General features: G+C 45.9%; 5 non-coding genes and 1 pseudogene across 5 annotated transcripts; all 6 read left to right on the top strand.

Moving 5' to 3' along the window:
• The first annotated feature begins 20,162 nt into the window (after window positions 1-20,162).
• LOC134986070 (U1 spliceosomal RNA) lies at window positions 20,163-20,326 on the top strand. Its single transcript, XR_010192099.1, has one exon. It is a non-coding gene; the product is annotated as a U1 spliceosomal RNA (small nuclear RNA).
• A 152-nt stretch (window positions 20,327-20,478) lies between these two features.
• On the top strand, window positions 20,479-20,613 carry LOC134986144 (U1 spliceosomal RNA; annotated as a pseudogene).
• A 699-nt stretch (window positions 20,614-21,312) lies between these two features.
• LOC134986212 (U1 spliceosomal RNA) lies at window positions 21,313-21,476 on the top strand. Its single transcript, XR_010192213.1, has one exon. It is a non-coding gene; the product is annotated as a U1 spliceosomal RNA (small nuclear RNA).
• A 152-nt stretch (window positions 21,477-21,628) lies between these two features.
• LOC134986157 (U1 spliceosomal RNA) lies at window positions 21,629-21,791 on the top strand. The gene has a single exon (XR_010192173.1). It is a non-coding gene; the product is annotated as a U1 spliceosomal RNA (small nuclear RNA).
• Window positions 21,792-22,462: 671 nt separating this feature from the next.
• On the top strand, window positions 22,463-22,626 carry LOC134986036 (U1 spliceosomal RNA). Its single transcript, XR_010192068.1, has one exon. It is a non-coding gene; the product is annotated as a U1 spliceosomal RNA (small nuclear RNA).
• A 152-nt stretch (window positions 22,627-22,778) lies between these two features.
• On the top strand, window positions 22,779-22,941 carry LOC134986196 (U1 spliceosomal RNA). Its single transcript, XR_010192205.1, has one exon. It is a non-coding gene; the product is annotated as a U1 spliceosomal RNA (small nuclear RNA).
• The last annotated feature ends 38,007 nt before the right edge of the window (window positions 22,942-60,948 follow it).

Below are 60,948 nucleotides of genomic sequence, written 5' to 3'. Positions count from 1 at the left end.
GCCCTTCCAATCAACTGCAATCCGCAGATTAGGACTCCTCATTATTTGGTTTTGCGGTAACTATACCTATTGAAACAGTTTTTAGCATTTTTATATTTAGCCTGTTTACGTACTTTAATCAGCTCTTAACAAAACATATTACATACATTAAATAATATTTTTAATTTATTTCTTACATAATCTTGTTAACTGTTATGACCTTTGAAATGTCTGATATCCATATCTTCATTTTTAGATTCATAACTTTTTTTTTTCATTTAATTATAATTCTAAACTAAATTGTACTTCTAACATGAATCCTGGAATCATGTACCTTTAAAAATATTAACATATCTAAAATGAACATATTTGCTTTCCCTATACACTAATATATATATTACTACACAGGACCATATCTCTAACTTTGGAAATGCCTAGTAAGGATCCACTCTCTATTGTTAATATTACATAACAATAAAATATTATTCAACTGAATATATTTATTTGAATAAATATCATATTTAACTATATTGTTATGACAGCAATATATTTAATATTTTCCTATTGAATTATTTGAAACAATAACAAAAATAAAATGTTCTTAATTTTGATCCATCATTAATATAAACACTGTCAGATTCGGATGGCAATAGTATTTCCACATCTTCTTCAGAAACTGTGTATATTTACCAAAATATAGTACAATAAGAAAATTATACAATACGAATGAAACAGTGTAATATCTCTCAATGTTTGGGTATTAAAGTTGACAGATTTTTTCCCTTAATGTAAAATAAAAAACGATTACTCTTAGATTAACAAATATGACAAAAAAAAGGTTTGTTTATTTTTACATTATTATATAGAAAACACGTAAAAAAAGTTAATTTTTTTAATTTTTTTATTGAATCATCATTGTTTGTGCACACAGTGTATGACTATTTTTTCAATACAGGAAAAGAAACTTGATCCACAATGAATCCACAACAAAGAATATGAAAACCATCTTGATCCTACATAACATAATCTGATGCGGTGATATTATTCTTATTAATCTTTATTATAGAAACATATACAATATATTTTTTTCAAGATTTATTTATAAATCTATTACCAGTTATAATATGTTAACCTGTTCAAAGTTCACACTTTAGAAAATAAAAGTTTTATTCATTGAAAATACTATGTTAACTTATTTTTTTTTTTTATTATTCCTCATACTTACAGCACCCTAAAACTTAAATTACGCAATATGTGGAAAATACATACGCGTGTATGTATTTGAGGGAAACATGGGAAATGATGAAAGCGTCAATTGGCTAGATGGTTTACGCCATCAAAGAACCATATATATTTGCTAATCTGATCCCAGCCTTACCTTCATAATTTTAATTTAGAAATACAATTTTTTTATATATCAATATAAAAAATTTACTATTTTGCGAGTTTGGAAGCAAAATTGTGTAATGTGTACATTAAACACACAAATATGTTCCGATTGTTAATCTATTCAAATATTATTGCAAATACAATTAGAATATATAAATAGTGGGAGCGCAGAATGAATCCAATATATTGTTTTATTTAAAATATTAATATGTCATCCACATAAAAATGCAGTACATAAACTAGCCTAAGAATAAACAATTAATATTATATAAATGTAAACGAGACTGCCATATCTCCTGAACAAATATGAATAAAAAACCTTTAATAAACCCTAGTTAGGGCTGCATTAATGCTTCATGAAAATCAGCCGTGCGTCCACGAGCTGAAATGATTGTAAAAAGGAGACTGATAAAAAGTGCCTCTGTTATAAGTCACTGTCCTCCTTATACACAATAGAATCTCATTGGTAGAGAGTGTCCCAGTACTGGACTTGCGGACAACCGTGCTGTAGTATTATGTGGCAAATGGATAGTGATGGTCAAATTCAATTTGTGGTATATCACCTGATGTAGAAGCCTCTCCGTCAAAGGCGCTGTACTGAGCCGGGTTTGCTGCGGCTCTGTGCAGTGAACGTACAGCTGGTCTCGTCACCGGTGTACCATCCAGATGAACACGGTTGTTTAATTCTGCTGAAGGATGCTGTACCAGTCTGGATATGCAACAGTGTAAAAAGACTGGAGCAGCAGATTCTCCGGCCGCTGGTGGAAAAATCCGTATTAATTGCGGCTACGGTCCACTCGATGCATGCGGCTCACAGGGTGTCAGGAGAATATAGCAGTCCAAATGAGGTCCTTCAAAGGAGTACCTTAACGCGTTTCTCGGCCCACAGCGCTGGCCGTTTCATCAGAAGGAAATGAATTTCATTTCATTTCATTTCAAAGGTACTCCTTTGAAGGACCTCATTTGGACTGCTATATTCTCCTGACACCCTGTGAGCCGCATGCATCGAGTGGACCGTAGCCGCAATTAATACGGATTTTTCCACCAGCGGCCGGAGAATCTGCTGCTCCAGTCTTTTTACACTGTTGCATATCCAGACTGGTACAGCATCCTTCAGCAGAATTAAACAACCGTGTTCATCTGGATGGTACACCGGTGACGAGACCAGCTGTACGTTCACTGCACAGAGCCGCTGCAAACCCGGCTCAGTACAGCGCCTTTGACGGAGAGGCTTCTACATCAGGTGATATACCACAAATTGAATTTGACCATCACTATCCATTTGCCACATAATACTACAGCACGGTTGCCCGCAAGTCCAGTACTGGGACACTCTCTACCAATGAGATTCTATTGTGTATAAGGAGGACAGTGACTTATAACAGAGGCACTTTTTATCAGTCTCCTTTTTACAATCATTTCAGCTCGTGGACGCACGGCTGATTTTCATGAAGCATTAATGCAGCCCTAACTAGGGTTTATTAAAGGTTTTTTATTCATATTTGTTCAGGAGATATGGCAGTCTCGTTTACATTTATATAATATCAATTGTTTATTCTTAGGCTAGTTCATGTACTGCATTTTTATGTGGATGACATATTAATATTTTAAATAAAACAATATATTGTATTCATTCTGCGCTCCCACTCTTTCTTTTTTCACACTTACTTTGATCCATTGTTGGGGCAGCCCGCCCACAACTGGTGAGCAGCCGTCTGAATCCAACCACATATAGTGTGTGTATTGTAGAGCGCCAATCTTTTGTATATATTTTTAGAATATATAAATGCATTGTTAAGCAAATGCAAATTATTAACAATACAAAACTTGCATTAATTTTTTTGGGATATTATTAGAATATAATATATATATATATATGCATGAACAATCACTGTAATATGGAATATGTGTCTGTACATATATTTTCTCTATTTTTATCTTGAACATATTAGTATGTGAACCCCCCCAACATGAACAAACCAAAACAAAACAAAATAAATTTAGAACATTTTCAGGAATGCACGACTTGAAGTATCTCAGAAAGTATATTCCTATTATCGATTTGTCTTTTCAAACAGGACACATGGATGACTCTGTATCCCTCTGTCTTCAGTTCCTTCACCCTGGCTCGCAAGACCGTTTGTGACATATCTAAAAATGAAGTAAAACAGGTAAGTTATTGAAAGTTAATTTCCATACTTTTGTCCACCTTATCTTTAACTGTAGTCTTCATTTTAAAAGAAATGCAAGGTTTAAAGGTAACAACCCTAATTATAATAAAATATTACAATATATATTTCTCATTGTGACTCTAGATCAGTAGTGCACCGAAGATTTTTCCATCATTGGTATTAACAATGGTTAAGTTAAAGATATACAAGCACTATAGTAATGGGTTCCATCATAAATTATGTTTCACGGCACAGACAAAATTATCATGTCCAAACAAACAACCCCAAAATATTCCAAAAATACCCATTCAATGGAAGCACTACTGACTAATAAAATACATTCTGAAAGAATGCATTTCTTTGACAAAGCAATGCCGTATTTCTGAGTTTAATTTATTAGTCTGCGGTGCCGATGTTTGATGTATGTATATATATATATATATATATATATATATATATATATATATATATAGTGTCAGTTTGTACTGTGCTCCAAACAATAAATACAATATGCTGCGGTGACCTCCTCGTCAGCTTGGCATAAGGTGACTATGTAGATGAAAGGTAATCGGCTGCACTCACACTGCCGTATTCAATTATGCAAAAAGTGTCCCTTTATTGCCTACATGTTTTGTTAAAAATCCCCTTCTTCAGGGACAGATTTCTGTCCAAATAACTTAAAAATATCTACATATATTTAAAAGTTTATTATATCCTGTTTAACACTCTTCTTCCTTATGTCTTTACTCTTTTTTTATTTGTTTTCCTTTTATATTTCAGGAAACTTTGTCTACATGTGTGTTTCCAGAGCTCTGGTCCTCTACATAAAACAAATATATTTGTATGCTACATGCCAGCATTTTGCTTATACTCCACTCTTGTGATGTCTAAACTTGTAGCCTATAACACTCTGCTAAGACTGTATCCAAAGTAAATCAAATGATGTTTTTTTAAAAAAAAATTTACAAACCATACACAAAATTACAATAGAAACTCAATGTAGGATTAACTTAGTTTCCTATTCAGTTTGGTGATTCAAACTCGCAATTTGAATAAGAAGCCTATGGCTAAAACTAATTAAAAATAATAAATGTTAGTGTTATATGTAGGATTTTTTAAGTGCAGGATGATGATCGTTGAGTAGGGCACATTTGTTATCTTGAAGAAACACATTTTTTATGTTACGTTTTTCAAAAAAAGCATAGCACATATGTCTCACCATATTTAGTTATCTGATAATGCAATCTATATACATTTATTCATTACCTTTAATATTTAAGCTTCATCCTCATCGTTAGCTTCCTGTCTCTTCCAATGTTGAATTTGAATATTTGCACGCTCTAATCTTACTCGAAGATCCATATTCTCATCATAGCTTGAGCTAGGTCGATAAGCCAATTGCAATCTTGAATGCACTTCTGATGCTACAGCTATGCTTCTCAAATTTGTGTTTTCAGTGCTGTATTCAGAGGGTACAGGTGCAGCGGTGGATTTATACTTTCCTGGTGCAGCGGTGGATTCTGAGGGTCCTGAGTCATCGGGGGATTCTGAGGCAATTTGTCCAGTAGTGGATTCTGAGTGTCCTGGTTTTGGCTTCAATAAATAGGGCCCTGGTGCAGTGGTGGATACATAGAGGCCTCTATCAGCAGTGGATACATAGTCTCCATGTAAGGTGTTGTATACATAGGGTCCTGGTAAAGTGGAGGATACATAGGGTCCTGTAAAAGTAGTGGATACATAGGGTCTTGATGCAGGGATGGATACATAGGGTTCTGCTAAAGTTGAGGATACATAGTGTCCTGTTACAGTCGTGGATACATAGGGTTCTGTTGCAGTGGTGGATACATAGGGTCTTGGTGCAGGGATGGATGCATAGGGTCCTGCAAAAGTGGAGGATACACAGGGTCCTGTTGCAGGTATGGATACATAGGGTCCTGATAATGTCGAGGATACATAGGGTCCTGTTAAAGTAGTGGATACATAGGGTCTTGGTGCAGGGATGGATACATAGGGTCCTGCAAAAGTGGAGGATACACAGGGTCCTGTTGCAGGTATGGATACATAGGGTCCTGATAATGTCGAGGATACATAGGGTCCTGTTAAAGTAGTGGATAGATAGGGTCCTGCTGCAGTGGTGGATACATAGGGTCCTGGTAAAGTGTAGGATACATATGGTCCTGTTAAAGTGGTGGAAACATTGGTACTTGCTGCAGCAGTGGATACAGAGTATACTGGTAAAGTGGTGGATACATAGGTTACTGTTGCAGTGGTGGATACATAGGTTACTGTTGCAGTGGTGGATACATAGGTTACTGTTGCAGTGGTGGATACATAGGGTCCTGGTAAAGTGGTGGATACATCTGTTCCTGCTGCAGGGGTGGATACAGATTCTCCTGGTAAAGTGGTGGATAGATAGGTTCCAGGTGCAGCGCTCGTTGCATACTCTCTGTGTGTAGAGCTTGTTACATAGTCTCCACGTGTACAGCTGGATACAAAGGTTCCTGCTGTAGCATTGGATATACAAGAAGGATTATCTGATCTGGACATTCTTTGTCTTTCTTCTGTCAACAGTTGCATGAAAGTGGAAATCATGCGTGTGATGGTAATAGTCTCATACTGCCATGCTAGCATTTGATTTATACTGTGCTGCATCTGTTGGTAGTTGATTGCTGCCACATTCTGTGATGAAACAAGATGATCGTAAAAATTTGCAAGAGTGACAAGTGCTTGATTCTGTTGTCTTTGTGTTGTGTTGAGAATCTGTATATTATTATTCAGCTGATTTATTTGATGTTCAATTCTTTTCATTTCTTCATTTCTATTCCTCTCAATTAGCTGCATGGCTTCCTTTAAAGAATCCTGTTGGCTAATGGTTTGTGATCTGCTAACTTCACATTCTGTGTGTATAAAAAGTTCTAGGTACAGTTAATACATCAATTTACAGACAATTTATTAAGTATAGTTAGAAGAACAAAAAAATCAAGTTATAAAAAAAACCAGTATCTATTAATGATAGTGGATCTCATTAAAATTTATGTTTTATACATTAAAAAAATTTACCTTGATTTGTAGAGTCCAGGAATTGGTCTTGAAGACCATGGGCAATTACACTAGAATGTGCAGTCTCTGCATTCAATTCCACCTGGTTGGTATCTTCTGTATCAATATTACTTTTCTGGCTGTGCAATACAGGCTCCTCATTAATGTTATCCTGTGTCTGTGTGGCAGTCACCATGTTGCTTTCTATGGCTTAAAACATAATAGATAAATACCATTCATCTTAAACTTAGTTTTTAACCATATTGAATATCAATGATAGTAAATTTTATTTATATTGATTAAAATAAATACCTTTATCTAACATTAAAGGGTTTAGCATGGTTGAATTTCCATCCTCCGTGAAAGGATCATCCATTGTTGATTGTTCTTGCCTCATGGATGTTTCATTTACCGTGGAAGTCTCTACCGTAGTGGAACTGTGAACCACAGAAGAATATTCTTGCATCATTGATGTTTGGTCCACCGTGGAATGATCATCCACTCTTGCCGAATGTTTCAGCATTGATGGTTCGGCCACAAAGGAAGTATCATCCACTGTCGAAGTATGTTGCAGCATTGATGGTTGGTCCAACATGGTAGCATGGTCCACTGTTGCATCATGATGCAGCATTGATGGTTCGTCCACCATGGAAGGATTGTCCAATGTTAAAATATGTGGCATCACTGATGGTTCATCCGCAGTTGAAGGAAAATTGTCTGTCATAACTGTTTTTGTTTCAGAAAAAGAAACTTTCCTTGAAATTGTTGTAAAGGAACCTAAAATAAATAATAGGTATATTTAACATTTCATACATATAAATACATAATATTTTATAGACATTACAATATTTCTAGCATTATAAAACTGTGTAAAGCATACCTCCAAAATGTATTTACTTATATTTTTATAGTAATATTTTTTAATACATATAATATTTTATTATATTTATTATTATTATTTTATTAGAACTGAAAAAAGCCTTTTTGGCTCAATAATATTGCTTATAATCCAATTTTGGAATTATTTCTACAACATAGGGTAAAACATTATAGCTAGCACAATATTATTTTACAGTAGGAGGGCATGTTTATAAAATTAGAATAAGATGCTAGATCGCATGTGTGTATGTTTTTAGGTTCAACGCTAACTCAGGAAAGTAGGTAGCAATTTACAACACACTGTGGAAACATTTGACTAAAAATCTGTAAATAAATAATGTGAGTCTAATACAAAGCTCTAACACTTATCTGTGTGGCCGGTAAGGGGGTGACAGGTAAAAATCATTACTTGTCGGCCTTGCGTGGATGAATAGTGACAAGACATAAGTGTATGGAGAAGGGTTGTCGGTAATTAGTTATATAGTTAAAAATTTCAACATGGGTTTTAAATACTGTTTTTGTTCTCGCATTCCTCGTTAAGTGATGTGTTGTGTAAGGTGCCTAGCTCAGCTACCGCTGTATTATTTGCAGGTTCCCATTCCCAATTGTTGTCCAAGTTGATCGTTAAATAGGAAGAAAAATAACTAATTAAATTAAAAAAGGTTGGACTCAGGTCTACTTATTTCTCATGTCAATCTAATGACCATGTCTACATAATAAATGTTGACTTTTAGTAGCCCAATCAATGTTTATCTACCTAATGACCTCCTACATTAAAAAATTAAGTTCGGAGATCTTACATATATAACATAGTGAGGGTTGCCTGTAGTCCACACATGTACAGCATTTAGAAGAGTAGCATCAGCAGCAGGATTGGGCTGATAAAGAATGGCATAATTCTCCTTTGCTCCTGCAATTTTAACCATTGGCGGCAGCAGCGTTCGTAGAATGTCCTTTATAAGTGTAATTATTGATAATCAATTACAAAGTAATCAGTTAACTTTTGGTATATCTCGTTGATAAAACGAGAGACATAAGTAAGAGATTTTAATTTAATTAATTTATTTTGATTATACTAGCATTTACTTAGCAATGAACTATTTTTTCTGCTAATAATTATATATGTATTTAAAAAAAAAAATTTACATTGGTTTTTAATTATGACCAAAGTATTTATTTTGCCTCAATAGAACAAATAAATTAACAATATATGTTTTCATATGCACTATATTTTGAAATATCTTACATAAACTATTTATTATCTAACTCACGATATAACATCATACAATATTGCAAACATCATTTACTGTTTAGTTGTAACGTTTTTACTTTTGTTTTAAATTTTTTACCAGACTGTTGCTCTTCCAAATTCTTCTGCTTTTTCTTATGTGTTTTCTTTTGATTTTTTTCTTGAGCAACCTTAAGTTCTTTATCAAATATAAAAAAGAAAATAAAAATATTACAGTTATTAAACATTTTAATATCACACACACACACACACACACACACACACACACACACACACACACACACACACACACACACACACAGACATTGAGTATACCTTATCCTAAATGATGGGTTCAGGTACTATTTTGGATATACAATTTGAAAGTATTTGTACTAACTGCATATCATAATGAGATCGCATGGCGATGGTGTCCAAATTGAAGCACAGAGTGCATTTATGTTTAATATACACATTATACACAAACCCGGAAGGTCATTTTATACAATTTTTTTACATACTTTGTGCATTAAACAAAGTGTGTGTATATTTACACAATTAATTTGTTTCATATACACATTATACAAACAGCCTGAAGGTCAATTTATGTAATTTTCTTTATAATGTTGTGTATTAAAATAAATATTTTCACATTTGCCATCATAAAACAATTTTTTCACTATCTTACTCTCCCATTAAAATATATGGGTTAACATTTTTTCTTTTATTTATTGATATTGGGATATGGCATACTCCACCTATGTTTGTGTGTATATAGATATAGACACACACACATCTGGTGGATTGATATTTTTCATGGACAATACGCTAATATATCTATCTATCTATCTATCTATCGATCTATCTAGATATAGTTATATACATATTTATAGGTTGTCAAATAGTTACCCTGGGAACCAGTGGTTGGCCTCTCGTCATCTTGTACCATTCTAAAGTGCTCTTCTAGTTTTTTCTCCCAAACCTTTTGGAGTTTTCTTCTACACTTTACTTTATGATTTGTCTTCCTCTTACAGTCACGTAGTCTCTTTTTGCAGCTTTCAGGAGTTCGATGTATATCTCGAGCTGTAGACACTGATTTTGCTATTTCTTCCCAAGTATTATTTTTAAATTTCTGGTGTACATTAAAAGCTTCGGGACCAAATAGCTGACATGTATGATGAATAACTTGGTCAATGAGGGTGTCTGTTTCATCATCTGTGAACTTTGGGGCCCTGTGGATGCTTCCTTCATCAGGAGATTCATATTCATCATGAGAAGCATCACTGTGACTCTTCTGACTGTGAGATGTTTCAGCTTCATCTTGAGTAAGTGAGGTTCGTTTTCTGCTACCACCCTCTGCCATTTTTTAAAACTAATACAATATAAATAAAGACAAAGATTTACTAAATAATTCTATATATATGTTCTATAATTTTTTTCAATTAATCATTTATTAATTAAGAATTATGTTTTCAATTTATCTGGAGCCATGCACTGATACTTAGATGCCAAATAATTCACTAGCCTTGAAACATCCATCGATGGTAGTAAACCATCTGTTTCTCCCCATCAATGTTAAAATTATTCAAACCTGATATAGACCTTGAAAAAGGGACAGCATAGTCCAGAAACGCGTTGGTTTACCATGCTGTGCCTTATTCCATAATCAAGACGGACAATCTCTGCATGCTTTGGGTAACATTTTTGAATCTAAACTCTGGAGCCTACAGCAGGGCTTTTCCCTGGGTAATCTGCTTTCTCAACACCTGCGGCTCACACCAAATATAATGGTACGATCACTTTCCTGCCTTCATTGTGAATCACAACGTGTTTTAGATATTTTTTTTTTTTTCATTTTATTTTTCTTTTATGAAATATTTTACATTATACATTATACATAGCAGCGGATTGGTTGCCATGGCCAACTTCTCCACTGGCTCACTTCTACACACTTTTCAATGCTTCATGAATAGATCACTATGGGAGAGACGTCATGAGATCTCTGCCATAGCAGCGCCGTACAGACACTAGAGGTCAGTAATGACCTCTAGTATCTGTCACTGGAGACGGCTACAGCGGACGCCCACACAGTCCACGGCGTCTGCTGCAGACGGGGAGCGGGCAGGCGGCGGTGACTGCGGACACAGGACGCAGCGCACTGGGCGTATGCACTGCTTGAATGCACCAATAACCGCTCATGACAATACCAAATCAATATCAGCAGCATAACTATTTCGCAGTAACAGTGTTTTAAGTGGGATGGCCATGGGTGTGTTCAGCTGCGATGTGAAAAGTGAGTGGACAAATATGGTCACTAAAGGGTCTATTCATACAGAAAACGAAAACATAATTGCTACTTATCACTACACATCGCATTGCTTTGATGCGATGTATAGCTGTGATAAGTAGCAATTAATGTATACTTACCCTTAAGACGATGCGCTGCGGTGTCTAGGGCTATTGCGGTGAGGTCTGCTCCAGCGGTCCTTCCCAGCGATGCGCGGGGTACAGCGGAGGGTCACTTTGCGCATGCGCAGGGTGTTGACCTCCCGTCAGCCCGCAGTAGTTGCTGTGAGGTCGGGGGGCAGAGCCAGCGCGAGGTGCAGAGCAGTGATCAGGGAAGCATTGAGCTTCCATGATGTCTCCGCACTACAGTTCAGTTTACGGCGTCCTGAGATGGCGAACCTGGACTCCATGGAGAAGCGGAAAGCAGAGCTTTCCACACCTTCATGAATCGCACTCACCATACAAAGGTATGGTGATGCGATTCAGGCAGAGAGCGGGGGTACAGCTGGAGAAGTCAGAGACTTCTACACGGTAACCCGCTCTGTGAATTGCATTAGGCAGAGAAAAGCCCTGTTTACCGCAAAAAAAAGGGCTTTTCAATGCTACATGAATAGACCCCTAACTGTGCTATGGGAGACCATATATGGTTTCAGTCATAGATGGCCATCCCAGCTTTCCATGAAAGACCCGCTGACCAATCAAAGATCAGGGGTGGTGAGTCACGGGTGCTGTGGTCTAAACTACGATCGTTATAAAAAAATATATATATATATATATATTTTTATAACATACATAAATATTGGTTTAGGCTGAGACAGTGATGTACAGAAAACATTGGTTCTCCACCATCGCTGGGAAAAGTATTCTACATCGGTCATAAACCTTGAATTAATTTGATTCATAGATGAACGATAGTCATCCCTAGTGTATTTATCTGTGTGGGATAGCACAAATGTATGTTGTGACAATAATCCTTCCTCACATCCAAGACACAGTTGCCACACCCTGCTGGGCTCTGCAATGTGATAAGGGTTGGGTGACATAGCTGTGTATCTGTGCAGTGATGCTAGATGTCTTTAGCATGATGAACAGGCAGCCAAGCATGGAGTTTAGTCGGCGCCATTTTGTAATTGGGAACGTACTGTCAGTCACTCTGACTGCAAAACGGCAATAAAACACAGCTATGTTATCACAAAACCAGATAAGTTTACAAAGCCAGATAAAACTGTTACAGTAACTGTAGTACGATTGTTTGTAATGGATGCAGGGCAGAGGTGTGGTAATACAAATATCTTATTGTAAAAAATCAATAGAATACAGCATACCCGGTTTAGTGGTCTCTGACGCAGTGGGTAAATACAGATTACTTACGAAGACACTCATGAGCGCTGTTCTCAAAATGGCGCCTAAGCAAGGGTCGATCTTGGCTTTTATAATCAATGTGAAACAAACCATCCTACTGCCTAATATTCTAAGTTTCTCATTGGTTCAGCTGTGTGGTAAGATAATGCATCATCTGACATATATCATATCCAACCAATTGGATATCGGAAGCTGAATAATGGGTTTGGTTTGAGGGGGTAGGGCGTTGGACTTTTTAATTATTGGCATGAGTTATTATTTTATTTTTTTTGAAATATAAACCTTTTTAAAAGTTTAAGGACTAGTGTTAGCTTAACATAAAGCATCCAGCAAGGTCTCATGAATGCCAGGGTGACAAGGGCTGTCATGAATGGCTGTCAAGAGAGACACACACACACACACACACACACACACACACACACACACACACACACACTCACTCACTCACTCACTCACTACCACACACTCACTACTTGTCCAACCCATGCAGCCAGGCAGGGATAGCTTGAAGACCTTGGGGCTGTCAGGGATGTGAGAGGGCAGCCTGGGACATGTAGTGCCATGCCTTGTGTGGGAGGACTAGGAGCGTCCCGTTTAGCGGCTAGCCATGGGCGTCTCATCAGTGAAGGCTTGCCGCTGTGCCTTGATGAGGGCGCCCTGTCATCGCGGGGTGCAGGACACACACACACACACACACACACACACACACACACACTCACTCACTCACTCACTCACTCACTACCACACACTCACTACTTGTCCAACCCATGCAGCCAGGCAGGGATAGCTTGAAGACCTTGGGGCTGTCAGGGATGTGAGAGGGCAGCCTGGGACATGTAGTGCCATGCCTTGTGTGGGAGGACTAGGAGCGTCCCGTTTAGCGGCTAGCCATGGGCGTCTCATCAGTGAAGGCTTGCCGCTGTGCCTTGATGAGGGCGCCCTGTCATCGCGGGGTGCAGGACACACACACACACACACACACACACTCACTCACTCACTACCACACACTCACTACTTGTCCAACCCATGCAGCCAGGCAGGGATAGCTTGAAGACCTTGGGGCTGTCAGGGATGTGAGAGGGCAGCCTGGGACATGTAGTGCCATGCCTTGTGTGGGAGGACTAGGAGCGTCCCGTTTAGCGGCTAGCCATGGGCGTCTCATCAGTGAAGGCTTGCCGCTGTGCCTTGATGAGGGCACCCTGTCATCGCGGGGTGCAGGACACACACACACACACACACACTCACTCACTCACTCACTACCACACACTCACTACTTGTCCAACCCATGCAGCCAGGCAGGGATAGCTTGAAGACCTTGGGGCTGTCAGGGATGTGAGAGGGCAGCCTGGGACATGTAGTGCCATACCTTGTGTGGGAGGACTAGGAGCGTCCCGTTTAGCGGCTAGCCATGGGCGTCTCATCAGTGAAGGCTTGCCGCTGTGCCTTGATGAGGGCGCCCTGTCATCGCGGGGTGCAGGACACACACACACACACACACACACACACTCACTCACTCACTCACTACCACACACTCACTACTTGTCCAACCCATGCAGCCAGGCAGCGATAGCTTGAAGACCTTGGGGCTGTCAGGGATGTGAGAGGGCAGCCTGGGACATGTAGTGCCATGCCTTGTGTGGGAGGACTAGGAGCGTCCCGTTTAGCGGCTAGCCATGGGCGTCTCATCAGTGAAGGCTTGCCGCTGTGCCTTGATGAGGGCGCCCTGTCATCGCGGGGTGCAGGACACACACACACACACACACACACACACACACACACACACACACTCACTCACTCACTCACTCACTCACTACCACACACTCACTACTTGTCCAACCCATGCAGCCAGGCAGGGATAGCTTGAAGACCTTGGGGCTGTCAGGGATGTGAGAGGGCAGCCTGGGACATGTAGTGCCATACCTTGTGTGGGAGGACTAGGAGCGTCCCGTTTAGCGGCTAGCCATGGGCGTCTCATCAGTGAAGGCTTGCCGCTGTGCCTTGATGAGGGCGCCCTGTCATCGCGGGGTGCAGGACACACACACACACACACACACACACACACTCACTCACTCACTACCACACACTCACTACTTGTCCAACCCATGCAGCCAGGCAGCGATAGCTTGAAGACCTTGGGGCTGTCAGGGATGTGAGAGGGCAGCCTGGGACATGTAGTGCCATGCCTTGTGGGGGAGGACTAGGAGCGTCCCGTTTAGCGGCTAGCCATGGGCGTCTCATCAGTGAAGGCTTGCCGCTGTGCCTTGATGAGGGCGCCCTGTCATCGCAGGGTGCAGGACACACACACACACACACACACTCACTCACTCACTCACTACCACACACTCACTACTTGTCCAACCCATGCAGCCAGGCAGGGATAGCTTGAAGACCTTGGGGCTGTCAGGGATGTGAGAGGGCAGCCTGGGACATGTAGTGCCATGCCTTGTGTGGGAGGACTAGGAGCGTCCCGTTTAGCGGCTAGCCATGGGCGTCTCATCAGTGAAGGCTTGCCGCTGTGCCTTGATGAGGGCGCCCTGTCATCGCGGGGTGCAGGACACACACACACACACACACACACACACACTCACTCACTCACTCACTACCACACACTCACTACTTGTCCAACCCATGCAGCCAGGCAGGGATAGCTTGAAGACCTTGGGGCTGTCAGGGATGTGAGAGGGCAGCCTGGGACATGTAGTGCCATACCTTGTGTGGGAGGACTAGGAGCGTCCCGTTTAGCGGCTAGCCATGGGCGTCTCATCAGTGAAGGCTTGCCGCTGTGCCTTGATGAGGGCGCCCTGTCATCGCGGGGTGCAGGACACACACACACACACACACACACACACACACACTCACTCACTCACTCACTACCACACACTCACTACTTGTCCAACCCATGCAGCCAGGCAGGGATAGCTTGAAGACCTTGGGGCTGTCAGGGATGTGAGAGGGCAGCCTGGGACATGTAGTGCCATGCCTTGTGGGGGAGGACTAGGAGCGTCCCGTTTAGCGGCTAGCCATGGGCGTCTCATCAGTGAAGGCTTGCCGCTGTGCCTTGATGAGGGCGCCCTGTCATCGCGGGGTGCAGGACACACACACACACACACACACACACACACACACTCACTCACTCACTCACTACCACACACTCACTACTTGTCCAACCCATGCAGCCAGGCAGGGATAGCTTGAAGACCTTGGGGCTGTCAGGGATGTGAGAGGGCAGCCTGGGACATGTAGTGCCATGCCTTGTGTGGGAGGACTAGGAGCGTCCCGTTTAGCGGCTAGCCATGGGCGTCTCATCAGTGAAGGCTTGCCGCTGTGCCTTGATGAGGGCGCCTTGTCATCGCGGGGTGCAGGACACACACACACACACACACACACACACACACACACTCACTCACTCACTCACTACCACACACTCACTACTTGTCCAACCCATGCAGCCAGGCAGGGATAGCTTGAAGACCTTGGGGCTGTCAGGGATGTGAGAGGGCAGCCTGGGACATGTAGTGCCATGCCTTGTGTGGGAGGACTAGGAGCGTCCCGTTTAGCGGCTAGCCATGGGCGTCTCATCAGTGAAGGCTTGCCGCTGTGCCTTGATGAGGGCGCCCTGTCATCGCGGGGTGCAGGACACACACACACACACACACACACACTCACTCACTCACTACCACACACTCACTACTTGTCCAACCCATGCAGCCAGGCAGGGATAGCTTGAAGACCTTGGGGCTGTCAGGGATGTGAGAGGGCAGCCTGGGACATGTAGTGCCATGCCTTGTGTGGGAGGACTAGGAGCGTCCCGTTTAGCGGCTAGCCATGGGCGTCTCATCAGTGAAGGCTTGCCGCTGTGCCTTGATGAGGGCGCCCTGTCATCGCGGGGTGCAGGACACACACACACACACACACACACACACACACACTCACTCACTCACTCACTCACTACCACACACTCACTACTTGTCCAACCCATGCAGCCAGGCAGGGATAGCTTGAAGACCTTGGGGCTGTCAGGGATGTGAGAGGGCAGCCTGGGACATGTAGTGCCATACCTTGTGTGGGAGGACTAGGAGCGTCCCGTTTAGCGGCTAGCCATGGGCGTCTCATCAGTGAAGGCTTGCCGCTGTGCCTTGATGAGGGCGCCCTGTCATCGCGGGGTGCAGGACACACACACACACACACACACACACACACACACTCACTCACTCACTCACTACCACACACTCACTACTTGTCCAACCCATGCAGCCAGGCAGGGATAGCTTGAAGACCTTGGGGCTGTCAGGGATGTGAGAGGGCAGCCTGGGACATGTAGTGCCATGCCTTGTGGGGGAGGACTAGGAGCGTCCCGTTTAGCGGCTAGCCATGGGCGTCTCATCAGTGAAGGCTTGCCGCTGTGCCTTGATGAGGGCGCCCTGTCATCGCGGGGTGCAGGACACACACACACACACACACACACACACACACACACACACACTCACTCACTCACTACCACACACTCACTACTTGTCCAACCCATGCAGCCAGGCAGGGATAGCTTGAAGACCTTGGGGCTGTCAGGGATGTGAGAGGGCAGCCTGGGACATGTAGTGCCATGCCTTGTGTGGGAGGACTAGGAGCGTCCCGTTTAGCGGCTAGCCATGGGCGTCTCATCAGTGAAGGCTTGCCGCTGTGCCTTGATGAGGGCGCCCTGTCATCGCGGGGTGCAGGACACACACACACACACACACACACACACACACACACTCACTCACTCACTCACTACCACACACTCACTACTTGTCCAACCCATGCAGCCAGGCAGGGATAGCTTGAAGACCTTGGGGCTGTCAGGGATGTGAGAGGGCAGCCTGGGACATGTAGTGCCATACCTTGTGTGGGAGGACTAGGAGCGTCCCGTTTAGCGGCTAGCCATGGGCGTCTCATCAGTGAAGGCTTGCCGCTGTGCCTTGATGAGGGCGCCCTGTCATCGCGGGGTGCAGGACACACACACACACACACACACACACACACACACACTCACTCACTCACTCACTCACTACCACACACTCACTACTTGTCCAACCCATGCAGCCAGGCAGGGATAGCTTGAAGACCTTGGGGCTGTCAGGGATGTGAGAGGGCAGCCTGGGACATGTAGTGCCATGCCTTGTGGGGGAGGACTAGGAGCGTCCCGTTTAGCGGCTAGCCATGGGCGTCTCATCAGTGAAGGCTTGCCGCTGTGCCTTGATGAGGGCGCCCTGTCATCGCGGGGTGCAGGACACACACACACACACACACACACACACACACACACACTCACTCACTCACTACCACACACTCACTACTTGTCCAACCCATGCAGCCAGGCAGGGATAGCTTGAAGACCTTGGGGCTGTCAGGGATGTGAGAGGGCAGCCTGGGACATGTAGTGCCATGCCTTGTGGGGGAGGACTAGGAGCGTCCCGTTTAGCGGCTAGCCATGGGCGTCTCATCAGTGAAGGCTTGCCGCTGTGCCTTGATGAGGGCGCCCTGTCATCGCGGGGTGCAGGACACACACACACACACACACACACACTCACTCACTCACTCACTACCACACACTCACTACTTGTCCAACCCATGCAGCCAGGCAGGGATAGCTTGAAGACCTTGGGGCTGTCAGGGATGTGAGAGGGCAGCCTGGGACATGTAGTGCCATGCCTTGTGGGGGAGGACTAGGAGCGTCCCGTTTAGCGGCTAGCCATGGGCGTCTCATCAGTGAAGGCTTGCCGCTGTGCCTTGATGAGGGCGCCCTGTCATCGCGGGGTGCAGGACACACACACACACACACACACACACACACACTCACTCACTCACTCACTCACTCACTCACTAGCTTTGTTAATTTCGTCTAGCTTTGTTAATTTCGATATGATAAATGTCTAACATTTACCTGTCGACCTATTAACTGTCTAGCTTAATTTAAGTCGATGTTCTAAGAGTCGACCTTTTATTTGTCGATCTAATATCTGTCTAGCTTTGTTAATTTCGATATGTTAAATTTCTAACATTTACCTGTCGACCTATTAACTGTCTAGCTTAATTTAAGTCGATGTTCTAAGAGTCGACCTTTTATTTGTCGATCTAATATCTGTCTAGCTTTGTTAATTTCGATATGTTAAATTTCTAACATTTACCTGTCGACCTATTAACTGTCTAGCTTAATTTAAGTCGATGTTCTAAGAGTCGACCTTTTATTTGTCGATCTAATATCTGTCTAGCTTTGTTAATTTCGATATGTTAAATTTCTAACATTTACCTGTCGACCTATTAACTGTCTAGCTTAATTTAAGTCGATGTTCTAAGAGTCGACCTTTTATTTGTCGATCTAATATCTGTCTAGCTTTGTTAATTTCGATATGTTAAATTTCTAACATTTACCTGTAGACCTATTAACTGTCTAGCTTAATTTAAGTCGATGCTATAACCGTTCGATCTTTTAGTTGTCATACTATTTATATTGTCGGACTTCTCAATGTCGATATATGTTCCGTCTAGGATGCGTATGCCGAACACAATGGTATGTCTAACTTTATGAATCGATTAGTTACACGTCGTACTAATGTGTTTGTCGACTAAAATGACATCGACTTTAAACCCAAGTCTATCTTGTACATGTCGACCTAAACAGTCTGTCTAACTAGCGCTGCCGATCAAAGTGCTGTCTGCCAAAACTACATCGATACCGCGTCCCAGACCCACCAACGGGTGTGGCAGTAAACTCCTTGGTCAGAGATGGAATGATAGACACAAGGAGAGTCTCCACAATCCTAATTCTCACTTGCAGTGCACAGGTTCAGCTTACTGCCACTAAACTGACACCTGACACCTTGCACAGTGAGACAGGATTTAGGCAGGCAAGTCTTAGAATACAGCCGCAAACTTGCTAAGTTCACAGAGTAGTAAAAGAACCCCAGCAAGCTAAACGACTGACTCCAGTCTTACTGCTAGGTCTGGATTGGCAGAGTGTAGTACCAAATCTCCAGGCCTATTTGCAGTAAGCAACAACAAATACAAAGCTACACAGTACTGGCTAACTTTCAGGAACTGACTAACCAACAAAGATTCAGCAGCATCTGCTTAACCTGAGAAGAGGCCTTATAAAGCAGGTGCTGTCCACGCCCCACTCAGACCTCACAGACTGTGAGCACAAAAACCAGCACCGGATCCCCTGCCGTGCACAGAGCCTGTAACCACTGCACAGAAAAAAGACCCGTACCGGAGTATCAGCTGCGCTCAGGTTACTCCGCTAGCACTTGTCTCCCGGTTGCCATGACGACGTGGCAGCACAGGGCAGGAGACCCTAACAGGTGCTTCTCCCAGGGCAAGGCTCACCCATTGCACTCTGGGTGTGCTGCCCCTGCGATTTCCCCAAATGTGGGAAACTTGACTGCATAATTTGTGTTTCCCCTGGTCGGCTCTCGTATAATTCAGATCTCTTTGTCTCAGGTCTCTCTCCAGCCTAGTTTGCTGTCTGTTTCCACTTCTTTTTTCTTGAGCCCCTCCCTTCTATACCCTTGTGCACTATCCTGACTTCTCCTCCCGTCTGCTTACTTTGTGCCTTCCAACGCACAATGCAAACTACAGGTAGTGTTGCAGGGCCCACACCCTTTTACTTGCCTTACAGAGCAGCTCTGGAGCTGTTACAGTGCCCAGCTGCTGCAAGAAATCAGCCTGAATGCTTCAGGGGCTGGGGCATGGCCAACATGAGCCCCACACCGAAGGAGGGTGGGGGTGTTTAATGCGAACTAAGGGTCATCCAAGCGCCGCAAAAGGCCGCCATGCCCTGCATAACCCTTTTCTCTTTTATTTTGCATAGGAGATACCATGGTCATGAAGATTGTTCTCCCAGGGTGAGGTTCATTCATTGCATTCTGGGTATGCTGACCCTTGTGATTTCCCCAAATGTGGGAAACTCGACTGCATTATTTGTGGTAGTGGGGGACTGTGTTTGTGTTTTCCTCTGGTCAGCTCTGGTAAAAGTCAGATTTCTTTGTCTCAGATCTTCCTCTAGCCTTGTTCTTCTTTCGAGAGTTCCCTTGTGCTGCCTCAGTTGGATCTCCTTCACTTGACAGGGGGGTGCCCAAGCAGCGACCCTCCCCAGCTCTAGCCCAACTCCTACTTACCTGCCAGGTGAGATACTTTGATCATGAAGGTGCTTCTCCCAGGGCAAGGCTCACCCATTGCACACTGGGTGTGCTGCCCCTGCGATTTCCCCAAATGTGGGAAACTTGACTGCATAATTTGTGTTTCACCTGGTCGGCTCTCATATAATTCAGATCGCTTTGTCTCAGGTCTCTCTCCAGCCTAGTTTGCTGTCTGTTTCCACTTCTCTTTTATTGAGCCGCTCCCTTCTATGCCCTTGTGCACTATCCTGACTTCTCCCGTCTGCTTACTTTGTGCCTTCCAACGCACAATGCAAACTATAGGTAGTGCTGCAGGGCCCACACCCTTTTACTTGCTTTACAGAGCAGCTCTGGAGCTGTTACAGTGCCCAGCTGCTGCAAGAAATCAGCTTGAATGCTTCAGGGGCTGGGGCATAGCCAACATGAGCCCCACACCGAAGGAGGGTGGAGGTGTTTAATGCGAACTAGGGGTCATCCAAGCGCCGCAAAAGGCCGCCATGCCCTGCACACCCCTTTTTTCTTTTCATATGCAGATGAGGGTTGAAGCCAACTTTGACCCACTGCTTGGATGACATCACCATATGCAAATCCATCTGCTGCAGGCCTTCCCCCAGGAATGCTTGCACTAGTTGTTGCATTTGGTTTGTTGTTTGGGGGTGCTTCAGTATTAGGCAGCCTTCTGCCCTCCCATGTTCATCTGAAAATATGTGTTCTCCCTGCAGTTGTTGTCCCCAGATGAGAGTTCCCTTGTGCTGCCTCAGTTGAATCTCCTTTACTTGACAGAGATGTGCCTGAACAGCGGCCCTCCCCAGCTCTATCCCAAATCATACTTATTTTGCATAGGAGATACCATGGTCATGAAGATTGTTCTCCCAGGGTGAGGTTCATTCATTGCATTCTGGGTATGCTGACCCCTGTGATTTCCCCAAATGTGGGAAACTCGACTGCATTATTTGTGGTAGTGGGGGACTGTGTTTGTGCTTTCCTCTGGTCAGCTCTGGTAAAAGTCAGATTTCTTTGTCTCAGATCTTCCTCTAGCCTTGTTCTTCTTTCGAGAGTTCCCTTGTGCTGCCTCAGTTGGATCTCCTTCACTTGACAGGGGGGTGCCCGAGCAGCGACCCTCCCCAGCTCTAGCCCAACTCCTACTTACCTGCCAGGTGAGATACTATGATCATGTAGGAGCTTCTCCCAGGGCAAGGCTCACCCATTGCACTCTGGGTGTGCTGCCCCTGTGATTTCCCCAAATGTGGGAAACTTGACTGCATAATTTGTGTTTCCCCTGGTTGGCTCTCGTATAATTCAGATCTCTTTGTCTCAGGTCTCTCTCCAGCCTAATTTGCAGTCTGTTTCCACTTCTCTTTTCTTGAGGTGCTCCCTTCTATGCCCTTGCGCACTATCCTGACTTCTCCCGTCTGCTTACTTTGTGCCTTCCAACGCACAATGCAAACTACAGGTAGTGCTGCAGGGCCCACACCCTTTTACTTGCCTTACAGAGCAGCTCTGGAGCTGTTACAGTGCCCAGCTGCTGCAAGAAATCAGCTTGAATGCTTCAGGGGCTGGGGCATATCCATCATGAGCCCCACACCGAAGGAGGGTGGAGGTGTTTAATGCGAACTAGGGGTCATCCAAGCACCGCAAAAGGCCGCCATGCCCTGCATGCCAATTTTCTCTTTTCATATGCAGACGAGGGTTGAAGCCAACTTTGACCCACTGCTTGGATGACATCACCATATGCAAATCCATCTGCTGCAGGCCTTCCCCCAGGAATGCTTGCACTAGTTGTTGCATTTGGTTTGTTGTTTGGGGTTGCTTCAGTATTAGGCAGCCTTCTGCCCTCCCATGTTCATCTGAAAATATGTGTACCTCCTGCAGTTGTTGTCCCCAGATGAGAGTTCCCTTGTGCTGCCTCAGTTGAATCTCCTTTACTTGACAGAGATGTGCCTGAGCAGCGGCCCTCCCCAGCCCTATCCCAAATCATACTTATTTTGCATAGGAGATACCATGGTCATGAAGATTGTTCTCCCAGGGTGAGGTTCATTCATTGCATTCTGGGTATGCTGACCCCTGTTATTTCCCCAAATGTGGTAAACTTGACAGCATTATTTGTGGTAGTGGGGGACTGTGTTTGTGCTTTCCTCTGGTCAGCTCTGGTAAAAGTCAGATTTCTTTGTCTCAGATCTTCCTCTAGCCTTGTTCTTCTTTCGAGAGTTCCCTTGTGCTGCCTCAGTTGGATCTCCTTCACTTGACAGGGGGGTGCCCGAGCAGCGACCCTCCCCAGCTCTAGCCCAACTCCTTCTTACCTGCTAGGTAAGATACTATGATCATGAAGGTGCTTCTCCCAGGGCAAGGCTCACCAATTGCACTCTGGGTGTGCTGCTCCTGCGATTTCCCCAAATGTGGGAAACTTGACTGCATAATTTGTGTTTCCCCTGGTTGGCTCTCGTATAATTCAGATCTCTTTGTCTCATGTCTCTCTCCAGCCTAGTTTGCTGTCTGTTTACACTTCTCTTTTCTTGAGCCACTCCCTTCTATGCCCTTGCGCACTATCTTGACTTCTCCCGTCTGCTTACTTTGTGCCTTCCAACGCACAATGCGAACTACAGGTAGTGCTGCAGGGCCCACACCCTTTTAGTTGCCTTACAGAGCAGCTCTGGAGCTATTACAGTGCCCAGCTGATGCAAGTAATCAGCTTGAATGCTTCAGGGGCTGGGGCATAGCCAACATGAGCCCCACACCGAAGTAGGGTGGAGGTGTTTAATGCGAACTAGGGGTCATCCAAAAGGCCCCATGCCCTGCACGCCCCTTTTCTCTTTTCATATGCAGACGAGGGTTGAAGCCAACTTTGACCCACTGCTTGGATGACATCACCATATGCAAATCCATCTGCTGCAGGCCTTCCCCCAGGAATGCTTGTACTAGTTGTTGCATTTGGTTTGTTGTTTGGGGGTGCTTCAGTATTAGGCAGCCTTCTGCCCTCCCATGTTCATCTGAAAATATGTGTTCTCCCTGCAGTTGTTGTCCCCAGATGAGAGTTCCCTTGTGCTGCCTCAGTTGAATCTCCTTTACTTGACAAGGGAGGCATTTTGGATTTTTTCTTTGGGTACCCTTACACCTGATGGTCTGAATGAGAGCATCGAACTGAACAACATTGGCAGTCTCTGAAGATTTTATCTATTGATTTACCTAATATATTATTTATTGAATATCCATTTATTGTATGTTTAATAAATAAACAAAATTATTAGAAGTAGCTATTTTGGAAACAGCTTTCCTCTTAGGATGAAACTGTATAACCCTGTTGTGTGTATTTCTTTAAAGTTCCTTAGTAAAATCCACTAGTAATGATGAACATCAGATTTCTTCCTCCATCCTCTTTTTACACTTTCTCTTGGTTCTATATATATATTTTTTTTTTCTATTTTTATTATTTTCCCATCCTTCTCCCTAAAGGCCCCCCTCCCTCCCCCCCCTCCCTGTTTTAAATTTAAAAACTTTAAATATTTAAATCTTCGAATCCTTAAATTGTCTGTTTAATATTTATTTTTTCTTCAATTCTTTTTGTTGTTTAAACAGCAATGTAATTATTCCAGGGGTTAAAATAATGAAATATAGAAATAATATTAACAAAAATTAAAGGTAAAAATGAATTGATAGAATGATCCCATTAAAAGTAAATAAATAATATTGATGTTAAGCTGAGCGGGTTGGATTCGAACCTGTGTCTGCCATCTGAGAGAGCGGGCGTTTTTGAGCCCCTTATGGCCTTTGAGACGCCTGGGCAGGCGCGAGCTGCGAAGCCGGCTGTCCCACAGCTGTTACGTCATCCACCCTTTTATGTAAGGAGTTGACACTGTCGGTTAATACCTTTCACCTATCCATCCACTCTGGTGTCGGCCCCACAGGGGGCGACATCACATATATCGGCCTCTGTTCTGTCACCATATAAGCCTCCTCATTCAACATGAAGACACAGCCGTACCGACACACCGCAGACACACAGGGAATGCTCTAAACGAGGACAGGACCCACAAAAGCCCTTTGGGGGGACAGAGTAAGAGTATGCCAGCACACACCAGAGCGCTATATATATACAGGGACTAACTGAGTTATGTCCCTAATAGCTGCTTTTTATATAATATACTGTATACAGTGCCAAATTTAATGCCCCCCCTCTCTTTTCCCTCTTACTGGTACATGTAGATTGCAGGGAAGAGCCAGGGAGCTTCCTTCCAGCCGAGCTGTGAGGGAAAAATGGCGCCAGTGTGCTGAGGAGATAGGCTCCGCCCCTTTTTCGCGGCCTATTCTCCCGTTTTTTATGGAATTCTGGCAGGGGTATTTACCTCATATATAGCCCCTGGGGCCATATATTGAGGTATTTTAGCCAGCCAAGGTGTTTTTATTGCTGCCTCAGGGCGCCCCCCCCCAGCGCCCTGCACCCTCAGTGACCGGAGTGTGAAGTGTGTGAGAGGAGCAATGGCGCACAGCTGCAGTGCTGTGCGCTACCTTGGTGAAGACAGAGTCTTCATGCCGCCGATTTTCCGGACCATCTTCTTGCTTCTGGCTCTGTAAGGGGGACGGCGGCGCGGCTCCGGGACCGAACATCAAGGCTGGGCCTGCGGTCGATCCCTCTGGAGCTAATGGTGTCCAGTAGCCTAAGAAGCCCAATCCGGCTGCAAGCAGGCGAGTTCGCTTCTTCTCCCCTTAGTCCCTCGCTGCAGTGAGCCTGTTGCCAGCAGGTCTCACTGAAAATAACAAATTCTAAGACTATAACTTTCTAAGAGCTCAGGAGAGCCCCTAGTGTGCATCCAACCTCGGCCGGGCACGAAATCTAACTGAGGCTTGGAGGAGGGTCATAGTGGGAGGAGCCAGTGCACACCAGGTAGTCTAAGATCTTTCTAGAGTGCCCAGCCTCCTTCGGAGCCCGCTATTCCCCATGGTCCTTACGGAGTTCCCAGCATCCACTAGGACGTTAGAGAAATACATTTTAAGATAGGAAGGTACAAATTACATATTCACATTGCATCTATGGGCTGGATTCAAATGTCCCTTTCCTCCCTCAATCGTGCCCGTCAGCAGCTATTCTAATGTTGCTGCCAACGGGTGCGACATGTTTATTTCAGCCCGCTACCCCCAGGGGAAACAAGCTGAAATGTGTGCAAAGAGACCCATTTGGGCAACCAAACGGTGTCTTTTCACGATCGCGCCCATTACTTTATTCAGGTTTAGGTGCTTTGTGCACCTAAACCAGAGTGTAATGGGCGCAATAATTGAGGGCATTTGAATTTCCCTTATATGTGTGTGTGTGATATACACACAGACACACATACTGTATTTCTTTATATAATGGACACCTCAGTTTCTATTCATTCATGTCCTGCCCCCTACTCTGTCAGACCCCTTCCCCTCTACTTTTCTGACCCCAAACGCCACTCATTCTTGTTGAGTGCTGGTGGGCCCATTCATAATTTTGCTATGGGGCCCACAAAGGTCTAGTTACGCCACTGGGCAGGGTTATAGAGGAGGCGGTGCAAGGCATCCTGGGAACAGTCAAAGCTTTAGCCTGTTGGTGCCTTGGATCAACATCCAACTCTACACCCCGATGTTAGTGTAGTGCCTTTTGGGGTTAAGGTTTTACAGAAAGTTACAGGTTTTTTTAATTTAGTAAAATATGCCCCATTTTAAAGATAGGGCATTTAAATTTGTTGCACCTGTGCAGTACATAGCAGCCTGCAGGGCATGTACAGTGGCTTCATTTGGGTGCACATACATTGCCGGCTCCTGGTCGCAAACTGAAATTATTGTGTGTAAGTGGAATTAGCGGTGTTTATGTCATACAGGGGGGTGGGGGAGGTTTGTGGTTGGCGGGGGGCACGCTGTGCGATTATTATCCTGCATCTATACATACATGCGCTAACACCTGGACATACACTGATGTACCCACACCTAATATCCATACATACACGCCCTGACACCTGGACATACACCAACATTCCCACACCTGCATCTATACATACACATGCTGACACCTGGACATACACCAACATACAAGCACCTGCATCTATATATACACGCGCTGACAAATGGACATACACCGACGTACCCACACTTGCATCTATACATACATGCACTGACATCTGGACATACAAGCACCTGCATCTATACATACACGCGCTGACACCTGAACCTACACTGACGTTCCCACACCTGCATCTATACATACACATTCTGACACCTGGACATACACAGACGTACCCACACCTGCATCTATACATACACGCGTTGACACCAGGACGTACACTGACGTACACACACCTACATCTATATATGCATGGATGCAAATGTGGGTACGTCTGTATACGTCCAGTTGTTAGCATGTGTATGTATAGATGTTAGGTGTGGGTACATCAGTGTATGTCCAGGTGTCAGCACATGTATGTGTAGATTCACATGTGGGTACGTTGGTGTACGTTTAGGGGTCAGCGTGTTTATGTATAGATGTTGGTGTGTGTATGTCAGTGTACGTACAGATATAGGTGTATGTATGTATGTATGTATGTATGTATGTATATGTATGTATAGAGGAAGGTGTGATACATACATATAACACATACATGATAGATACATACATATATCACACACACGATAGATAGATAGATAGATAGATAGATAGATAGATAGATAGATAGAACACATACATACAAGATAGATAGATACATACATACATACATACATGATAGATACATATATACACACACATACGATAGATAGATAGATAGATAGATAGATAGATAGATAGATAGATAGATAGATCGATCGATCGATCGATCGATAGATAGATACATATATATATATATATTCCATAGACAAAAAACCTTACGGTTTCACATGTCCCATTAAGGCTTCTTAGACATGATCGAAATTTCAGAAACCTGTTGTAACTCTTCCACTCAAACTACAAAAAGCAAGTATGACTTGGGATAGGGCTGGGGAGGGCCGCTGCTCAGGCACATCTCTGTCAAGTAAAGGAGATTCAACTGAGGCAGCACAAGGGAACTCTCATCTGGGGACAACAACTGCAGGGAGAACACATATTTTCAGATGAACATGGGAGGGCAGAAGGCTGCCTAATACTGAAGCACCCCCAAACAACAAACCAAATGCAACAACTAGTGCAAGCATTCCTGGGGGAAGGCCTGCAGCAGATGGATTTGCATATGGTGATGTCATCCAAGCAGTGGGTCAAAGTTGGCTTCAACCCTCGTCTGCATATGAAAAGAGAAAAGGGGCGTGCAGGGCATGGCGGCCTTTTGCGGCGCTTGGATGACCCCTAGTTCGCATTAAACACCTCCACCCTCCTTCGGTGTGGGGCTCATGTTGGCTATGCCCCAGCCCCTGAAGCATTCAAGCTGATTTCTTGCAGAAGCTGGGCACTGTAACAGCTCCAGAGCTGCTCTGTATGGCAAGTAAAAGGGTGTGGGCCCTGCAGCACTACCTGTAGTTCGCATTGTGCTTTGGAAGGCACAAAGTAAGCAGATGGGAGAAGTCAGGATAGTGCGCACGGGCATAGAAGGGAGCGGCTCAAGAAAAGAGAAGTGGAAACAGACAGCAAACTAGGCTGGAGAGCTCTTCTGTCTATATTTTGCGAACCTGCTCTTGTCCTCTCCAGCTGCTCCATGTAGATTTGACGTCTGGAAAGGTGCATAACCCACTGACAAGCAGGCACACTCCTGCATGAGTTTTCTCTCTCACTAGCTGGATGATACACAATCATTTGCATGTGCTCCACCTCCGACACACCACCCACCCAACCACCCAGTGACCAGAGCCACCCACAAGCCAACTGGCTCCGTGATTTAATTTGCACAGTGTAGTCATCCAGGCAGCATGTCCTTCTCAATGGAAGGATCTCTGGTTCCATGGAATCTTCCACATTGGAATGCTGCGGAATAAAAAGGATTTAAATATTCAGCTTGCTAGCATTCAATGTACCTGCGGCTTGGCTTTAGCACATGGGTCTTCATCCTGTGGCCCTCCAGCTGCTGTGAAACTACACATCCCAGCATGCCCTGCCACAGTTTTGCTATTAAGGTATGCTAAAACTGAGGCAGGGCATGCTGGGATGTGTAGTTCCACAGCAGCTGGAGGGTCGCAGGTTGAAGACCCATGTTCTAGCATGCCTGTTCTATGATGCATGTACCGTGATGTCACAATCAGCTTGGAATGGGGTGTTTAGCAGGCATTTGCTGACAGCCACTTGAGGGAGACACACATCAGGAGATGCAGCATATCGGAGGTCTTCGATGCCTTTCCAGCAAATGCACACCACCTGCTGCTGGTCTGGACACAAAACAATGCCCACAATCGAAGTCCCAAAATGCCCAACTACAGGATTCATGTAAGTAGTGAATTTAGGAATGAATTTAGAAGTAGGAAATTAAGTTAGTTCACAAGTACATTCAAATTCAGATCTAAAGTCTAGGTAGGCCTCACGTCCTGGCAGCCCCCAGCACTTAAAAATGCCTTGATTAGAGGTAGAGAATTAAATGTAGATAAAAAGTAGACACAAAATAAGACTCCACAGAGCAGTTATCAGGTGTCTTTATCAATTGTTGCATTTAAAAAATCAAGCAATTAGGGAACACAATGTTGCAACAATGTAACCCTATTTGCAAAATAGTACTAAATAAGTTTGTCGATGTAAGACATTTGCAAAGGCGCATCCAAAACACGCTGGAAAATGCAACTGAATCTGTTTTTGGAGGCTAGAATAGGAAATGTGCATCGGTCCTACAAGTACTGAAAGCTCTTCTACCATCTCCCTTTTCTGAAAAGCCATTTAATATATGGTTCCCAGATAGGGGACATATCAGATATTGCCTTTCAAAAGCAGCAAATATCATACCACTTCTATTGCCATCAAAGATAAACATTGATTGTTTTCAGATATTGGATTGAAAAAGCAGTCTTTATTGACATAAAGAAGCAAAAAAACATACATAAACATGATAAAGCTAAATATTTATCTTACTTAAAACCCTTTAAGAGGCCTAAGAACACTGTACGCTATTAACGTATGGAGTACCGTAAGGGTACGCACGTTGCGTAACAATCGCTTAGCCGTAGTCGAGACGCTCAAGCGCCACGTTCGCTCACGGCCAAGGGATCGCAGGCAGGCCCGCTATTGTCTGCCGACTAACGTAATGATTCGCTATAGCGTAGCGGACGCTCGGGACCACGAGGAGATCACCAGCGGCGCAGACGCTCACAATGTTAAACCTTTATAACAATACCATAAAACAGTGTATTATGCAGTAACCCTTGGTGTAGTGATAAGATGAGAATGCAACACTTTGTAAGCGGGATTACGCTAAAGCTATTTGAGCGATAGAGACGCTCCTATTACCCACTGCAATACAATGAACACACAATACCGGTCTAAGGGTCTAACGCCTTTTAAGGAAATGAATGAACGTTCAAAAAGAATATTACAATACAAGTCATACACTACCAATATAACATAGACTACCTAACCAGATAACTACACATGAAATACAATATCAGTACAATAACTATATAAGAGAAACGAGAGAGAAAGAGAAGTGAGAGAGATATGGCTCAGAATAACAAGAAAGACAATATGATTGCGGAGAAAAACTTACGCACAAAGGGGAACGATCGCATGCGCCTCTGGACATCCAGCTCCCGATTATCAGCAATGAGAACAGTTGAAGAGTAAGAGCTGGATGTGATCGGCTTGTCTATTTATGCCCCACACACAATACAATTCAATGGTCCCTACAATCTCATTGTTCATTGGACACAGGAATTCGTCTTCGCACTAAAACAAAAGGTCATAGGTTGGTTCATACAGGTGGGCTGTGACTACTTCCAACTGCTCAGGTGGGTGGGAAACTAGGTTTCCCGCCGCATGGATAAGTAAGTGCAAATAATAGTAAATGGACATAAACTTCTTATGTCCATAACTATTCGCACGAGCGATTAATCTGCTCCAAACCAACACCGGAATATTGCTAATTAAATACTCTTCCGATGGATACTAAACACCACTGTATAATCCTTGTCTGACCCCTTGTATCAGAAAAAGAGGGATCTCTCTGTCCATGAACATGCTACATTAACTAAACTTTCAGAATCTATCAAAGGGACCATGATCTACAAAATACATTATACAGTTAAAATATGTTATGAACGAGTCGCCCGCTAGACGCACATAAACTTTACCGTAAATGCGCACACCATGCGCCCGCGGGTGCCCGCAACGGCGAGTATGCGCACGCACGGCAGGGCTCATGAACGTGCAACAGGCACTCGCATGAGGTGCCAATATGGCAGTGTGCATAGTGATATTTTTCTGACTTTGACAGTCCACCCTTTGGCAGTCAACAATAACTGCCACTTCCTAAAACATTTCAAAACGAGAAAAATATATGTGAAGTGTAAATATTTCTATGGTTGTGTAGGGGAGGAGAGGAGAAGGTAGGAAAAGGGTATGACCTAGTGAGATAGCAGAAGCATGTGTGTATGAATCCATGTTTGGGGGGTCATGTATCATCGTGCCGTACGTGTTTTAAATCAAGCTTCGAGGTATTGCGAAGTATACATTTGAATTCCTTCTTATCCCGTGGTACGGGTCTGTGGATGGGCTGTCAAACTTTACCGAGCTCTTTTCGGCTGTGGTTGTAACAAAATGGGGAAGCACATTTTAGTTGATGATACATGAATGGGGGAATATGTGATTGCTGATATCTGTGCCTGTATTCCCTATCGACTATGTGTGTCATTACCTGAAGGTTGTAGAGATGAAGATAAGACACAATTATGGTAAATGCAGTGGTATTCTATGTCAGGTTAATGAACATTTGTCGGTTGAAGTCTTGTTCGGTGTCTGTTGAATGCAGTCTTCTTTGGGCTTTTGCCAATAGGTGTGTGCAAAAGCTTTGTCAATGTCCATAGACTTACAAAAAGTGTTGGGCTAGCGTAAATTTAAAATTTCTAGGGAAACTGGGGGTCTATGGCATAGTTCATCAAATATCTGTGTATAAGGTTGTCAAAACTTCTTCTTTAATCCATCAGTTGTCTGTATACAGGCTCGTCAAATTCCTCGTCCAAGTGGGTCTTTTTACCTTGGAGAAAACGGAAAAACAGGTGAAAGAAACGGACCGTATAATCGCATTTTCATCACATCATTGCCTTTACCGTTGGGTCATAAATCAAATCCATTGGAATTACAATTTCCTCACTCCTTAAACTCATTACCCTGGTACTACGTTTGCACTTCATTAAAGCCTGACCGCATCTAAATATCAAGCCAATCGTTATGATAACACCTAAGATACATAGGAGAAACTTCCCTACATCCATTATGACTCCTTGAGCCCATTCTCCTAAACCAGAGAACCAATTTCGCGGGTTCAACCATGACACCCAACCAGTCAGCTCATTACCCACAGCAGCAAGGGTGAGATTGTGTCTCCTGCGAAATTCCCACTTTAATTGGAGAATATCGTCCATCTTTTGGTCTATGACCTCGACCGGGTCCTCGGTACTATTCGTTATATATGTGCAGCATTTCACGCCGTACTGCGTTGCCAGTGTGACACAATATCCGCCTGTCACTGCCGTGAGATAATTGAGAATCATTCTATGCTGAACCAGTTCTGTTTTATAAGCTTGAAGTTCTCTTCCAGTATACCTAAACGTGTCATCATACATTTCTGTGATATTGTCTAACAAATTTGCGAGCGCAGATATGTATTTATAATTCAACACTCCTCTGGCGGTGCGAGTGATGTCTAACGCAAGTAGAAACTGAATCCCGGTGGATTCATGGATCATGTCATAGGCCGGATGCTCTGTTCTTTCTATCAGGTGCCGTTTAACTACGTGCTCGTAGTGGGTGTGAGTATAAGGAGCTTGGGCAACACGGTGTATATCTTTCATTTTGGCATGTGATACAGTCATTACTTCAGGCAGTACTTTTCCAATATAACACAATCCTTCAGAGTTTGGGGCAAGCCACTTATACGCCTTCCTCCCGCATATGAAATATGCATTATCGGGGAGAACATATGGGACGGAGTAGGACATAACCATATTACACATCTTCCATGTGAAATCTCCTAACCCTAATTCTCCCATCTGTCTAGTACACGTATCAGCTTGTACGATATGTGCACAGTATCCTGGTGATACCTCTCCAACTCTCGTAATCCTACTTCCTAGGGTATACCTATATCGGAAAGATTTTCCTCTACTGGCTATGTGGCGTATAAGCTCTGTATCTGTCGGCATTCTATCTGCTCTATATGAAAAGGTCATGGTTTGGTTACTCCATGACACTTCCCAATTTCCCGGCTTTCGGGGATTGGAAATGTTAAAACATATTAGGGATCTATCCACATGATATTGGTGGAGCTTCAAACTAGGAGGACTGGAGATAATAAACCTCCTGTCCACCGGCCTCCCACCACTTAGCTCAAGTACCTCCCCTATCGTTAAAGGAAATGGTACTAAGCCTGATTTACTATGGCCTTGAGGTACTTGAGAGCATACCCAACAATCTGTTTGATTTAACACGCTACCCACTAAGGAGTGATAGTCACTCAAGGGATGCCGGTCCATGTGGATATTAAAACTGGATTGGCATTTCTTGATGCACCCATCCTCAACTACATTGTCACAGAGCCTACAGATACAGTTTTCTTCTGCTAACAATCCTTCACAATTCCTTCTATGGTCAATGCTATCGGATCGTTTTCTGATACTCGCCTTTGCTTGTTGATTATGTTGTTCTCGGAAAACTACGCCTCCATCTCTGTCATCAGAACCCATTCCAGAACCTCTCTCGACCTCCATGGTACTCTCGCCGGAACAGACTGCTCTGGTCAACATCGTGGTCAACAGGAAAATCCGGATCACAGTCTCTTGAGGCAAGTCCATCTTAGGAGGAAACGAAGAAGAATGAGAAGGGGGAAAAATAATTTGAGGGAGAGGGGATGGGAAGTGGAGAAAAACAATAAAAGGGAAACGGGGGATCGACAACTGCTTTTGATCTTGTGATTCTCAATGCTCAGGTGCCGCCTCAGTCCTCCTGGAACAGACACTCCAGTGATACAACTTCCTCTACCGTCTGTTCCTTATCACAGGACCTCTCTGGATCAGCAACCTTCTTACAATGGGACGAATGAACCCAAGTCTCTCTCTCGGCAACCTTCAGTGCTGTAGTGCTAGTCAATAAGACTTGGTATGGTCCTTCCCATCTGTCAATAAGGCAACCTGAGCGTAGAAAATTCCGTATCATTACATAATCCCCAGGTTCAATGTCATGACAATTACTATCTGGTAAATCAGGAATCACCAACTTCAAATTATCATTTTGATTCCTTAGCTGTTTACTCATGTTAATCAGGTACTTTATAGTCACTTCATTGTTACACTTCAAATCATCCTGAGGGTTAATCATAACATGCGGTTGTCGACCAAACAAGATTTCAAAGTGAGACAGATTAAGAGGGGACCTGGGAGTGGTTCTGATGCTGTATAGTACAATGGGTAAAGCTTCTGGCCATGTCAATCCTGTTTCTGCCATAACTTTGCTCAGTTTATTTTTAATAGTGCTGTTCACTCTTTCCACCTTCGCACTCGCCTGTGGACGGTATGGAGTGTGCAGCTTGCTATCAATTCCCATCAACTTACACATTCCTTGAAAGACATCACCTGTAAAATGGGTACCCCTATCACTTTCAATTATTCTAGGGATACCATATCTACATACAAATTCCTGCACAATTTTCTTAGCAGTAAACATAGCGGTATTTGTGGCCGCAGGAAATGCTTCGACCTAATTTGAGAATACATCTATACAAACAAGTACATATTTCAAATTTCGACAAGGGGGTAATTGGATAAAGTCAATCTGTATTACCTGAAAAGGTCCGCCTGTAGGTGGGATATGAGATGGTTCTGTTGGTATTGCCTTTCCGATATTCTTTCTCAAACAGGTAAGGCATGACATTGCTCTCTTACCTGCATGTGATGAAAATCCTGGGGCGCACCAATATGCTCTTACCAACTTACACATTCCCTCCTTGCCCAGATGAGTCAGCCCATGTGCTGCCTCAGTTAAACATGGAAGATATGCTCTGGGGGCCACTGGTTTACCTTGTCCATCCGTCCAGAGTCCTGAGGACTCCTGGCCATATCCTTTTGCCTTCAGACTGCCTTTTCCTGTGTGGAACACAAATTTTGCATCTCACACAACTTCTGTGTGTTGATGGTATAGAATACCATCAATTGTGTGGTGTCTGTCTGTCTGGGGGTACCAGCTGCTAACTTAGCAGCTTCGTCTGCTCGGCTGTTACCAAGTGATACTGGGTCCTGGCTATATGTGTGTGCTTTACACTTGATAACAGCCACTCTGTCGGGTTCCTGTATCGCTGTTAGAAGCCTTTTGATGTGAGCTGCATGCGCTACCGGTGTACCAGCTGCCGTCATGAAATTTCTGAGGCGCCATAGGGCTCCGAAATCATGGACTACCCCGAATGCGTATCTAGAGTCGGTGTAGATATTGGCTGATTTGCCTTTAGCCAATTCACATGCTCTGGTTAGGGCGACCAGTTCAGCAACCTGGGCTGAGTGAGGTGGGCCTAGCGGTTCTGCTTCTATGGTGCCTTGGTCATCTACGACTGCGTATCCAGTACACAAGTCTCCCGAGTCCGACTGTCTGTGACAACTACCATCCGTGTAGAAGGTCAGATCTACATCTTCCAGTGGGTTGTCACTGATGTCAGGCATTGCGGTAAAATTTTGGGTCAAATATTCCATACAATCATGTGTGTCCTCCTTTGTATTAAATTCTCCTTCCCCACCACTCTCATCCTCCACCCTTTGTGCCTGTCCAGGCACACCTGGGAGATATGTTGCAGGATTTAATGCACTGCATCTCCTTATGGTGATGTTTACGGGGGCCATTAGTGCCAATTCCCATCTTGTAAACCTCGCTGATGAGACGTGCCTGGTTTGGGCAGAATTTAGCAAGGCTGACACTGCATGTGGTGTATGAATTGTGAGGTTGTGACCTAGCACTACATCTTCGCTTTTCGTTACTAGCAATGCTATCGCAGCAACGCTTCGCAAGCATGTGGGGAGGGATCGCGCTACCGTATCTAGCTGAGCGCTGTAGTATGCTACTGGCCTGCTGGCATCACCGTGCTTTTGGGTTAGGACGCCTGCCGCGCAACCAGCACTTTCTGTTCCGTACAGCTCAAAGGGTTTCCCATAGTCTGGCATACCTAATGCTGGTGCCTGCGTTAGGCACTGTTTAAGTCTCTCAAATGCCATCTCGGACTCGTCTGTGTGCGAAATCCGATCAGGCTTGTTTGAGGAAACCATCTCCTGCAAAGGTAATGCTAGAATGGAAAATCCTGGGATCCAGTTACGGCAATACCCACACATTCCTAAAAATGTTCTGATCTGTTGCTGGGTTTGTGGCAGAGTCATGTCTCTAATTGCTTGAATTCTATCAGCGGTCAGGTGTCTCAGTCCTTGTGTTAGACAGTGTCCCAAATATTTTACTTTAGTTTGGCATAATTGCAACTTGTCTTTGGAAACCTTGTGTCCTGTGTCTGAAAGATGAAACAGGAGCTGTTTCGTATCCTTCAGGGATGCTTCCACTGAATCAGAACACAGTAGTAGATCATCCACGTACTGTATTAATACTGATCCACTCTCTGGTTGGAAAGACTGTAAACAATCATGCAAAGCCTGGGAAAATATACTTGGACTGTCTATGAAACCTTGTGGTAATCGAGTCCATGTGTATTGGACTCCTCTGTATGTAAATGCAAACAAATATTGGCTATCAGGATGCAGAGGTACCGAAAAGAAAGCGGAGCAGAGGTCAATAACAGTGAAAAATTTCGCAGTGGGAGGGATTTGCATAAGGATGACAGCTGGATTTGGCACTACGGGGAACTGACTCTCAACTATTTTGTTAATCCCCCTTAGATCCTGCACTAGCCGGTAACCCCTCCCCCCACTCTTTTTCACAGGGAAGATGGGACTATTGGCAGTGCTGGACGTTCTTACCAGAATGCCCTGTTGTAGCAAGCGCTCTATTACTGGGTATACTCCTAACTCCACCTCTGGCTTCAGAGGGTATTGTAGGATTTTTGGAGCTATCCTACCATCTTTTACTTGCACAACTACTGGAGCTACGTTTGCCATCAATCCAGTGTCTTGTCCGTCTTTAGTCCACAGTGACTCTGGTATCTGGGATGTCATTTCTTCTACTTGGGATGGAGTCCTATTTGTCATAATGGTATGTGACATTAATTTTGATGGGGAGTCTAACATGTCTCGCACTTCCTGAGCGTGATTCTCAGGTATGTCCAAGAATACACCTTCAGGAGTACAATAAATGACGCACCCCATTTTACATAATAAGTCTCTTCCCAGGAGATTCGTTGGGGCCGATGCAGCCAGCAAAAAGGAATGCTTGGTATGTAAAGGCCCTATTGTAATCTCGGCTGGTTTGCTAACAGGGTAATGCTGGACTACTCCCGTTACTCCTATGGCTGGAATTGTCTTACCAGTGGTTCTCATGCCCACTGTCGAATTTATCACTGATTTGGCCGCTCCCGTATCTACAAGAAAGTTTAATGATTTACCAGCTACATTAATTGCAATTTCGGGTTCACTACCAAGACTTGCAATCAATTTTACTGGCTGCAGATTACAGGTATGGCCCCACCCCTATTGGGTATGGTGACCTCCCTGAATCCCGCTGGCAGCAACTACTTGTGAAGGGTTTAAATGGGAACTACCAGAGGCTTGCCAGTCTCTGTTCGTGGGGTATCTTTTTGTTTCCCCTGCATGTGGCTCATAACTCCGTTTCTGCGGACCCTGCTCCCAATGTCGTGTGTCGTGTCGTTGTCTAGGGGGTTGATAAGGATTTTGTATGTTTCTTGATTTACAGTCTCGTGCAAAGTGTCCCTCTCTATGACAAAAATAACAGGTTACCACATTTGACTTACCCACAGGGTTTGGTGATCTATACAAAGGCTGCCTTGTGGTCAGGGCCTGTATACTTACAGCCATTAACTTATCACCTTGTAATTCCCTGTGTCTGGTGATATTCCGATCGTGATCCACAGCTGCCTCTCTCAAAGTAGCCACCGACAAACCTCGCCAACATGGTTGCGTGGTCTGTACCCTTGTCTTTAATGCCTCTTTTAAACCATCCATTAGTACAGATACTGCTACTTCTCGATGGTTTATGTTTGTTTTAATGTCCTCTATGCCTGTGTACTTTGCCATATCTAGCAATGCCCTGTGAAAATAGTCTGCAGCAGTTTCTGACTCTTTTTGTTTAATGGAGAAAATCTTGTTTTATTTAACTACAGCTGGAAAATACTCCTTTAACTGTAAACTTATCCTTTTTACATTGTCTTTGTTGTACACATCTGTAAGAGGTACATCCTGATCCAATCCACAGTCAGCTAAAAATTGAGCCGAGTCGACATTGGAGGGTAAACAAGCCCTCAGCAATACCTGCCAGTCTTTGTTATTGGGCTCTAATGTGTTCCCTAGGTCTCTGATGTATTTCTGGCTAGCAACAAGATCTTTTCTAGGATCAGGGAATTCAGTCACTATGGTTCTTAATTCCATTCGGGAAAACGGGCTGTACATGGCAATGTTCCTGATAGGAGTTACTCCTGTAGTGTCTGTTTTCCCATTTGGAACTGCTATTACCCTAACGGGAGCAAGTTTAATAACATCATTCTGTGTAGATTCTACAGCCTGTGGTGAAATGGTTTCAGCATAGTGTATGGTGCCGTACTTACCCGTTGATACGACCTCACCTGTCCCTCCGCTAGGGGGCTTTGTTACTAATCTTATGGGTTGGGCAGTGCCTACTGTTGTTTCTGATATGGTGGCTGCTAGAGAGAGCGCCGATATGGTTGCCGATTCGTCCTCTTGATCACACTCCTGGGGAAAGTTCAAAACAGGGTACAACTTGCACGGGTTAATACTTGCATTGGTTAACTTATTAACATTTACACAGTTGCTAAGTGTTTGTTTGTTACACCCTAATGCGTCATTCTCCGCAACCAATTTCTCTCCTGATATGTATGGTGGCGGCGGGGCCGTGGCTATCAGTTTCCTGGTAGGATTAGATCCCGCCGCCTGAGCCAATCCTCTCTGTATTTCACCCTCCTGTTGCCATAACTGCAAATAATCATAATGTTTGATTCGTCTCTTTGTTGATTTAATGAGACATATCCTCCTCCTTAGATTTTGTAACACTTCTGGGCTAAAGCTGCCTACTCTTGGGAACTTCTCCCCGTCATGCACAGTCATTCTCTCCCATTCATCACATAAAACCTCTGTGTGTGAACCGTATTTTTCACACATTACGTACCTTGCCGACCCGATTGGTCGGTTTACTGAATCAACCCGAACCGAGGTTGATCGCCCCCTTCCTGAACAATTGGCCCCCATGATTTGCAGGTGTTGCTTTCACCACCTCTGACCTTCAATCAGGGTCTTCAGCGAACCCTTACAAAAACCAAAATGTTCACGATAGGCTGACGGTGGCGGTTTACCGAGTACCCCACTCACTCGCCCACGCCGACCAATACGACCTACACACTGCCCTAGTGCTGGCGTACTCGACCCAGGGCCCCTATGAACCTTCGTTTACTGGAACATGTGAGTGTGTTCCGCAGAGCATTGACCCTTTCCAGTAACTGTTGGCTGTTGGATAATTCCTGAGTGACCAGCGAACTTCCCTTCAGAAAATAAAAAATTACACAAATCACGTCAGAATGTACAAATAGTGTTTGTGACCCGTTTCGTACACAAATGGTACTGGTCAGATTTACTAATGCACACAATTACGTGCGGTACAATCGTTCAGCACATAAGCAACTAATCTTATGTGCGGAGCAACCAGTGGAATCGAAAATTGCGGCTGCCAATTCCTTCAGCATGAGCTTTATTGGCCTATATGGGTTCTGCACCAACCCCCTGGGTTGTGCTCTTTTCTCTATTTATAGCGGACTTCCTAGTCTGCTGTACCTGGACCTCCTGGTCAATTCCGGACCTCCTGGTCTGTGCTACAATAGACCTCCTGGTCTGCTGTACTCTAATGCTCAGATTTTATGTTTAACAAAGGATGCCTCCCTTGCCACCATGCACGTCACTTACATGTATGTACCCTGCGAGAACTCGACTTCCTGTGGTTCAAACCTCAAAAATTGTATAAACTTATATATGCAAACACTCACTCACCACATGTACACTTTTGTTTCTATTTCTATTTCTGTGCAGAAATTTTCTTTCCTTTAGACCAGATGTGTTGTAAATTTGGAGAAGGATCTGTTAATCTAAGTTTCGGACACTAAAATAGATTTGCGCTATTTATCGCGTTGCCACCTTTTCGCCTGTTACAATAACACTAGCGTGTGATTTGAGTTACGTGGGCGTACCCGGACGCTCCGTTGCGTAATATACGCTGCGTGCGTCGGCCTTTGAGTTGCGTACGCGAGTCTCACCCTTTGTTAGAGACACGTGTACACAAAGCAAATATCCACCGTAACACAATGTACACGTTTATCAATGTAGATGATCCTCGATCATCTACCGAACACCACACCAATCTCTCCTTGTATCTTTAGGCAGAGCTGCGTGTGTGTTTTGCAATTTATCTCTTAATGTATTACTTTTATACTTTAACTATGAAATAGCGGCAGATCTCTCTTAGCACGTTTTATCAATTATAGAATGGCAAACAGAAGAGTGATATATGAAAATACACGAATGAAAAGAAATGCAGATATGTGCGTGCGTGCGTACGCAAGACAGAAATAAACAGTTTTAAAAGACACTAGCGTGTTGTTCTTACCTCCGGTTCCGGATTCCCTCAGCACCCTTTACTAAGCGAAGCAGACGCTTATCCAGACAGCACTACGAGGAATATGATCTCCCGCCCTTTGCTGATGGATAATGTCTGCTGAAATTACCTAGTGCAGATATGTGAAGGACGGACGAGCCACCAATTGATAAAGCTAAATATTTATCTTACTTAAAACCCTTTAAGAGGCCTAAGAACACTGTACGCTATTAACGTATGGAGTACCGTAAGGGTACGCACGTTGCGTAACAATCGCTTAGCCGTAGTCGAGACGCTCAAGCGCCACGTTCGCTCACGGCCAAGGGATCGCAGGCAGGCCCGCTATTGTCTGCCGACTAACGTAATGATTCACTATAGCGTAGCGGACGCTCGGGACCACGAGGAGATCACCAGCGGCGCAGACGCTCACAATGTTAAACCCTTATAACAATACCATAAAACAGTGTATTATGCAGTAACCCTTGGTGTAGTGATAAGATGAGAATGCAACACTTTGTAAGCGGGATTACGCTAAAACTATTTGAGCGATAGAGACGCTCCTATTACCCACTGCAATACAATGAACACACAATACCGGTCTAAGGGTCTATCGCCTTTTAAGGAAATGAATGAACGTTCAAAAAGAATATTACAATACAAGTCATACACTACCAATATAACATAGACTACCTAACCAGATAACTACACATGAAATACAATATCAGTACAATAACTATATAAGAGAAACGAGAGAGAAAGAGAAGAGAGAGAGATATGGCTCAGAATAACAAGAAAGACAATATGATTGCGGAGAAAAACTTACGCACAAAGGGGAACGATCGCATGCGCCTCTGGACTTCCAGCTCCCGATTATCAGCAATGAGAACAATTGAAGAGTGAGAGCTGGATGTAATCGGCTTGTCTATTTATGCCCCACACACAATACAATTCAATGGTCCCTACAATCTCATTGTTCATTGGACACAGGAATTCGTTTTCGCACTAAAACAAAAGGTCATAGGTTGGTTCATACAGGTGGGCTGTGACTACTTCCAACTGCTCAGGTGGGTGGGAAACTAGGTTTCCCGCCGCATGGATAAGTAAGTGCAAATAATAGTAAATGGACATAAACTTCTTATGTCCATAACTATTCGCACGAGCGATTAATCTGCTCCAAACCAACACCGGAATATTGCTAATTAAATACTCTTCCGATGGATACTAAACACCACTGTATAATCCTTGTCTGACCCCTTGTATCAGAAAAAGAGGGATCTCTCTGTCCATGAACATGCTACATTAACTAAACTTTCAGAATCTATCAAAGGGACCATGATCTACAAAATACATTATACAGTTAAAATATGTTATGAACGAGTCGCCCGCTAGACGCACATAAACTTTACCGTAAATGCGCACACCATGCGCCCGCGGGTGCCCGCAACGGCGAGTATGCGCACGCACGGCAGGGCTCATGAACGTGCAACAGGCACTCGCATGAGGTGCCAATATGGCAGTGTGCATAGTGATATTTTCCTGACTTTGACAAACATTACACACATAAGTACTGTGTTGCAGCACAGATAAAACACAATACAAATGCTGTCGGTATAGTACAGTTCAAGAACTACAGCACAGGCCAGCCTACACTATAAATCATGAACTGCACTATACATTTAAACAATACAATAATACAACAGTTAATAAGGCTATGGGTGTGGAGTGTAAGAGGGTGAGGGAATCACAAGCCCGAAGCTTTATTGAAAGACAGACACATATAAAGGGAGGATTAATAAATACAATGATATCCTTTACTATAGAATGTAGTCCAATCCGGTCTTTCAACTCTTCCACAACTTAAAAACGGATAGTGTTCCCAAGCCTTCCATCCTGGAATATCTTCAGTCTCTCGCCAATGAAGAAAACAATCCCTCCAGCAGACTCTTCAACCACGATACAAGATCACAGCCAAAAGGGCGAGAAGCAACTACGCTTGCATTTAACCAAAATGGCTAAAACTTAGTGGAGGAAAGTGCAGTGCACCAAAACATAAGCTGACACAATCATGGAGAATGCGCCAGCATATATGCTCTTCTATCTATATTTTGCAAACCTGCTCTTGTCCCCTCCAGCTGCTCCATGTAGATTTGACGTCTGGCAAGGTGCATAACCCACTGACAAGCAGGCACACTCCTGCATGAGTTTTCACTCTCACTAGCTGGATGATACACATTCATTTGCATGTGCTCCACCTCCGACACACCGCCCACCCAACCACCCAGTCACCAGAGCCACCCACAAGCCAACTGGCTCCGTGACTTAATTTGCACAGTGCAGTCATCCTGGCAGCATGTCCTTCTCAATGGAATAATCTCTGGTTCCATGGAATCTTCCGCATTGGAATGCTGCGGAACAAAAAGGATTTAAACATTCAGCTTGCTAGCATTCAATGTACCTGCGGCTTGGCTCTAGCACATGGGTCTTCATCCTGCGGCCCTCCAGCTGCTGTGAAACTACACATCCCAGCATGCCCTGCCACAGTTTTGCTATTAAGGTATGCTAAAACTGAGGCAGGGCATGCTGGGATGTGTAGTTCCACAGCAGCTGGAGGGTCGCAGGTTGAAGACCCATGTTCTAGCATGCCTGTTCTATGATGCATGTTCCGTGAAGTCACAATCAGCTTGGAATGGGGTATCTAGCAGGCATTTGCTGACAGCCACTTGAGGTAGACACACATCAGGAGATGCAGCATATCGGAGGTCTTCGATGCCTTTCCAGCAAATGCACACCACCTGCTGCTGGTCTGGACACAAAACAATGCCCACAATCGAAGTCCCAAAATGCCCAACTACAGGATTCATGTAAGTAGTGAATTTAGGAATGAATTTAGAAGTAGGAAATTAAGTTAGTTCACAAGTACATTCAAATTCAGATCTAAAGTCTAGGTAGGCCTCACGTCCTGGCAGCCCCCAGCATTTAAAAATGCCTTGATTAGAGGTAGGGAATTAAATGTAGATAAGAAGTAGACGCAAAATAAGACTCCACAGAGCAGTTATCAGGTGTCTTTATCAATTGTTGCATTTAAAAAATCAAGCAATTAGGGAACACAATGTTGCAACAATGTAACCCTATTTGCAAAATAGTACTAAATAAGTTTGTCGATGTAAGACATTTGCAAAGGCGCATTTAAAACACACTGGAAAATGCAACTGAATCTGTTTTTGGAGGCTAGAATAGGAAATGTGCATCGGTCCAACAAGTACTGAAAGCTCTTCTACCATCTTCCTTTTCTGAAAAGCCATTTAATATATGGTTCCCAGATAGGGGACATATCAGATATTGCCTTTCAAAAGCAGCAAATATCATACCACTTCTATTGCCATCAAAGATAAACATTGATTGTTTTCAGATATTGGATTGAAAAAGCAGTCTTTATTGACATAAAGAAGCAAAAAAACATACATAAACATTACACACATAAGTACTGTGTTGCAGCACAGCCAAAACACAATACAAATGCTGTCGGTATAGTACAGTTCAAGAACTACAGCACAGGCCAGCCTACACTATAAATCATGAACTGCACTATACATTTAAACTATACAATAATACAACAGTTAATAAGGCTATGTGTGTGGAGTGTAAGAGGGTGAGGGAATCACAAGAACAAAGCTTTATTGTAACACAGACACATATAAGGGGAGGGGCAATAAATAGAATGGTATCCTTTACTATAGAATGTAGTCCAATCCGACCTCTGTGCTCTTCCACATCTGAAAAACGGATAGTGTTCCCAAGCCTTCCATCCTGGAATATCTTTGGTCTTTCGCCAATGAAGAAAACAATCCCTCCCTCCAGCAGACCCTTCAACCACGATACAAGATCACAGCCAAAAGGCCGAGAAGCAACTACACTTGAGCTTAACAAAAATGGCTAAAACTTAGTGGAGGAAAGTGCAGTGCACCAAAACATAAGCTGACACAATCATGGAGAATGTGCCAGCATATATGCTCTTCTATCTATATTTTGCAAACCTGCTCTTGTCCCCTCCAGCTGCTCTATGTAGATTTGACGTCTGGCAAGGTGCATAACCCACTGACAAGCAGGCACACTCCTGCATGAGTTTTCTCTCTCACTAGCTGGATGATACACAATCATTTGCATGTGCTCCACCTCCGACACACCGCCCACCCAACCACCCAGTCACCAGAGCCACCCACAAACCAACTGGCTCCGTGATTTAATTTGCACAGTGTAGTCATCCAGGCAGCATGTCCTTCTCAATGGAAGGATCTCTGGTTCCATGGAATCTTCCACATTGGAATGCTGCGGAACAAAAAGGATTTAAATATTCAGCTTGCTAGCATTCAATGTACCTGCGGCTTGGCTCTAGCACATGGGTCTTCATCCTGTGGCCCTCCAGCTGCTGTGAAACTACACATCCCAGCATGCCCTGCCACAGTTTTGCTATTAAGGTATGCTAAAACTGAGGCAGGGCATGCTGGGATGTGTAGTTCCACAGCAGCTGGAGGGTCGCAGGTTGAAGACCCATGTTCTAGCATGTCTGTTCTATGATGCATGTACCGTGATGTCACAATCAGCTTGGAATGGGGTGTCTAGCAGGCATTTGCTGACAGACACTTGAGGGAGACACACATCAGGAGATGCAGCATATCGGAGGTCTTCGATGCCTTTCCAGCAAATGCACACCACCTGCTGCTGGTCTGGACACAAAACAATGCCCACAATCGGAGTCCCAAAATGCCCAACTACAGGATTCATGTAAGTAGTGAATTTAGGAATGAATTTAGAAGTAGGAAATTAAGTTAGTTCACAAGTACATTCAAATTCAGATCTAAAGTCTAGGTAGGCCTCACGTCCTGGCAGCCCCCAGCATTTAAAAATGCCTTGATTAGAGGTAGAGAATTAAATGTAGATAAGAAGTAGACACAAAATAAGACTACACAGAGCAGTTATCAGGTGTCTTTATCAATTGTTGCATTTAAAAAATCAAGCAATTAGGGAACACAATGTTGCAACAATGTAACCCTATTTGCAAAATAGTACTAAATAAGTTAGTCGATGTAAGACATTTGCAAAGGCGCATCCAAAACACGCTGGAAAATGCAACTGAATCTGTTTTTGGAGGCTAGAATAGGAAATGAGCATCGGTCCTACAAGTACTGAAAGCTCTTCTCCCATCTCCCTTTTCTGAAAAGCCATTTAATATATGGTTCCCAGATAGGGGACATATCAGATATTGCCTTTCAAAAGCAGCAAATATCATACCACTTCTATTGCCATCAAAGATAAACATTGATTGTTTTCAGATATTGGATTGAAAAAGCAGTCTTTATTGACATAAAGAAGCAAAAAACATACATAAACATTACACACATAAGTACCGTGTTGCAGCACAGCCAAAACACAATACAAATGCTGTCGGTATAGTACAGTTCAAGAACTACAGCACAGGCCAGCCTACACTATAAATCATGAACTGCACTATACATTTAAACAATACAATAATACAACAGTTAATAAGGCTATGGGTGTGGAGTGTAAGAGGGTGAGGGAATCACAAGCCCGAAGCTTTATTGAAAGACAGACACATATAAAGGGAGGATTAATAAATACAAAGATATCCTTTACTATAGAATGTAGTCCAATCCGGTCTTTCAACTCTTCCACAACTGAAAAACGGATAGTGTTCCCAAGCCTTCCATCCTGGAATATCTTCAGTCTCTCGCCAATGAAGAAAACAATCCCTCCAGCAGACTCTTCAACCACGATACAAGATCACAGCCAAAAGGGCGAGAAGCCACTACACTTGCGTTTAACCAAAATGGCTAAAACTTAGTGAAGGAAAGTGCAGTGCACCAAAACATAAGCTGACTCAATCATGGAGAATGCGCCAGCATATATGCTCTTCTATCTATATTTTGCAAACCTGCTCTTGTCCCCTCCAGCTGCTCCATGTAGATTTGACGCCTGGCAAGGTGCATAACCCACTGACAAGCAGGCACACTCCTGCATGAGTTTTCACTCTCACTAGCTGGATGATACACATTCATTTGCATGTGCTTCACCTCCGACACACCGCCCACCCAACCACCCAGTCACCAGAGCCACCCACAAGCCAACTGGCTCCGTGATTTAATTTGCACAGTGCAGTCATCCAGGCAGCATGTCCTTCTCAATGGAATAATCTCTGGATCCATGGAATCTTCCGCATTGGAATGCTGCGGAACAAAAATGATTTAAACATTCAGCTTGCTAGCATTCAATGTACCTGCGGCTTGGCTCTAGCACATGGGTCTTCATCCTGTGGCCCTCCAGCTGCTGTGAAACTACACATCCCAGCATGCCCTGCCACAGTTTTGCTATTAAGGTATGCTAAAACTGAGGCAGGGCATGCTGGTATATGTAGTTCCACAGCAGCTGGAGGGTCGCAGGTTGAAGACCCATATTCTAGCATGCCTGTTCTATGATGCATGTTCCGTGATGTCACAATCAGCTTGGAATGGGGTGTCTAGCATGCATTTGCTGACAGCCACTTGAGGGAGACACACATCAGGAGATGCAGCATATCGGAGGTCTTCGATGCCTTTCCAGCAAATGCACACCACCAGCTGCTGGTCTGGATACAAAACAATGCCCACAATTGAAGGTTCAAAATGCCCAACTACAGGATTAATGTAAGTAGTGAATTTAGGAATGAATTTAGAAGTAGGAAATTAAGTTAGTTCACAAGTACATTCAAATTCAGATCTAAAGTCTAGGTAGGCCTCACGTCCTGGCAGCCCCCAGCATTTAAAAATGCCTTGATTAGAGGTAGGGAATTAAATGTAGATAAGAAGTAGACACAAAATAAGACTCCACAGAGCAATTATCAGGTGTCTTTATCAATTGTTGCATTTAAAAAAAATCAAGCAATTAGGGAACACAATGTTGCGACAATGTAACCCTATTTGCAAAATAGTACTAAATAAGTTTGTCGATGTAAGACATTTGCAAAGGCGCAAACAAAACACGCTGGAAAATGCAACTGAATCTGTTTTTGGAGGTTAGAATAGATGCAGGATCAAGTAGCTCAATGGGTAGGGTATTTGATTAGAATTCAACAGGTTATAGGTTTGAATCCTGGGTATGATAGTTTGAGGTGTTATTTAATAAAGTATGTTTATATATTAGTCACACATGGCTTACTTGTACAAATGGCATGTCACCAGTTAGTGCTGACTGCTGATATGCCATTTGCACAAACACGCCATGTGTGACTGTATATGCATTTAAGGAGGGCACCCCGGCAATACCACAAACCATTGAGTGTCAAGTATACTAGATATATCTTCAAATCTCATGTGCTTTCTCTGAGACCAATCTTGTTATGCCCCTTCCCCACAAGGCATGCGCCTTTTGTCCATATTGCAAAAATGGGGAGGGGGGGGGGGGGCATATAATTATCTGTCACAGGGCACCAAAAAGTCTAGTTATGGCTCTGGTATGCATTATGTAATCTGGCAGACCATATCTCCAACACTGGCTGGTTGGAATAGAAATCCGGTTATCTATGTGAGCAAATGACCATCAACGATTTACTCTCAAACACTAGAAAATGGACAAAAATGGTCCCCTAAACAAATTGGTTAAATTTTGGGTTTAACCAATTTGTGTAATGACCATTTTTGACCACTTTTCTAGTGTTTGGGAGCAAATGGTTAATTGACATTTGCTCCTATACATTACCAGATTTTCATTCCATCCATCCAGACTGGATAGATAGCCTGACAGATAATTGTGTAGTGTACGCCCAGGATAACTGTCAGTTTTGCTTTCTTTTATGACGGCACATAAATGGGTGGGCAGATCCAGAGCAAGCACTGCCCACTCATGCATAGTTGTCAACTGATGTGAAGTTCCAGGGGGCAATCTCAGTTATAAAGAAAAGTATCTGGAAATTGTCCCTAGTTTAAAAAAAAAAAAAAAAAAAAATTGATCAACTCCATTTATTTAGTATGATATCCCTGGTGATAGGATGCCGGCAGTCAGAACAACATACTTTATTAAATAACACATCTCAAACTACCATACCCAGGATTCAAACCTATAACCTGTTGAATTCTAATCAAACACCCTACCTATTGAGCTATTTGATCCTGCATAAAAATTGTGAACATTATATAAAGCTATTGGCACTTTGAAAAAAAAAGTATCAGCATTACAACGCAGCAGATCTATGCAGTTTGCAGCCACACACTACATGTATCTGCTCAGCCACAATGCTGATTATTTCTTCACAAAGTACAAGGTGAGCTCCAAACAGAATTCTCTAGCTTAGAATTATGCCAAACCTAGAAGTCGGGCCCCCCACCCTGGGATCCCCCAGAGGGAGGCCTGCACCGTCATGCGGCAGGCTTGTCTGTTTTGGAAGCAGGCTGATGGGCAGCCCAGGCTTGCTTCAGTCTGGGCTTGGCAGGTCTGGAAGCATGAGCTTGCTTTGGGTATGCCTGACCTTGGGTACGCTTTACCTTGAGGATGAAAGGGCCAAGGGAAAGTACTTTTAGCCTTCTGCGTGGTAGGAGTCATACTATGTAGGCAAGCTGTTTTAGCAGTAGCCAGATCAGCTACAATCTTATTGAGGTCTTCTCCAAAGAGAGTGTCTCCCTTGAAAGGAAGCACCTCCAGGGTTTTCTTGGAATCCATATCCACCGACCAGGATCTCAACCAGCTGTATAAAGTATTACCTTGGAACTGGCTCTCCACTCCCCATTATCTGGTTATCATGACTTCCTCCGCTAGTGTCCAGACTCGCTTGCTGAAGCTCGGCCACTTCTTCCTAGCAGCAGGCTCCTGGATCACTGGGCAGCAGAGGTGCTTGGGAGCCGGAAGGGGGCGGAGCAATCAGGCAGGCAGTTGCAGTGCTGCCCAGCTATCTGTGGTGTGAGAAGAAGCAGGGGCACCCCACCGCTGGCAGTGCTGCAGCTAGCGGTGGTGGCAGCGGCGAGGCTGCTGGGCTGGGTCTTGAAAAAGGTGGAAAGAAGGGTGTTACGGCATGGAATGTACAAACTGCGAGACCCTGCTGGTAGCGCCTTGGTCTATTTAGTAGGAAGGGCACGTAACAGCCGGAGGGCAATGGAGGAAGCCCCTTTAGGGCTGGAGCCCGGCGGCAACTGACTCCGTTGTCTCTGGCAGTTCCGCCCCTGGACTAGAGGAATGGTCAAGAACATGGCAACATTTAATGCCAAAAAATGCAAAATCATACACTTCTCAAAAATACAAAGGCTAACTATAATATTAAGGGCATTATAATGGCAAGAGGAAAGCTATCTAAGTATTACTATTTCAGGTGAGCAATGTAACAAAGCAATAGGAAAGGCAAGTCAGATGCTTGTTTGCATAGGTAAAGAACCAGTAGCAGAAAAAAGTAATACAGGTTGAGTATCCCATATCCAAATATTCCGAAATACGGAATATTCCGAAATACGGACTTTTTTGAGTGAGACTGAGATAGTGATACCTTTGTTTTTTGATGGCTCAGTGTACACAAACTTTGTTTAATACTCAAAGTTATTAAAAATATTGTATTAAATGAACTTCAGACTGTGTGTATAAGGTGTATATGACACATAAATGAATTCTGTGAATGAACACACACTTTGTTTAATGCACAAAGTTATAAAAAATATTGGCTAAAATGACCTTCAGGCTGTGTGTATATGGTATATATGAAACATAAATGCATTCTGTGCTTAGATTTAGGTCCCATCACCATAATATCTCGTTATGGTATGCAATTATTCCAAAATACAGAAAAATCCGATATCCAAAATTCCTCTGGTCCCAAGCATTTTGGATAAGGGATACTCAACCTGTAATGCCACTGTATAGGTCCTTGGTACAGCCACATTTAGAATCCTGTGTTCAGTTCCAGAAGCCATATCTCAAGCGCCTTGAGTCCTGTTGGAGAAAGAGCACTATATAAATAAATAGTATCAAAATTTGTTTCACGGCACCCCTAGGCCAAAGTTTTTTTTATTGAGAAATTCAGAAAAAAATATAAAATTAAGTAAATTGTGTTTATAGCATGTCATCCTCAGGTTCAGTTATGTTGTGAGGGAATGGTTTTGCCAATTTAATAAAGTATAAATAATTTTAATTGGTCCTGGACCACCAAACTATGCTACCAGTGCAAGAACCCCAGTTTGGAAACTACTGCCATAAAATAAACCTTTTTTGTTTTTTTTTAAACTACATGTAATACACCTTAGATCTCAGTTCCTAAAAGGTTTTAAACCCTTGCATACAGTAAACTACACATATTTAAAAATCCTACACCGGGCACAAGTGCTCACGGGCCAATTTCATGGCAGTCTCGGATAGGAGGGCATTGTGGATTCACCAAGGGAATGCTGATGCTGACTCCAAGAAGCCTCTTCAAGATCGCAGGAGCAGAGTCCTCTGCTTCTGCCAAATCCACTGCATGACGCTGGGGCTCTCTTGCAGGAGCCCACACCAGTGGGGGGCACCAGGGGCGGAACTTCTGGCATGGCAGGCAGTGCATTGCACTGGGGCCCCGCCGCACTCAAGGGCCCACAGCCGCCGGCATTACAATGAGTCACAATGACTCATTGTATCATGCCGCAGCCGCACACCAGCGCTCCCGTCGGGTCTGCGTCCTGCGACTCCCGCCGCCCGCCCGTCGTAACGAACAGATCAGGCCAGGGCACTACGGGCAGCAGCCGCAGCACCAGACACGCTGCCGCCTCTGTAACACACGAAGAGGGTCGCTTGGAGATGAGAGGAGCAGCGGCACGGGGGGGAGGAGGAGGAGGAGGAGGGAGGTGAAGGAAGGAGCCGCAGCAGCGCTTTGTTACTGGTGGAGGCGCTGCTGCTGCCCCTCTGCTTCACTATAGGCTGTCTTCCGAGAACAGCCTATAGTGAAGCAGAGGGGCAGCAGCAGCAGCGCCTCCACCAATAACACAGCGCTGCTGCGGCTCCCTCCTCCACCTCCCTCCTCCTCCTTCTCTACTGCCCGGGAATCGTCAAGCTGCACGAGGAGCCTGAGCCAGCGGAGAGGGTAAGTATAATTCTTCTTTCTTTCTTTCTTTCTTTCTTTCTTTCTTTCTTTCTTTCTTTCTTTCTTTCTTTCTTTCTTTCTTTCTTTCTTTCTTTGTTGGGACTGCCTGCCGCTATGTGTAAAAAAGGGGAATCTGCCTGCCACTATGTGTAAAAAGGGGGAATGTGCCTGCCGCTATGTGTAAAAAGGGGGAATCTGCCTGCCGCTATGTGTAAAAAGGGGGAATCTGCCTGCAGCTATGTGTAAAAGGGGGGAATCTGCCTGCAGCTATGTGTTAAAAGGGGGAATCTGCCTGCAGCTATGTGTAAAAAGGGGGACTGCCTGCCGCAATGTGTAAAAAGGGGGAATCTGCCTTCCGCTATGTGTAAAAAGGGGGAATCTGCCTGCAGCTATGTGTAAAAAGGGGGACTGCCTGCCGCAATGTGTAAAAAGGGGGAATCTGCCTGCCGCAATGTGTAAAAAGGGGGAAGCTGCTTGCCGCAATGTGTAAAAAGGGGGAATCTGCTTTTTGCCGCAATGTGTAACAAGGGGGAATCTGCCTGCCGTAATGTGTAACAAGGGGGATGCTGTCTGCCGTAATGTGTAACAAGGGCACGCTGTCTGCCATAATGTGTAACAAGGGCAAGCTGTCTGCTGTAATGTGTAACAAGGGCAAGCTGTCTGCTGTAATGTGTAAAAAGTGTACGATGTCTGCCATTATGTGTAACAAGGGCAGGCTGACTGCTGTTATGTGAAAAAAGTGTACGCTGTCTGCCGCTATGTTTAACAAGGGCAGGCTGTCTGCCGTTATGTGTAAAAAGTGTACGCTGTCTGCCGCTATGTTTAACAAGGGCAGGCTGTCTGCCGTTATGTGAAAAAAATGTACGCTGTCTGCCGCTATGTGTAACAAGGGCACGTTGTCTGCCGTTGTGTAAAAAAGGGGGATACTGTCTGCCGTAATGTGTAAAAAGGGGACGCTGTCTGCTGTAATGTGTAAAAAGAGGACGCTGTCTGCTGTAATGTGTAAAAAGAGGAATCTGTCCGCCGTAAGGTGTAAAAGGGTCTCTACCTGGTGTAGTGGTGCTACTGTGCGGCGTAATTTGAATAATGGAGACTACTGTGCACCGTTTTATGAATTGGTATTATTTTGTGGCCACACCCCTTAACCACGAAGCCACGCCACTATGTTTTTTGGCGCGCGCCTACGGCGCGCACTGCCCCTGTTTTGCATGCAGGGGTGGGGCTCCAATGCCGTTTCTTGCACACACTGCTAAAATGTCTAGTTACGGCACTGTTGCTAGGTATCCACTTCCCTGAGCAGGCCCCCCTCACCAGATCCTCTCCAGGGGTGAGGGGGTGGACTTGGATGGGATGGGGGGGGGCCCAAGCCATTTTGTCGCACATGGGCCCACTGCTCGCTAGTTCCGCCACTGGGGGGCACGTCTAAAACTCTTCAGTCAGTTCTGGATTCATTCGGACCTGGACTCGTGGGTTTTACAAATAGTGTCCCAAGGGTACAAACTGGGGTTTCAAGAAGTTCCCCCTCACCGATTGTTCAAATCAGCCTTAGTCAGCAGGGAGAAGGTTTTTATTCAAGCCTCTTCGTGGTCCCGAAGCCGGACGGCTCAGTCAGACCAATCTTAAATCTGAAATCCCTTAATTTCTACCTAAAGAAATTCAATTTCAAGATGGAATCTCTCAGGGTAGTGATCTCCAGTCCGGGGGATAAAGGAGATTTCATGGTTTTGGTAGACATAAAGGATGCCTACTTACATGTTCCCATTTAGCTACTGCATCAAGCTACCTGAGGTTTGCAATTCAGGATTGTCATTACCAATTTCAGACGTTGCCGTTTGGTCTGTCCACGGCTCCGAGGATTTTCACCAGGGTGATGGCGGAAATGATGGTTCTCCTTCGCAAGCAAGGAGTCACAATTATCCCGTACTTGAATGATCTCCTGATAAAGGCGAGATCCAGGTACCAGTTGGTGCAAAACATCTACTCTCCCTGACAGTTCTTTAACAACATGGTTGGCTCCTAAACTTGCCAAAATCGCAGTTGGTCCTAATGACGCGGTTGTTGTTTTTGGGAGTGATACTGGACACAGAAGAGGTTTTCTTCTAGTGGAATGGCTCTGGAGATCCAGAATCTGGTCAAACAAATTCTGAAACCAGCAAGAGTGTTAATCCATCAATGCATTCGGTTGCTGGGGAAGATGGTTGCGGCCTACGAGGCCATTCAGTTTGGCAGGCTCCATGCCAGAGTGTTCCAGTGGGACCTGTTGGACAAGTGGTCCGGATCCCACCTACACATGCACCGGAGGATAATCCTGTCTTCCAAGACCAGAATCTCACTCCATTGGTGGCTGCACAGTTCTCACCACCTAGAGGGGCGATGGTTTGGGATCCAGGACGGGATCCTAGGGACCACGGATGCAACCCTCCGAGGCTGGGGAGCAGTCACACAGGGGGAAAACATCCAAGGAAGATGGTCAAGTCAGGAAAGTTGTCTCTACATAAATGTTCTGGAGTTAAGGGCCATTTAATAACTGCAGACACAGTACGCACTGGGATGGGTGCCCAGCATCCTCTACGGACTAAGAGAAAAGGATTTACCAGTAGGTATTAAAATCCTATTTTCTCTAAAGTCCTAGAGGATGCTGGGGACTCCGTAAGGACCATGGGGATAGACGGGCTCCGCAGGAGACATGGGCACTTTAAGAAAGACTTTAGTTCTGGGTGTGCACTGGCTCTTCCCTCTATGCCCCTCCTCCAGACCTCAGTTTGATACTGTGCCCAGTGGAGACTGGGTGCTTTTCAGGAGCTCTCCTGAGCTTTCTGACAGAAAGTATTTTGCTAGGTTTTTAATTTTCAGGGAGCACTGCTGGCAACAGACTCCTTCATCGAGGGACTGAGGGGAGAGAAGCAGCCCTACTCTCTGAGTTGCAAGGTCCTGCTTCTTAGGCTACTGGACACCATTAGCTCCAGAGGGATTGGTACGCAGGATCTCACCCTCGCCGTCCGTCCCAGAGCCGCGCCTCCGTCCCCCTCGCAGAGCCGGAAGATAGAAGCCGGGTGAGTATGAGAAGAAAAGAAGACTTCAGAGGCGGCAGAAGACTTCATGATCTTCACTGAGGTAACGCACAGCACTGCAGCTGTGTGCCTTTGCTCCCATACACCTCACATACTCCGGTCACTGTAAGGGTGCAGGGCGCAGGGGGGGCGCCCTGGGCAGCAATATAAACCTTTTTCGCAAAAATATAACATATATACAGCAGGGCACTGTATATATGTATGAGCCCCCACCAATTTTACAGTTTAAGCGGGACAGAAGCCCGCCTCCGAGGGGGCGGGGCTTCTCCCTCAGCACTCACCAGCGCCATTTTTTCTCCACAGCACCGCTGAGAGGAAGCTCCCTGGACTCTACCCTGCTTATACCACGTTAGACAAGAGGGTTGAAAAGAGGGGGGGGGGCACATAATTCGCAAATTACATACAGCAGCACTACTGGGCAAACATTAAGTTACTGTTTTATTCCTGGGTTATATAGCGCTGGGGTGTGTGCTGGCATACTCCCTCTCTGTCTCTCCAAAGGGCCTTGTGGGGAAACTGTCTTCAGAAAAAGCATTCCCTGTGTGTGTGGTGTGTCGGTACACGTGTGTCGACATGTCTGAGGAAGAAGGCTATATTAGAGAGGAGCGGGAGCAAATGAATGTGGTGTCTCCGCCGACAGCTGATTGGATGGATATGTGGAATGTTTTAAATGCTAGTGTAAACTCATTGCACAAAAGATTAGACAAGGCAGAAGCTTCGGGACAGTCAGGGTCTCAACCCATGCCTGATCCTATGTTGCAGGGACTGTCAGGGTCTCATAAGCGCCCACTATCCCAGTTTGTTGACACAGATACCGATACGGATTCTGACTCCAGTGTCGATTACGATGATGCAAAGTTACAGCCAAAATTGGCAAAATCCATTCGATTTATGATTATGGCAATAAAAGATGTTTTGCACATCACAGAGTAACCCCCTGTCGCTGACAAGAGGGTACATATGTACAAGGGAAAGAAGCCTGAGGTAACCTTTCCCCCCTCACGCGAGCTGAACGAGTTATGTGAAAAAGCTTGGAAATCTCCAGATAAAAGACTGCAGATTTCCAAAAGGATTCTTATGGCGTATCCTTTCCCATCAACGGATAGGTTACGATGGGAATCCTCCCCTAGGGTGGACAAAGCATTAACACGCTTATCCAAGAAGGTAGCCCTCCCGTCCCAGGATACGGCTACCCTCAAAGAGTGTGCTGACCGCAAACAGGAGATTACCCTGAAGTCCATTTATACACATTCAGGTACCTTACTCAGACCGGCAATTGCGTCGACCTGGGTGTGTAGTGCTGTAGCGGCATGGACAAATGCCTTATCTGAGGGGATGGATAGCCTAGACAAGGATACTATTTTATTGACCCTGGGGCATATAAGAGATGCTGTCCTATATATGTGTGTATGCAAACTACCGGTGGTGCTGCAGGGCCCACACCCTTTTATTTGTCTTGTAGAGCAGCTCTGAAGCTGTTACAGTGCCCAGCTGCTGCAAGAAATCAGCTTGAATGCTTCAGGGGCTTGGGCATGGCCAACATGAGCCCCACACCGAAGGAGGGTGGCGGTGTTTAATGCAAACTTGGGGTTATCCAAGCGCCGCAAAAGACCGCCATGCCCCGCATGCCCCTTTTCTCTTTTCATATACAGATGAGGGTTCCAGCCAACTTTGGCCCACTGCTTGGATGACATCACCGAATGCAAATCCGTCTGCTGCAGACCTTCCCCCAGGAATGCTTGCAATAGTTGTTGCATATGGTTTAATGTCTGAGGGTGCTTCAGTATTAGGCAGCCTTCCGCCCTCCCATGTTCATCTGAAAAGATGTGGTCTCCCTGCAGTTGTTGTCCCCAGACGAGAGTTCCCTTGTGCTTCCTCAGTTAAATCTCCTTAACTTGACGAGGGTGTGCCCGAGCAGCCGCCCTCCCCAGCCCTTTCCCAACACATACTTATCTTGCATATGAGATCTCTTGATCATGAAGATAGTTCTCACAGGTTGAGGTTCATCCTGGCCCCGCTCCCCGCTGGAGAGCGCTGATGAGGACAGCAGCGGGGCTTCAGCAGCAGGGTGAGTATGTGTGGCCAGAGACCTCCCTTCCCATGTGCAGGCCTGCAGAGTGTGCCGCGCAGGAAGGGGCATGTGACACTCTCCCTCCCTGGGGCTCTTCCAGATGTAGCTCCTCAGCAGTATTTTTCCCGGGCTGCGTGGCGCTCTCCCCAACTGGCATCCGCCCTGGAACACTGCCTTCCTCAACGCAACATCAGCAGGGGGCCCGGGCCTCATCACCATCCCAGGTCTTTCTCATGTATGTATCATGTATGTGTGTGTGATATATGTATGAATCATATATGTTTGTGATATATTATAAGGGCACGGTCGTGCCCTTATATTAAGGCTGAATCGAACAAACGGAATTCTCCCACAGGGAACTTCTGAGATGGGGGCATGGTGTTTGAGGGGCTACACCTCAAAACTGATTGGACGTACTGAGCTGAAATTTGGCATGGGCGTGTAGAATCGTCACCCGGTGCTGCATGCCAAATTTCAGGGCAAAATAATAAAAAAATGAGGAATTGGGAGTAACCTAAAGTTCCAACTGTCAGTTTTTTTCTGTGACTTCCTTTGTGGCTTTTTGACACCGTTTTCCTATAGAGTGAATTAGATATTTTTTGGGAAGGCATAACTCCGGATAGAGGACGAATTAAGACTTGGGGTTTGTTTTACTAGATAGAGTATGCCCCAGTGTAGTGCCTTTTGGGGTTGTGGTTTTTCAGAAAGTTATAGGGTTTTTTTAATTAAGAGAAATATGCCCCATTATAGAGATAGGGCTTTTCAATTTGTTGCGGCTGCGCAGTGGCCGCCAGGAGAGCGAGAGTGAGTGAGTGAGTGAGGGAAGGGGTCTCGTGCAGGCTGAGGTTATAAAAGTAGCTGCTGGCGGCGGGAGGAGAGCCAGCGGTTCCTGGGTGTGTGCACCTGCGGTCCCTTACAGACTGCAGCGACCCATTAGGACTGTGGAGGAGAGGGGTAGCGGCATAGCAGCCGCAGGCTTACCGAAAGTGCTCACTACTGAGCAATATGGTCCCCTTACCCGAAGTGGGAGCCGCAGCGGGAGGAATAGCTGGAGCTGCGCCGCAGGAGAAAGTCAGAGGACATCCAGAAGAGACATCCGGTGCAGCGCTGACTCCTGACTGACAGCGCTTGCCTACTGAGCGGTGTGGTACCCCCACACCTGAAGCGGGTGCGGGAGCGGCAGCCGGAGAAGACAGCTGTGCTGCACGGAAGAAGTCAGGCAGCAGCGGCAGCACCAGCGGGCTGAGGTGGGGAGGATCAGTATGGTCCCTTACGTGCGGCTCACATTCAGATCCATCCGGCTCCCTTCCCCTCCTCCCCTGCACCCTTAGCAGCCTGCCCCCACCATGTATTCCATCCTGGGGAGGGGGGGGGAGACTGGCAACAGTAGCAGTGGCATCGGAGCATAGATACATACTCTGCGGTAGTTACCGGCAGCGGGACGTGCGGCTCATGTTCAGATCCCTCCGGCTCCCTCCCCCTCCTTCCCTGCAACTTTAGCAGCCTGCCCCCACATCTCATTCACCCACCGCCGCAGACTCCTCCCCCACATGGTTATTATAATATGGCCACCCCCCTACCCCCTTCCCTCCCTGCTGTGTGTCCAGCCACCCCCCCCCCCTCACCTCCCTGCTGTGTGTCCAGCCACCCCCCCCCCCTCACCTGCTGTGTGTCCGGCCTACCCCCCCCCTCACCTGCTGTGTGTCCGGCCTACCCCCCCCCCCCTCCTCACCTGCTGTGTGTCCAGCCCCCCCCCTCGCCTGCTGTGTGTCCAGCCACCCGCCCCCCTCACCTGCTGTGTGTCCGGCCTACCCCCCCCCCCCCTCCCTGCTGTGTGTCCGGCCACCCAGCCCCCCCTCACCTGCTGTGTGTCCGGCCTACCCCCCCCTGCTGTGTGTCCAGCCTACCCCCCCACCTGCTGTGTGTCCAGCCTACCCCCCCCACCTGCTGTGTGTCCAGCCTACCCCCCCCTGCTGTGTGTCCAGCCTACCCCCCCCTGCTGTGTGTCCAGCCTGCCCCCCCCCTGCTGTGTGTCCAGCCCCCCCTCCCTGCTGTGTGTCCGGCCTACCCCCCCCCCTCCCTGCTGTTTGTCCGGCCTACCCCCCCCTCCCTGCTGTGTGTCCAGACCCCCCCCTCACCTGCTGTGTGTCCAGCCACCCCCCCCCCCTCACCTGCTGTGTGTCCGGCCTACCCCCCCCCTCCCTGCTGTGTGTCCGGCCACCCTCCCCTCCCCTGCTGTGTGTCCGGCCTACCCCCCCTCACCTGCTGTGTGTCCAGCCCCCCCCCCTCACCTGCTGTGTGTCCAGCCCCCCCCTCCTCCCCTGCTGTGTGTCCGGCCTACCCCCACCCCCCTCACTGCTGTGTGTCCGGCCACCCTCCCCTCCCCTGCTGTGTGTCCGGCCACCCTCCCCTCCCCTGCTGTGTGTCCGGCCACCCTCCCCTCCCCTGCTGTGTGTCCGGCCACCCTCCCCTGCTGTGTGTCCGGCCACCCTCCCCTCCCCTGCTGTGTGTCCGGCCACCCTCCCCTCCCCAGCTGTGTGTCCGGCCACCCTCCCCTCCCCTGCTGTGTGTCCGGCCTACCCCCCCTCTCCCCTGCTGCGTGTCCAGCCCCCCCCCCTCACCTGCTGCGTGTCCAGCCCCCCCCCTCACCTGCTGCTTGTCCAGCCCCCCCCCCCTCACCTGCTGCGTGTCCAGCCCCCCCCCTCACCTGCTGTGTGTCCAGCCCCCCCCCCCCTCACCTGCTGTGTGTCCAGCCCCCCCCCCCCTCACCTGCTGTGTGTCCAGCCCCCCCCCCTCACCTGCTGTGTGTCCAGCCCCCCCCTCACCTGCTGTGTGTCCAGCCCCCCCCTCACCTGCTGTGTCCAGCCCCCCCCCCCCTCACCTGCTGTGTGTCCAGCCCCCCCCCTCACCTGCTGTGTGTCCAGCCCCCCCCCCTCACCTGCTGTGTGTCCAGCCCCCCCCCTCACCTGCTGTGTGTCCAGCCCCCCCCCTCACCTGCTGTGTGTCCAGGCACCCCCCTCACCTGCTGTGTGTCCAGCCCCCCCCCTCACCTGCTGTGTGTCCAGCCCCCCCCCCTCACCTGCTGTGTGTCCAGCCCCCCCCTCACCTGCTGTGTGTCCAGCCCCCCCCTCACCTGCTGTGTGTCCAGCCCCCCCCCCCCTCACCTGCTGTGTGTCCAGCCCCCCCCCCTCACCTGCTGTGTGTCCAGCCCCCCCCACCTGCTGTGTGTCCAGCGCCCCCCCCCTCACCTGCTGTGTGTCCAGCCCCCCCCTCACCTGCTGTGTGTCCAGCCCCCCCCCCTTCCCTGCTGTTTGTCCGGCCACCCTCCCCTCCCCTGCTGTGTGTCCTGCCTACCCCCCCTCCCTGCTGTGTGTCCAGCCACCCCCCCCCTCACCTGCTGTGTGTCCGGCCTACCCCCCCTCCCTGCTGTTTGTCTGGCCACCATCCCCTCCCCTCCCCTGCTGTGTGTTCGGCAACTCCCCCCTCGCTGTGTTCGGCCACCCCCTACCCCCTCCCCTCCCTGCCGTGTTTCCGGTCACCCTCCCCTCTCTGCTGTGTGTCCAGCCACCCCCCCCCCTCTCTGCTGTGTGTCCGGCCACCCCCCCCAGACACGCAGCGCCTGACACACACAGACATGCAACGCCTGACACACGCATACGCATATGCAGCGCCTGACACACACGCACACACACACACACACACACACACAGCACCTGACACACACGCACACACACAGCACCTGACACACACAGCACCTGACACACACAGCACCTGACACTCACACGGACCTGACACACGCGCACACACTCACACGCAGCACCTGACACACACGCAGCACCTGACACACGCACACACAGACGCAGCACCTGACACTCACACGGACCTGACACACACGCACACACGCACACGCGGCGCCTGACGCACACGCGGCGCCTGACGCACACGCGGCACCTGACAGACACGCGGCGCCTGACACACACGCACAGGCAGCGCTTGACACACACGCACAGGCAGCGCCTGACACACGCACACGCAGCGCCTGACACACACAGACACGCAGCGCCTGACACACACAGACACGCAGCGCCTGACACACACAGACACGCAGCGCCTGACGCACAGGCAGCGCCTGACAAACACGCACATGCAGCGCCTGACAAACACGCACACGCAGCGCCTGACACATGCACACGCAGCACCTGACACACGCACACGCAGCGCCTGACACACACACGCACCTGACACACACACGCACCTGACACTCACATGCACCTGACACACGCACTCACACGCAGCACCTGACATACTCACACGCAGCATCTGAC

The sequence above is a fragment of the Pseudophryne corroboree genome (genome assembly GCF_028390025.1).
Source record: "Pseudophryne corroboree isolate aPseCor3 chromosome 7 unlocalized genomic scaffold, aPseCor3.hap2 SUPER_7_unloc_2, whole genome shotgun sequence".
In the NCBI taxonomy this organism is placed as follows: Eukaryota; Metazoa; Chordata; class Amphibia; order Anura; family Myobatrachidae; genus Pseudophryne; species Pseudophryne corroboree.
Note: the sequence above shows the minus strand (reverse complement) of the source record. Positions and strands in the feature narration are given on the sequence as shown.